The sequence below is a fragment of the Chiroxiphia lanceolata genome, chromosome Z, assembly GCF_009829145.1.
Source record: "Chiroxiphia lanceolata isolate bChiLan1 chromosome Z, bChiLan1.pri, whole genome shotgun sequence".
Classification (NCBI taxonomy): Eukaryota; Metazoa; Chordata; class Aves; order Passeriformes; family Pipridae; genus Chiroxiphia; species Chiroxiphia lanceolata.
The window spans coordinates 5,934,788-6,006,876 of NC_045671.1; positions in this window are offsets into that span (position 1 = coordinate 5,934,788).

Genomic DNA, 72,089 nt, shown 5'->3' on the forward strand with positions numbered 1-72,089 from the left:
GGTCTCTTTCACCCTATTCTATTCTATTCTAGGCTGAGAGAAATTGTTTTTTTCAACCTGGAAAAGAGGAGGCTTAACAATGATCTAATTGTACCTAAGGCCAGCCTACAAGAAAAATGGAGAGGGGCTTTTTGTATGAGCATTTAGTGACAGAACGAGTGGGAAAGGCTATAAAATGAAAGAGGGGAGATTTAGCTTAGGTATCTTCCCTGTGAGGGTGATGAGTCATTGGAACACGTTGTCCAGGGAAGCTGTGGATGACCCATCCCTCAAGGTTTTCAAAACCAGGTTGGATGGGCTCTGAGCAACCTGATCTGGTGGAAGGTGTCCCTGTCCATGTTCAACCACTTGTCAGAATGGTTGGAACTAGATGATGTTTAAGGTCCCTTTCAATCCAAACCATTCTATGATTCAGTGATTATATGTCTTCATTTTCTTTTTTTAAGTATTTTAAGGACTTCATCTCCACAAGTTTGCCCAGGTTCCCTGAGAATTCATGATAACTCCTAGACACGCTAGCCTTCTGTTGTAAAGCAATACCAAAGTAGTATCTACACAGTTTCTTTTTGATTGTTACAAACTTGCAGCTCACCAGCTTCAATAGATGTTCTCTCCAGTTGATGTCTGAAAAGATCATCTAGATTTTGTTATTTTAGAACTTGTAATCATCTTTACTAATCCTGAAAGCTACAACAGCCTCTTCTCTAGGGGATAAAGATATCCCCAAGCCTTTTTCCAATGCAGACTCGCAAGTTAGTCAGATTACAAGCTCTACAGCTCTTGGTGAAGAGTCACCTGAAAATGCCTGGTACAGATTTGTGTGCCAGCACACCCTGGCACAGCCACTGCACAGGCTATTTGTGAGGCACTTATGTGGGTGGATGCAGCAGGAGACAGAGCCCATCAGACACCCAGCAGCTGCCTTTTCCAGAGGTGCAGATGCAGCCAACAGATTTCCTCTTAACTCCCCTCCATCTCAGAGAAGCCAGTTTTACAGCATGCTTGATGCCAATTTGGTGCCTAAAGAATGATTTCCACCACCAGGAGTTGCCAGGCTGTAGGTGAGTGAATAGCAGCCCTGTGCCAATTTCCCCTCTATCATAAGAAATCACCACTTGTTTACTTGACAGAGCTACAAGTGTAAACAGCTGTACATTTCAGTGCATGCAAGATGTTACAAGTGTAAAACAGCAGCCATGCATATTATGTGTTTCAGGACCCTACAGGTTCACTCCTGCTTTCCATCAGAAAACAGAGAGTGTAATGTGATTTGCAGGGAGAGGAGGATGCCTTTGCTCAGCTGAAATGCGGTGAGCACATGCAGGCAGGAAAGAAGGGATCTGCTGAGTTTTCCAGTGGTTGTGCCGCTCCAGAGGCAGGGACTTAGCTGGTGGTCAGCAGCGATGTTACTGTCACAGTGTCACCTGTCAAATTGTCTCTGCAGGAATAATGGTGACTGGATACCCTGTTGATTAGTGCATGGTTAAAGCCTAAAGGATGCAGGCATACAGAGTCTGAGCTCACAGTCAGGTTTACCCCCCATATAATGGCACTTAGTCCAGGGAAATCACTCCTGATTGGCACCACAGGCTAAAGAATCTGTCTGAAGGGGTGGGAATGAAATGTGGCAGTGACAGAGTGCTGAAACATCACCTGTGTCCCAGGTGAAATGCTGTTCTTTGTGAATAATACCAATCTGCATTGAGTAGATACTAGATGTTCCTGATTAATTAAGGCTCTATTATGTCTAACCCAAAGTACACAAAAAAACCCTACCTAATGACTCTGTAAGATTTTGCTTTTTAGGGGTCAGGCTAATGGCAAAGAGAATTGGTAATGGATTGAGAGGGATCCAGGTGAGGAGAAAGGATTATTTGGAGTATCTGATCACATGTGCTGACGAAAAGCAACAGCAAGAAAGCCTCGGAAAAAAAGTGTCCTCTGATCCACAGTACTTGTCATCCAAAATATAAGCAAACCCAGCAAATCCTGCAATAAGGCTCAGAAAAATGGGTGCATTTCTGAGCAATTGGATATTTACTTTTAATTAAAACAACAGTAAAAAAAAAATAGGCATTTGTCAAGACCAGGACCTTTCCTCTAGGGGTGCTCAGTAATAGATTCTTTGAAATCAATACCTGAAGCCACTGATATTTTTCCCATTGTGCCCCCATCTTCTTTGACACTCAGCAAATTGCTTCTTCACCTGGTGATTACAAGTAGACCTGTCTTTCAGTGAAACCTGTTCCTTTATGAAACTCATATTTTTTTACCTTGTTTCAAAAAGAATGTTAAATCGCAAGAATTATGAAAATCAGTTTGTTTTCATTGATTTGAAGCATCAATAATTAACATCAACTGAATATCTGACCCTCAATTTCTTATGAAATTCCAGTTGCAAATCATTGTAGGAAAAAAACACAGTTGTGGAAACCTGCAATGAACCTGCAAAGGTCCTCTATCTATGAAGTCTCATCTTTGCACATGATAATCATTGCAATATTACACTTAAAACATGGACAGAAAACAACTGCGTCACCTGTTTGTTCTCACTCATTGTGTCTTTAGGCCATATAGAAGAGTTCAGAACACTTGAGTGCCTTTCCACCTATCATTTTCCAAAACTCTTTCCTCTACTTCCTGCTCCCTTTTACAATTTTCACCTTTATAATGACATTCTGGGTGATCCACCACTGCGCTTCTAAACCTCACCTTGCTTCTTTCTGACCAAGTCCTGTTAATCACACCCAATCTAATAATAGCAGTGTTAATAACACCTTCTGATACAATATCCTCCTCCACAGGCCTTCTATGTTCTTTGGATGGCTAATGTCTTGTTAAAACTTTTTTTACTTATTAATTTTGTCTGTGACAGAGCTTGATTAGCTTCTAAATTACCCTGTTCCTATTTTTAGTGCACTATGCCCCTACCCTTCACACACAGTTTAATCCCAAAGTATTAATTCGTCTCTATATAATGCTGACTTGTCTTTCTCCAGGTATCCTAAATCTTCCTGTTTTCATTTGAGGTCCATCTACCTTTGTTTTAACTCTTATTACCTTTCTCATTACTTTTACTGCTCTCTGTTCTCCATTGACGGGCACAATTGCTTTGCAACAGCCACGGGTAGTGCTGGGGAGGTGAGGGGTCAGGTTCACTCTTTGAAAGAACTCACCTCACATCCCGTTTAAATTAGCAATTGCAATAATGCACTGAGTCGAGAGACAGAGGGGGGGGGATTTTTATGTCTCTAATCACTTCAGGGTAAGTTGTGAGCTCAGCTCCCTGCAGAAGTAAGAGTCAGAAGAAACACCTCTTTGCTGCCACTTTGCACATTGGTATTTGTCAGACACGTTCTGTCACGAGCAGGAGTGGGGACACAGCAAACAGTCAGAGGGAGGTAGTGATGGCCACTTAGCAAAAGGGTTTCATCATGGGGAGCAAGATGCTAAAGATTGCTTGTCCTGAGGTGATCACAATGCAACTGTGGAGAAGAGGTGGTCAGGACACTTCAGTTGCAGAACACCATACTGCTGTAGTTTTTCCCTTGTGGTACAATCTTTCACCTGTTCAAACCCATACCAAATCAGATTCTCCCTTTCTATGCATTTCTTGCAATGCTATTTGTATGATCTTAATGATCAAAAATTAATATTGTGACTCCTGCAAGGGAGTCAGCTGATCAGGAGTGAAGAAAGAATGGAAGGAGCAAAAGGAAGAGGAAGACGAAGAGGAAGGAAAAAGATGCAGACTCGGCAACATAGGACAGGTTTGATCTCCTTTCTGCCCCTTAAATCCCATATATGTTCATGGAACCCCATGAAGATGGTAGAATGGACTGGTAGCAGTATTTGAGCCAACGTTGGTAATGGGTCTGTAAACCTATCAGATTTACTATCAGATTTGTCCAGTTTCTGGCAAAGCATCAGTGGAATTCTGACCACGTGGCCTATGCTGCCAATTTCCTTCCTCCGGAGCTCTGCAAATAAAGATGCACAGAACACCCAAATCAGATTTGCCTCTGGAGTTCATTTCTTACAGAAATTAATCAGACATCAAGCTGAGTTACTTTTGAAATATAGTTTAGCATGAATCTTGTCATTTTTAAGTCTTATTGGTACAGCTGCAGGATGCTCTCTGTAGTCTCTGCAGATCCTGCCAAGCTACCACAAACCCATCACCAAATGCTTCCTCCAGTCTAACACCCCTGAGAAAGATGTATTTAGTAATTTTAAACAGTTGTTCTTTTTTTTTTTTTTTTTTGACTGGTGCTGAATGAATAATATTTTCTTGCTTTGAATTTGTTCTTTACTGGAAAAAAAAAGAATAGGTATCAGAGCTTTAATATGTGATATGTAGAATTTCAATGTAGAATATTGATGTGGGTACCTTATAAAACATGCAAAGTGTTGCTGTGCTGGTTTCGGCTGCAGCAGAGTTAACCTTTTTTTCACAGTGCTTTGTATGGGACTGTGTTTTGGATTTGTGCTGGAAACAGTGACGATAATACAGAGGTGTCATCATTACTGGGCGGTGCCTGCACTGAGTCAAGGCCTTTTCTTCTCTCACCATCCCACCAGTGAGGGGGTTGGGGATTCACAAGGAGTTGAGAGGGGACACACCACGAGCAGAGGACCAAAACTGACCAAAGAGATATTCCAGACTATATGATGCCATCCTCAGCCTGTAAAGCTGAGGGAAGAAGAAAGAAAAGGGGATGTGATTGCATTTATCTCCCCAAGTCACCATTACACAGGATACAGCAATGCTTTCCTGGGGTTGGGGTGGCTGAACACCTGCCTGCCACTGGGAAATGGTGGATAAATTCCTTGTTTTCTTTCCTTTTGTGTGTGACTTTCACTTTATGTGTTAAACTTTCTGTATCTCAGCCACAAGTTTTCTCACTTTTACCTTTCTGATCCTCTCCCTCATCCCAGTGGGGCAGAGTGAGTGCAGCTGAGTGGGGCTTAGATGCTGTTTGGGGTTAAACCAAACAGATCTGAAGAAGGAAATGATAGAGATGTGGTTGTACCTTACTGCCTGCAATGAGAATGTGTGTGGGGGAGAAACTATGATGAAAAAAGGAAATGAAGTGACAGAGCACAGAGGGTCAAGTGTCTTAGCCTGAGAGTTCTTGGGCTATCATGTTTCACCTTAGCAGCCTACTTGCATCCTGGTTACTTTAGCAGTGGCTGTCCTTAGCCCACCCACATTGCTGAAACAGTGGTAACATATGCCGGAATCTCATTGCAACATATGATGTGTTGTGGCAGGAGGCATCTGGCTGGTCATAAGCATATCCTTCATACTTTTTTCTACATGACAGCCACTCTTCACATGCAGCAGACTTCATTTCACCTTCAAAGAGGGTGTCTGATGCACAGCAGCTGCCAAAAGTTTCTAAAGAGGAGAATTCTTAGGAAGACCTGCTGTATCCCCCCCAACATCCAGCAAACGCTACGGCATTGCCATCCATTCTCCATTCCTTCATTACTCGGATATGAACAGAGAATAATGTTTTGCTGCTTGCCTCCTCATCAGGCCAGATGAGGAGAGCAGCTCCTTGTGTCCATTTAGCTGCTGCACACCAGAACAGAGGTGTTAAGCATCTCAGCACCAACGACCTAGTGCCCTGGAAAATGAATGTGGTTGCCTTCAAGTGCTGAGGTAAAGTGACCAAGACAATCCTGACTGTTCACCCCTCCCCTCCATGTCACCTATACCATCCTCTGCAGTGGGCTGCCTGTTTGGCTGACCTTCATTCCTCTGGACCCATATGAAATAAAGGAGCTTCAAAAATTTGGGGTGGAATACGCTAAAGAGATTTCAGCTTCTGCACCTACATTGCATCTGATGCATTGGTCATTTGCATTAATACTACTGTAATTGCTTTATTGAATATGCTGGCAGAATATACTCATTCCGGGTATACTGAAGACATGGGGTTGATGGCTTGACCTTGCAGCTCCTTGCTGGAATGTAACTCCAGCGTGGGGAAGGAAGGCAATGAGTTCCTCTCCTAAGAGGTGCATAATCAGTACCCAAAATGAGTCTCCCGTAGACATTTTGCTTAACAACAAATTTAATGGAAAGGCTCCTTGTAACACAAAGGGAGATGAGCCACACATTCTACAGCTTTGATAATCAAATCATTATTTTTGTAGCCTTAAGGGATATCTGCTTACAGCAGAATTCAACATATAGTTTAATTTACTTATCTGATCTTTCTCTGCACATGAATAGCTTCTATTTCTTGCCCTATTTCAAATTTCCTTACATAATTCAAATGGCATCACAAAGTATGTATGTGTGTTTTTGTACTGATGATATTGACAACTGACTAAAAGAAGGTTTTATTTCTCTGTTGTTCTTGTCCCTTTCCCATTCCCACTATTCAAGCTGCAGCTTAAAAGGATTTATTTTTGATGATCTTAATTCTGCACCAGTGTGATTATTATTAGTGTTTTAAATTCTAACCTCTGATCCCTTTCATCTTTTTTTTTTTGTTGTGCTTTTACTAATCCCTAAGTCTTATAAAGGGCTTCTCATCTGTACATCTTAAAATGCTTCACAAAGGAGACTGGAAACACTGTTCTTACTTGACATGCTGGGGACTAAGGCAAAGAGAAGCAAAGGGTCATATGCAAAAATAACTCAGGAAAACCAGTGTTGAATTAAATTCCAGATTTTCCAAGAATCTTCCCTCTCTAGTGTGCTGTGTTGCCTTCCTTATAGAATTTGAACAAAAATATCTTAGTCATTAGAATTGAAATAGAAGTCAGCTTTTCTCCTTTACTGAATCCAACTCCTCTTTTTTTTTTCTCCCCTCTTTTTCAATGGAAGTACCTGTTTCAAGATCTTTTAAGAAAGTGTGAATGCAAAAGAGAAATTCTGATCCAATTAGCGACTCTCATTATTAGTGGTTTTGCAAGTGCACGTAGGTTTAACACGCGTGGACAGTCCTACTAGCTAATGTCTGCTGCTCCCAAGAATCAGATTTTCTGCTGTTCCCAGGTTAAGAATGTAAAGAAATTGCACGAAATGAATCCCCAACATAAATGTGGCTAAGTGCGATAGCCTGGGTGACAAAAACTTGATAATGTAGAGCTCATAATGAGACACATATATATGGTCTTATCACCCCAAACAGCTCTACCCTGCTGATTCAGGTGAAAAAAACCCACATCAACAACAAGTAAAAAAAAACTTTTCGACCATCTCAGCGCTCTGTTGCTCATTACACCGACCTGTCAGAAATGACAACTTGGCCAAGCCCAGTTATTCCATGCTGACAAGGTGCTGTATATGCTTTTCTGCAATAATGTCAGCTTTAAGGTGCAATGTACTTAAGGAAGCTCATTTCTATGATTGGTCCAAAAAGAACCATTTGCCCTGTCGATGAGGTGAGCAATACCTTAGTTTCCTTTAAATTAGGCGTAATTTTCAAAAAGATTGTTCTTGGAAAACTAGCTCAAAATAGTGGAACTTCCATTTTTCATTTTTGTTAAGAGCCTGCTTGCCGAACAATTGTCAGAGGATTTTCTTTTAGTGTCTAAAACAGCAGTGATATTTTCTCTAATATCTGGTATATTTCAGAAATCTTCTAAATGCAACCAAATAAAATTGCATTCAGGGACATATGCTGACAATCTATTACAAATAAGGAGTTATAATATAAACATGATAATCTAAAGGGCAATGATGCAATAAATGTGCGTTACAATACCGGGAGGACCAAAGAAAGCAAATCCTTTCCTCTACTTGCAGGGCCACAACTATAGAATTTTAGGGAAATGGAATTGTGTAAAGGACAGTGAACCCTGGAAAGGAAATAAGTAGTGTTTGGAACAGGTGCAATGGGAAGTGGAAATGACAACCAACCGATTATAAGCCTTAGCACTGGCTACCCATAAAGGCAAGGTACACACACCCACGACCAAATGAGTGTTGGGATGCCAGCAAACCACCATGATCCTGGACTTACTGTAGTGCAGGGATTTTAAGAGTCTTGTATTCACTTGCTGAAATGAAAATTTTCATCAGCTATTCTGATATCCCCTGAAGGGTTTGATTACTGACCTTAAGCACCTAGAGGTTATGCTTATAGATACTAATATGTATTTAATAATACTTAATTACCTAACCCTCTAGTTTGTTTATACTGCATTAATATATTTCTGTTTGGATTAGGTATTATGTTAAACATCATTCCCTGTGCTGAAGTGTCCACACATCTATTCAGCAACAGACTCAGGTATATTTTACCCTGGGGCAAGACTAGACTTTACATAGTATAGAATACTCAGAATTAGTTTTTCTAATAGACAAATGATGTATTAGAGTGATGCACTGCCTGATGCCATATCTCCCTCTGCTGGTAAGGTTACTGACTGATAAATGTGTTAATCCTTCAGCAAAAGATTTTCAAGGTCTCAACTTTCAGACTGAAAGGTCATAGGTTTGATTCATGGCATGGTGCTATTATGTAGACTAACATCCCCTTCCTTCATCTTGAGCACAGAAATTGTCATTGGAACACTGACCTCTCAGCAAAAAGGAACAATGTGCCTCACACCTACAAGGTGAAACAAATGAAGGTCTAAGAGGAAAAAAAAGAAGAAAAAGAAAAAAAGGATTGAAATGCCAAGAGATTGTGCTGTTCAATGAGGGTGGCAATTCTCAGAGACTTGTGCATTACTATAGACTCAGAGCTAGTGTTTCATTGCTCGGTGGCTAAACCTTTGCTCATTACTGTTTGCAAACACTGCAAAATGTTTTAATAAATGCACGGTAAGGGTGTGCTAATGAGGCATTTACAACCTTTCAGAATTAAACACCTAAATAGGAAATCTGTCAAGTAGCAGCTTTGTTTGAGGTACTGGAATTTATTTAGGTTTGATGGAAATGTAGAAAAGAACTCATGACTTCTCATCTATCATTTTTTACTTTTATTTTCCATTAGAGCAAATATGTAATTAAATAAATAAATAGAAATAAAATATTCAGCTAGCTGTCCACGCATCAAGACACTGTTGTCACTGGAAATAGATATGCCTTCATTGCAAATGCCAGATCATGAAGACATGATGGGTTGTTAAGTCTTCAAACAGTATTGGAAGAAAAAAACCAAGAGGTATTTCTCCCATAAATGTGTGTTTCTCACATGCATGCAATAGTAGCAAGATGGGTTCAAAATGGCTGTAAGAAGCAATTCTTATGCCCCAAAGATGTCCTTGGTAGGTGGACTAGATTTTCAAAACGTCCTCTCTACATTTCTCATGTTGGGGGTGGAGATACTAAGATAGCAAAGGTTTTACTTTGCTTTTAACATCTTGAGATGCATTGAGCAGTAAGTTTTGTCCTGACAATTAATCTTTCATTCACTATTGCTCCAGCCATCAACATACAAATGAGAAAAATAACAAAGTGACTCCAAACTAGCCTAATGTATTTTTCTTACATTAACAACAACAAAAATAATAATAACAAAACTCACAAATACCAAACAACTCACAAAAAGATAGATTGCTAAAGTTGATAGATAAGGTCAGTGTTACATAGAGTTCTGATAGGTCACATAACATTTCAGTAACAAGACATGTTTTAGTACCTAAAACTTCCGTTGTAGAATTGCCCCAGCTTTTATTTGAACTCTTAATTAGCAGTAGAAAGAAAGACAAAACCTTAGGCACATCAAAAGGAGTCAACTACTATAATAATATTAATATTATTTCTCTGAATTGACATCAGACACTGGAATATGTTTGGTAAGTTGCTGCCTGGTCTATAATAGATGAACTCACCTTAGAAAGCATAACGAAGGAACTCCCAAATGCTGAAATGTGGTCTGTGGGAGAAGAAGCCCCTTCTGCAAGGAGCAGATGTCCGAAAATTACACTTCAGCTTCAGGCAAGCTCTGTTATGTCAGAGAGAGCACTTACACAAATGGTCTCAATCCCTGTTGTGGGACTGTTTCTGTAGATCAAAATCAATGGGTTTTGTAATGTAAGACCCATTCCTGCAAAGAGGAATCTGACGGTAGCTCAGACCCCTATAGACCTTGGTGTAGAGATGTGCACACACAGCACAGATGTGGGCATGCACAAGCAGGAAAGTGAGCCACAGGACAAGTCATAGGACAGGCCATCCCAGGAACAGAAAAAGTCTGTCATCTCTCTTTTGTTGAAAAAATGGCTTCTCCTTCAACCGACACATTAGTCCAGCCTTGTTTTCCCCCCTCTCCCCAATCTTTCCAAAACAGCTCCTTCACACTTTTGCCAACACTGTCCCTTGCACCGGGGTAGATAACTCTTTTAAAACACATGAAAATATATCTTGCTCTCCTTTTTCCCAAAGTTAAATCAGTTTCTTCCTCTGCTGCTAACCCTGCAAAACACCCAGTATTGTTCAGGAGGCAGGACATGGATATCATTGCGTATTTGGAGAGGGTAACATCCTCTACCTGGATCTAGGGACCATCATTTACATTTACCTTAGCCTTCCTGGGAAAGGGGTAATGTCATTTTGCCTGTGTTCATACAGCATGCCACACTGCAGAGGGACTGACGAGCAATTAGGAGTTGAGGTACTGTGGTAACAGTGACAGAGATCGCAGGGGTCAAAGAGTGGCTCAAGAAATCCCTGTTCAGCCACGGCTACCCCACGTGTCAGTGAGTAGGGAAGCAGTCCCAGCTGTTCCCCCGGCATTCCCTGCTTCCCCCTGAATCTGCAGCTGCTCAGAGGATCAAGGGAGCCAAAATACTACCATGCATGGCAACAGGGGAGCCCTTGCGCTGGGGAAGGTCTCGCAGCAGTAGTACCCTGTGATAAATGTTGCTAGTGCAGGGAAATGGGAACAAAATGCCATTTGCCCATTCCACACTGGATGCAAGGAGGGGAATAAATTGTTCTATTTGGGAACCACTTTACTGGAGTGGAGCAAACACAGTTGAGGAAGGCACCTCACCCCACTTAGCACATTTTAATGAACTCTAAGTAATGAGGCACTGTTGCAAACACCCTGCAACTGATTCCTCTACCCCTCTAACCAGAGCGTCTGAATTCAATCCTGACTGATACCCGGTTTTGTAAAAGCAAGTCATTACTAGGCTCTGCTCTTGGGGTGGAAATCCTTCATATTCAACAGGTGGAAAGACCCTGGGCATGACACTGGCTTACAGGCACCCAGGACTCGATTTATTAAGTCGTATTTAGTAAGAAAACTGGACATTTCTCCCTCTACAAAATGAAAAAAAAAATAAAAATAATAATATTAAAAAAAAATCATGTAACGTTCGTGACTAATTAAATTCTCTCTGTAGTCATGATTAATGTAACAAATAATTACAGCTTAGATCTAATATAGATACAACTAATTGTTCTGCCCACAGTGCATCGTGACTAACAATTAAACAGGGCTTCCAAAGCAACCGAGAGCAGATCTTAGGCTAACCTTTTGCCTTGTTGTGTTTTTGCTGCCGAAGGAATATACATGCCTACAGCTTTTGTATTCCCATTCACATCACTGGCAGTGACAGATTCTTCTCTTACTAGCTGTTAGACAAGCTTATTCCTTTTAACTTCATGTGTTCCCATTTCGTGAGACTGTAGGGCAAATGAAAAAATAGGGAGACAGAGAAAAGAAAAAGACTGTATCACCTCCAGATCCCTTGAGAGATTCCAGCCTGGAAAGCTCTCTTTCTCTCTGTAGCTGTATCAGTACAGCTGGTTTGAAGGTTTTGAGTTGACTCCAATGTGGCAACTAAAGATGAGTCTTTTTTTCTTTCCTTTTTTTTTTCCCCTAATATATTTCTTTCAATTGTTTTAATTGAAGAAAGCTACATTATGAAAATATACCTTCCACCCCTTTCAAACTTTACTTTTGTAGAAGCCTGGACTTTGTAGTTCTCAGAAGGAACATATCGGATTTACTCAGTACCACACAGACATCTTTTTGATCCTTGTGTATGGAGTCTGAATCTATACCAAACAGCTCTGATGGATTCACTAAAGAATAGTTGCAAGGTTTTATTAAAAAAAAAAAAAAGAAAGAAAAAAAAGTGGAAAGAAAAAGTGGCTTTGAATTCTAACCACTTAAATGCAAAGGTTGAGCAGCCAGTAGCCTTAATAAGGCCAGGACTTCACTTCTGCTTTTGTATTTTAGGAAAAAAATCGTAGCTATGTTCTCGTCTGGATAAAGCTCCCAGCTCCTCCTTGGATATCACCCTTGAATACGGGTGAGTCACTTAACAATGTAAGTAGTTATTTGGTTTTGTTTTACATTACATTTTTTCTATGTATGGTGCATTTGAAAGCTATGAATAATTGAGATAAAAAATTGTTAGGATTTTGTCTATTACCTATCTATAGACCCTAAATGCTGCAGTAATAGTGATAATAAGATATTAATAGTAATAATTAAAGAAGTGAACCTAATAACCACAAAATATAGGAACAGAGGATAATAAGATATGAGTTGTCACTTGACTCAAATGGTGATGAGTATTACACAGGAAGGAAAACTGTAGAGGTAAAACATTAAATCAGTCCAGTGACCTTTCTAGTTCTCAGATGTAGAGATAATCTGCAAGAATATGATGTACTGGTGAATATTCACTCACTTTAAGGCAAGAAATGCTGAAAATCCAAACCAACCACAAATGAAAAGCAGTGTAACAAGAATTACTAGCCGGACCCAGTTCTGACAATTGTTTCAGGAAAAGCTGATTATAGAAACATATCAGATCTGTACCCTGAAAAGATAAATCCTTAGCTTATACACAACATAACTGAATGAACTTACTGAAAACCTGCTAATGTAAACCATCCTAATATCCAAATCAGGAATTTTTTCTTCAGTTTAGAATAATTACAAAGCACCTTTTTTTTTTTTTTTTTCCCTTGGCTATAGGAAAAGAGGCAATTACTTTTCTCAAAAAATATTAATTACTGGAAATGATTTGTTCATTCCTGGTAGAAAGAGACAAATGAGTTCTTTAGTGTGTGCATCTCTCACTCACTTCCAAGGGGCCACCTGGGTCAAATTTGTCCTTAAGTAACAAAATGACTTCCAACTTTAAGCTTTCCCTTCTACTTCTCAGAGTTCATTTGAAGGTGTGCACTGATGCATTGCAGTTTTGTAGCAAACTCTGAGGCACTCTCCATGGCACCAGAGTAATATCCTCAGTGGAAACTTACTGAAAGGATTGCTACTTGAAGGATGGCCATGAGGCTTTGGAACTAGGTTTTATGAAGTTGATGAACATTCACTGAGGATTAGGCTGTACTCATCAAACGATCTCACTTTTTCTTCAAATTAAAGAGAGTACTGCCATTTCCTGCCTTCTAAATCTAAGTGTTCACAGCAAAAAAAAATGTTATAAATGTGCTGCCCTCCTCTCCTCCACTACTCAAGCAACCTTATTTCATTTCTGATTTCAGATTTTTTCTTATTTATTTTCTAAATCTATATGCCAAACAACATCTTCCATTATATAAAAAGCTTGAAATAAATTTGTGGAAATGTTGGTGTTTCCTAGGGAATCTGTAGTACAATGGAATTGATCAAGTCGGAGAGAAAAAGGGACGGTTTTGCCATTTAGTTACAGAATGACTATGTCTGCAGTGTGGGTGATTTTGACGCTCTGAAGCAATTCCCCTTTGGCAGTCCACGAGGCTGCCTGCCCTCCTCCTCTCCCTGGCAGATAGTGAAGAGCCTGGGTTAGATCCCAGGAAGCATAAATCAGCCTTCCTCCAAAACTCATTGGAACAAAGCCAGTTTCTAAAAGATAAGTACCTGATCCCAGTGACTATTATTTGACAATGAACCCCAACCTCCATGGAAAATTTCAGCTTAGTCAGTATGCGATAATCTGAATTACAGTAAGCAGGCTGTCAGATCTACTACCCTTTGTCTAATATCCACAAAGATTTATATCTCAAATGAGATAATACAACTTGGTGCACAAATGAAAATTGCTGCTGAAGCAATGCCTCAGGGTATGTAAGCTCTGTAACTATTTTACTTTGCCTTTGAAGCCAAAAAACCCCAGTGTGTATTGAGTTTTTGGAGTGCCCAGAATTTCACCAAATGTCCCTTGATGTAGGCATCATCCATTCTTTACAGTTCATTTCCTATGAACTGAAAAGATTCCAGGAACATGAAAATGGGCATGAATTTGTAGACAGATGTAAGATAGATATGGAAGATAAATTTGCTTCCACACACTAGATTGTGACTGACAGTTTCTCTAGTCCCTTATTTGCAGCAAGTCAATGGTTATAGAAAATCTTCCCGACAGGATCTGGCACCAGCTGCCTGTGGGTCTCAAACACATCATCACACAATAGCCCTGGCAGAACCCATGGCTGTAACATGCAGTCTGCAAGAGACTCTCTCCATCAACATTAGCCATGCATAGTTTCTTCTCCTAACTCTTTGTCCTCGAAAGAGCTATGACCTCCAAGCAAGAAATTCCCTGTGCTCCATTTATTTGAGTTCTCTTAGCTAATAATGGAGAATGTAGTGATCCATAGCCCTCAAAATGGACATAGAGAAACAAGCCAAAAAGATTGGACCTAGATTTCATACATTTATTTTTGCAGTGTGTGGGGAATCTAAGTCACCTTTCATTAAAGTCAATGGAAAAGCTTCTTTCAACTTTGGTGTGAACTGGAGCACATTTTTAGGGAGCAGGGAAAGCTCTGGTTTCAGACTTTCTCATGCAAGAGGTAAAGGTGTTTAAGACGGAGCAATGTGACCAGAGACTCATTGTAATCGACATAGAGATTAGATTTTGACTGCTTTGATTGTTCAAAAACTGATATATATGATTCCTAGACTGTCTGAGTACAAGTTGTTTCCCCTCACTTCAAATATCTAAAAAATGATGTTAATAATTTTCTTAGTATCCCTTCACAATGCATGGAGAAAAATGGGTTCTATTAAAGACCTACATTGTGAATTAATTGAGCACTGGACGTATATACACATTTAGTCTGATGGCTTCCACTGTATGATGTATCTGAAAGCACAAATTATGGGAGCGCTAATGGTGGGAAGCTAAGCATCACCTTAGGACACTAAAAGCTATGTAACCAAAGCAACAGTAAATGAAAAGAAAAAAAAAACAAAAAACAAACATATATGTGTTCATATGGATCTGATTGAGTAATTTCAGAGTATTCTAATTCATGGCTATAAAAATTTTAAAATTCTCTGGTTTTATATACTGCTTCGAAACACCTATAAGCTTTTTCCCCCTTTTGTTAGACCTTTGCCAAGATATGCCTCTCCTTCCTAAGCAATCTATTATCTCAGAGTTTTCTGTATAACTGCTTCTTTCTCATTTCCAGTACCCAAACTTCTCAATTTATCCACAGGACAGGCAGTATGTTGCTTCCAGCAATTTCACCAAGACTCTTTTCCTGAGAGACCACTTCTTGGTGCGATATTAGTCAGTTCAATCACCATTGCCTGTACTTTTGCTACTAAATCAGTAAAGAGCGTCAATCACGGTCATGATGCTTTCATCAGTGTTATGGAGAATTAACATTTTGACACTGAACTAAAAAGACAGAAACTCACTTCCCATAGGCTACTACACAGTCATCAGATGGGTGCTTGATTGCTTCCAGATATGAAACTTTGGAAGCAAGTAGGATCCTAATAAATTTTTCAGGGTATTACTCCCATTTCACTTTTTGACTTATTCATGAAGTACAAGTCTTAGCTTCCTAAATTTGAATTTTCCTGCAAAGGTAAATATAATGAAGTTCTTTTGAAAAGAATGTTCTTTTCAAATTTCTTTTTCTGGAATTGCACATGTTCAAATGGCTGCTATTTAAAATTCGGAACACTGATAGCTTGTGTTTTTGCTAACTATAAGCTTTGCACACTTCAATTGCAATACATCATTGAATGAATTTGTGACCTTTCTTGCCTTAAAATACATGTTTATATGGACTGATGGACATAGATAGAGACACTAATCCTATCTATGTATCTAACATAGAAACGCAAAGCTTGTTATTGTATATTTAATATCCAAGGTCTTTTCTGATAAGCTTGCAGTTTATCAAAAGGATAATGACTTCCATGGACCAGTGAGCCAAATTGTCTGCATGTGATCTTAAGTTCTGACATACAATGTCCATCAGAAATTTTCTCTTAACCACATAAGCAAATTTAGGGATACATTTTTACAGAGTAGCTCAATTTTCAAATGTTATCTAATACAAGATATAAACTTCTATTCCTGGTACCCCTCAGGTTGCACTGACAATTGCATGGAGTTATTGTCTATCCCTGAAAACAAAGCTTTGCAGGGAGAGTGTACAGTTCTCCTCCCAGTTTTCTCTTCGGATGATAGTATTGAAAAACTAACATGAAATGCTCTCTTCAGCAGGAATTCTGACATGGCTCATTTAACCCTATAACTTCTCCTAATTATATGATATTTTCCAAGGAAACATAACCAGGCAGAAAAGCTATGTTAGAAGAGTGTCCTTTGTTTTCTAGGATTGCATGTACCAGGCATCGCCCAGCAATGAGTACCATGTCATGAGAAAGCCAATCTCACTGAAATTGCCTGGAAGAGGTTCCTGTGGGGAAGAGTCACTTGTACTTAGTGAGAAGAATGAAGGGGAGAAATACAAAAGGGTGGGACTGAGGAAAGGATAACTTATTGCAGTGTCACAGAAATACTGTACTTTTGTTACTGATGTGGAAGCGAGTTTACATCTAAAACAGCAGATAGTGATAGGACAAAGGGGAATAGTTTCAAACTAAGAGACAAGAGACTTAGATTAAGTTTAAGGAAGAATTTCTTTATTGTGGGGGTGGTGAGACACTGTAACAGGTTGTTCAGAGAAGTGGAGGATTCTCCATCCCAGGCTGGGTGGGGCTTTGGGCAACCTGGTCTGGTGGAAGATGTCCCTGCTCATGGTGAGGGAGTTGGAACTAGTTGACCTTTAAAGTCCCCTCCAAACCAAACATTTCTATGATACTAGGAGAAAAAGGAAACATATTGATATAAGTTATTGTTGGAAGAAAATCTGAGGACTGGTCATGAAGGTGGTGTGAAAGGGAAGACCTGCAGGAACCCAGACATATATCTAGCTATGGATTTTACTTTACTAAATAGGGTTCTTTGAAATCTGTATTTAATGAAGGGAAAAGTGAAAAGAAAGAAGAGAAGATTAAGAGGAAAAGCCTTCAGGAGATAAAAATCTGCTTAAGATACATCCCATTAAGTGTGTTCCTTCTCCTTCAGCATCTGGGATGAATATTCCCTGTATATGGCCAACAAGAAACAGACTGGTAGTAGTGCTTGATCATTTCTGTTAACTTTTAAAATGGAAATGGGGGACATCTGTACTGTTGTATCAGGTTCGAACAAAGCTGTGTAGGAAGCATAGGAAAAAAACCCCACACAGGTTATGTCATACTCAGTTTTCTCCTGTTTAAAGACTCAGAATCGCATAGCTCTGAAAAGCAAATACGACTCTCATTAGGAACATACACAATACAGAAGGGGAAAAAAGAGCCCACAAATCCTAAGTGTAGCTTATTCATCCAAGGAGCTGCTAGTTGGCAAAGGGTCAGAGTGGTATGAACCACAGAGCTTGCAGATTTATGAGAAGAAAAAAAAAAAAGAAAAGAAGTCTATTTGTTTCTGGAAACCTGGTTAGACAAGTTAGAAGAGCCTCTAGGGAGTTCTAGCTTGCCTGTCCGGCACCTACAGAACAAACAACTGACATTTTTCCCTGACCTTGCCAGTAATACAGGTTATTTTAACAAGGCTAAACCTGGGAAAAATAAAAAAAAAAATTCTCTAATGTATTAAGCACGAACCTGGTAAATTCAACATCAGGAATGCAGGTCTGTTTACAGTGTGCCTGAGAGACTCCAGGAACATCAAAATGAACATGAATATGTAGATTATTTTGGCTTTGAGCAACCCGTGGCCAACATATAAAAAAAAAATCCCATTTGCCATTAATATTTACATTATTCTATACATTCTCTAGAGGTAAAACAGAATTGAGTAAGGAAAAAAAAAGGAAGAAAAGGGGATGTAAAGCTTTGTCAGGGGAAAAGACACTTGTGAAGATATCAAAGTGCTTACATAGCAATACAACTTTTGAAAAATAATGAAAACAATAACAACAATGAAATGTGAACAGTGTGAAGCTCACATCTAGCATTTGAAGTCAGATGTAAAAGGACAAAGACTGTTGGTAGTATGAAGATGCATGAAAGAACCCATGCATGACAATAAGTACAAAGATGACAAGAGCAAATTATGAAGAACAATGTTGAGCTTCCTAAAAGAACAGGGAATAAAAATTAAGTTTTATGCTATCTATTGTTAGAATGAAGGGCAGAAGAAAGGAAATAATATTTAATCATGGAAAAATAAAACAGCTGAAAGCAGAATTAGCTAAACTAGTATTGACTGGTAAAAGAGATGGAAGAATTCATTGTATTCTTTATTTGTTGCTGTGATTTTCAAAGGCACTCTCTAAATAATTAAACTTTATTAAAACAATTAGGTGGATAACTCCTTTGTACTCCTTTCAAACTATCATTTCATGTGTTTAGCTACACAAAAGAACCCCCAAAATATTTAAATTAATCTTCTTCAGAAAAGCCATTTAAGGAATCAAAAATTAGAAACTACTAGAGTTCAGGTAATCCTTCCAACTGCAATTTTAACTTTGCATCCTGATATGTTATTAACCTTGTATGTTATGATACAGCCTTCGGTTAAATAATCATGCATATGGTTTTTGTCATACTTCCTCCCCTCAGAAAGGGGACGAAGTACCCCACTCCTTACCCCATTCCCCTTACCCCATTCCTTTTAGTTAATGGGGTAAACAATATATATTCAATGAGACATTTCACATTTAACCAGCTGATTCTGAAGCGTCATCTATATACACAACTTAATGCTTTTGCTTTGATTAAATTTACAAAAATTAACAAATTTTAGATGTTATTTTGAATTTCCTAGGTCAAGTTTTGATTTGTTATTTTTACTTTATATAAAAGCTATTTTTATTTCCAGGTTATTTTTTTTTCAAATTGAAATATTTGACACCTCCGTCAAATATTTTCTACAACCTTGATTGTCCCTAGCTTATTAATTCTCAATCACAGTCTGCAAGTAAAGTTACCTTGTGGCTGGGAGGTGTGGACAGGCACAGAGCTCTGTGTCACAGACAGAAATACATGGTTCCCATCATTTAAGCATCCTTTTCTTTCCTGTCCACCTGATACTTTGCTTGCAAATTGCATATTCTTTAGTAAATGTAGAGCTGGGAAGGCTGCATCTTGTAATGTCCTTTCTTCTGAGTAGCACGTGGCAGTGTCATCTCAAGATGATTCTTGTTACTTGTTTGTATTTGGTCTACTACTTTTTCCTTCTCTTCATAGGATATCACAGGACCTGTGCCGATCATTCCATGCTGATTTTCCACATTCACTCAGATGCTGTGCATCGGGCTGGCATGGCATGGTTTGGGTAGGAGGGAGGCTACAGGGGTGGGTCTTGTGAGAAGCTGTCAGAAACTTCCCATGTCTGACAGAGCCAATGCCGGACAGATCCAGGACAGACCCACCACTGGCCAAGGCTGACAGCGATGGTGTCAGTGCCTCTGGGATACGACATTTAGAATGGGGAGTTTGGGGGGGGGGGGGGGGAGTTCAAGTGCAGCCAGAGACAGAAGAGTGGGGTCATGTGACAACAGCAGCCCTGCAGACACTCAGGTCAGTGCAGGAGGAGCAGGAGGTGACCCAGGTGCTTCAGGAGAAGAGATTCCCCTGCAGCCCGTGGTGCAGCCCATGCTGGAACAGGGGAATGCCCAAAGGAGATTATGACCTTGTGGAAAACTGTGCTGGAACAGGCTCCTGGCAGGATCTGTGGCCCTGCGGAGAGAGGGGCCCATGCTGGAGCAGTTTTGCTGGCAAGACTTCTGACCCCACAGGGGAACAACACTGAAGCAGTTTGGGAAGGACTGAAGTTGTGGAAAGGACTCACTTTGGGGTCTGCTGAGAGGGAGGAGGTAGAGAATTTGGGATTGAAGTTAAGCCTGGGAAGAAGGAAGGGATGGGGGGAAGGTGTTTTAGGTTTGGTTTTATTTCTCATTATCCTACTCTGGTTTGCTAGGTAAGAAATTAAACTAATTTCCCCAAACTTAGTACATTTTGCACATGTCAGTAACTGGTCAGTGATCCCTTCCTGTCCTTACCTCAACCCAGGAGCCTTTCATTATGTTTTAGTCTCTCTTTTTGGCTGAGAAGGAAAGCTTGTTGGCACCTGGCATCCAGCCAGGCTGAATTCACCACAGATGCCTAAATCCTGACTTTTCAAACAATTGATCTAAAATCACTAGGACTATAAGACACCGAAACCCAAGTGAGTAGACCAAAGAAGAAAGATGAATTAAACAAAGAAGGGAATAATATAAAAGGAAGAAGAAATATATATTTTTTCATTGCAAGAACATTCTCTACTATTTGCCAGAGTTTAGCCAAAAAAAAAAAAAAGAAAAGAAAATTTTAGTAAAGATATGGACCCTGGAAAACAGGGTAATGATTCCACATTAAAAAAAAAAAAAAAAAGAAAGAAAGAAAAAAGAAAGGTGTATTTCTTCTAATCTTGTCTGCAGACTTTTCTAAGTATATTAAAAATATTCAGACATTATCAAAATTATCAGAGTATCAACTAGACAAGATTCTCTAGGGCTAGAAAATATCTCAAATCTGGAAGCTATAGCATAAATGCTCTTTGACACCAGATAATGACCAGGTTAACATTCTCATCTCTTACTCTGCTATCAAAGTAAATTAACCATTTACTGAAAGAGAAGGAAAGAGAAAGTTTCGATTCTAAATTTTTCTTATTCTCACATGAGGAATATTAATGAAGTAAGTCTGTAGGGAAGCATTTAAATTGTCGGATATTTTCAGTCCTGAATTTGCTCCTTATTCCTTAATTATTCTCATGTTGGTTTGTAAACAGAATCTTTCTCCAGGACTAAGCCAATAGTTTTCCTTTGGGGTAAAATCCTGATACAGTTCTGGGGACAGCTTATGCCTGCAGGCAGGAGGTTTGAGGCTGTGCCATGCTTCCTGTTCCTCATTTGCAGAAGTGTTGCAGTCTTTTTTTCAATCATACCTTGCTCCAGTAGGAATTCCACATGTCCTCCATAAGTCAGAAATGCAATACAGACCCTTGACCTTATCATGTCAGATGCTCATATCAGTCACTGACATGAGTCACAGCACAGAATTTGTGTTATTTCAGGCACTTTAAGTCTTTAAATGCAATTAAAAAAAAAATTTAAAAAAAAAAAGAGGAAAAAAAATGGCAAAGAAAAACATTCTTAGGATCAGCAGAGTACTGAATAAACCTTAAGAAATCCAAACCTGATCCTAAGAAGCATGAAAACTGTGGCTTTAGAAGAGGAGAACTGTAGAGAGAGATGTGTGTGCAAGCCCTTCTGCACTCTTTGGCCTGCACATTTGGGTTCATGCGTTGTAGCTATAGCCTTGAATCTTTCACACTGCCTTTCTCATACTGAATTCTCTGAGTAGTTGGACTGTATTAAGTCCTCAGAATAAACAAGATCAGATTCACCTGGTAAATGTCGAAACCATGACTGCTCTTAGTTTTCCGTTTCCATGTATTTGAAGATTATGTGATTTTTTCACAGTAGGAAAACAAAACAAAACAAAACACAACAATTTGTATAGCTTAAAACTGGACCACCTGATAAACCAAATATTCTTTTGTCATTTAAAGTAAACTATCTAGATAAGCTAACATCTTTGAGCAAAACCATAAGGGAACAGAGTATGGCAGTACTTCTTGCAGGTGAGTAAAGTTTGACGTTCTTGAACCCAGTATAGGAAACCCACAAAAGGGGCAAAGATAATATCCTGCCTCTGGGAAACATCAACAAGTACATCCTCATTGATTTTCCGTGATGTCTGGGACTCACACTGCATAGGGCTTTCTGAAGTCTCTAAGAACTGATCAGCTACAGCTGAGAGACACTCTTGGCATCAGAACATTGAACAAACTGCCAACACATACAGGGAACAGAAAAATAGGTTTAAAAATTGCGTTGCTGTGCTCCACAGTCTTAAGAAACTAAAATTTAAGTAGCGCTAATACAATAAATATTAACTGGGATTTATATAGGAGTATGGCTCAAATACTGAGAATCCTGTTAACCTGAATATTCCTTTTGGGTGGCTAGAGGGTAGCCAACACCTGTGCTGGATGAATATCCTTGTGCAGATATCTCAATCTTATCTCTAATCTCCAGAAGTCTAGAATAAGTAAGCTCCATGATTCAGCTAAGCAACTTAAACTACAAAGACTAATCTGTTCCTAAATTTCTGTGTTGTTAGATATGGACATTAATCATGGATCAGACCTTACTAAAATTATAAAAGCCTCAGTAAAGGAATTTTAATAAAAGAGTGTTGTTGGGTTTTTTTTTTCCCCCATTAAGATACAGGATCTGAAGTTCTTCCTAACCGTAGTAGCTTGGAACACTTTTCTTTTTTTTTTCATTTGTTTGGTTTAGTTACAATTGAATTTGCATATAATCAAATCACTCTATGAGTCTTTAAAAATGTAAACACAACCAACAAAATCTCATTACTTATCACAAAATGAAGAATTGGCAGCATAGTATCAAACATGAGATAGATATGTATATTCAGAATCTCACTAGGTGCACAAGTACATACAAGCTAGCTTTTAAGAGTATAATTTATGTGTGAAAGTACCCATTTGTCATACATAACCACCAGGCAGGAGGAATATGGAAATACCTTTTTGTGAGATGCATATTTCATATTTCAAAGCAACTTTATGGTCTTTTGTTTGTTGACAATATCAGCTCTGTTTGAAGGACTTCCCTCGTATAAACTCTTCAGTGCAAAGTGATGTTCCAACCTGTATTGTATTTAAGAAAGCAGAAAGAGAGAGAGAGAGAGAGAAAGAGAGAGAGGTTATTGGGGTCAGTTTTCTAAGTGATTATAACTCAAAACTGGAGCTGAAATTAAAAATTACTATAATTACCATCTCCTGAAGAACAAAAAGCAGAAGACTACCTGAAGAAGAAAGAAGAAAAACTGGTTCATAAAACAAGATCACGAGAAAGGTTTTATGGATTAGGCACGATGGTGAGAGGAACAGAGTTAGTTGGTAAACAGATATTAAACTTTGTTGCAGTTTTATAAATCAGTTAGCACTTTGAAATAATTTAATGAATAATGGATAGCTGAGGCACTGAAAGTCAGATCCTTGGAGCTTTTCAGTATGTCCTTAATTGTATATCTCAGAGTAAACCATGGGATTCAATAAGAGGGCTCACTGCGCACATACAGGACATGATGATGCAGTCCTGAATCTCAGTTCTAATTTCTGTTAGATGCTTTCAATAAACTTTGTGTCTCTTTTAGTCCTGGTCAAATAATTACTTGCTGCATCTCTGTCTCATGGTTCCTTCAGAGTGCTAGGGGTAGGGATGAGATGAATAGTCACCTGTAGCACCGCTTATGAAATAGCAGCTCAAGATATCGTTGTCCAAAGTGCAAGTCATTTCCTGTTTTCCTGTCTTTCAGGAGCAGTCCTTTGGCAGATAGGAAAGACAGTCTATATTTGAATATCAGAGATCCAAACCAAAATGTTTGTTCATGAAGTAATTGAATGACTGGAAGACAAAGATAATTTTCTTATTATTAATACTAACAGCTTGGCTCAGAGTACTTGCACATCTCCAGTACGCATTCAGTTTATTGAATTTTTTTTCCTTCTTTCTGACATGTGGTTATTTAATCTTCTGCCAACACCATCTCCCAAACAGATTTTTCCCTGCTATGCCCATGAAGCTTTTGTACTATTGATGTTTTCACAGTGAACAGTGTATGTGTGTCAAATTATAGCTATTGATCTTTGTTTGTTTCTTAATGTGTATAGTTGTTTAGATAGCATTATAGTTTGTCTGATTGTGGTTATATAAATAAAAGGAGGAAAGTAAAGAAAAAACTTGCCACTTTATTTTTTTTATGAATTTCACTGTTGAAGGTAGACCGTTTATTTGAATTGAAAATATACTGAAATAGATATTCCTTCAGATAGGAGTTGTCTTTTTTCTTCTTCTTCTTAGTAACATGTGGAAGTAATAGGGCATGCAATCATAGCAGAAAAAAATAAAACTAAACCAAACAAAAACAACCTCCTTCATTTTTCTGTGAATCTTTTTATAACTGTTTAGTGTCACAATTACATTTATCTTAGATGTTGCTGTTCAAGGCATCTCAATAAAATTACATCTCTTAAATTAATATTGTCAACCAGTTAACAAATAAAATAAAATAAAATAAAATAAAATAAAATAAAACCCCTATTCCTCATGAGTGATGTTGTTATCAAGAGAGTGAAAAGCAAATATTTTTCTACCAGTTTAGTTTTTTTCTCTCCCTTTTTACAGCTATTAACTTTTTTCCCTAACTTATGATTAGAAAGAAATTAATATAAGCAACTCGATTCAATAATTAGAACAGTGGACAGGGTACTAGAGGATATAACATTTTTTTTCCGCTTTTACATTCATCTAATGTCCCAGCTTCGACAAGGCTTGTCAACTTGTTGTATATGCATTTATATTCTGGTTTTGTATTTACCTTGCATGTTTCAAATGATAGAGGCTACACTTACTTTTGATAAAGCACATGAGACTTCATGTAAGGCAAAGAAAAAACAACTGTAATAATATTGCTTAATACATCCCAGGAATAACTTAGTAATTTGCAGCATTAAAAATGAGTTTCTGTAACCACCTGGGAAATCAAATACTACTGCTTATAGGGTTAATCTTGTCCCTTTTCCTACCTTAATACCTTTTTCTTACTCTTTCTCAAAGCCAAGCAACTAAACAAACATTGAGACATTACCTAATTTTATTTTTGATAATTTCATTAAAAAAAAGAAAAAGTTTTTTGACTACTGGTAGAGAAGGTTTTTTTTCCCCCAGATTATAAATCTTCCAAGAGACTCATGATCTTTATGACCCTTACACTGCTGAAATATGGCAAGGGAGACAATTAATAACAATTGTGTTGATGGCTTGAGTGATTTTAATTGTCTTCTAGGAGCTGTACTGAGATCATGTTCAAACTAACTTTTATTTTTCAAGAGCTCAGAACCAACCAACTTTTACTAATGTAAAAGTTCTGCAGAAAGAGACCTTAGGAACAAAACCTGACTGAGTTTGTGAATAAAATCTTTGTGAATAAAATCTGATATGCTGGTTTTCATGGAGAGAAACTATCAAAGCTTGTGTGAAAACAGAAGCCCGTGTATGTTTTGTGATATTGCAGAGAACATTTCCAAAGCTTCATCATTCTGCTTCCTGTCCAAAATTCATGATGGAAATTATTAAACTCTGTTCAAGAAAGAGGTGCATTTAATTTTGCCAGTAGTGACTGGGACGATCACTTCTAAGCTGACATCGTATGACAAGATGTTTTCAGCAAATAAATATACATTGTTCAGACAGCATTTCCTGATGAAAGCAAAATGATGAAATCAAAGGACTATGCAGATATAAAAGACCTGCAGAACAGAGAGAGTGGGTTTGCACTCAAGCAATAAAAAACAACCTTAATGGCAAGGAGTAACAGCACATGTCCAATATCCTCTAACACAAAACTTCAAGCACAGCACAATTCAATCTAGGCCTAAACCCACAAAGAGAGGAGAAATAATAACTTTGCTTGAAGCTGTTTCCCCTCTGACTCTGCTTTTGCCACTTACCTTTTCTACAGGCTCTTAAAGGAGCTCTGCCTGAGGATTTCCTTTTTGTTGGTAAAAGGAAGTTGAACTCTTGAGAGGGCTTCAGTCTGAAAATAAATGTTTTTTTTTAATGCAGTGATAAAGACTCTTTTTCCATTTTCCTTGAGTTTTTTGAAGTTATTTAGGCATCTCTATAATTTGTTATGAACTATGATTGCCTCAGTGTTTGCAGAAACCTGATTCCTATTACTTCAATCCATCACGGACATAGGTGCAAATAATCTCTCCAATAAATGTATTCCATTAAACAAACAAAAAAATAAAAAACAAACAGAAACAATTAAAAAAAACCAAACAAAACAAAACCAAAACAAAACAAAAACCTAACCAACCAAAAAAAACCAACAAACAAAAACAAAACAAAGAAAAAACTCGAAACAAACAGAGAAAAGAAATCCCTCCTCTCAATTTAGAAAGAATTATTATTAAGCAGCGACAATGCAAATTCCTTTCCACCAGTAGATTTGCCTTTATTTCTAAGCAATAAAACAAGCACATTTTCTAATCAGAATTATCTAGTATAGACTTCATTGAGTTTATCTAGACACAACATAAATTCTTAGCTGTTGCCTTAAAGAAAATCTTTCCTATTTACCAGTGGTGAAGTTATACTGTCAGCTTCTCACCTTCTACCCACACAGAAAAACCTGCGTACCTGAAAAAATGTGAGAAATGGCTCCTGAAAATACCAAAACCTGAAAAAAAAATCCTGAAATGCAATGATTAAACCTTGTTTTGGTCCTTCTTCATGACTTGTACTATTCCTGTTCAAATCAGATGACATTTTCCGGAGGACTGAGATCTGACCTCACCTTTTCACCTTTGTAGTGTTCCTCTTCGTCCTTTTGCATTTTTTCCTTTTTTTTTTCATTTTTCTTTTTCCACTCCCTCCTCTTCATACCCCAGCCTGAAGCAAGGTCACAATGAGAAGAAAAATTGTTTAGGAGCCAAATATCTGCCACAAGGTGAAAAGAACTGTTCCTCTTTGGAGATGAGAGATTGATGGCGTATAGGAAGGGTACATAAGTCATGATTGTGATGAAAATAAACATGATAGAAATTAGAGAAGGAAGAAAATTTATAAGTGCTGAAAGAAAAAAACAAAGGTCTTACTGTAATCAAATATGATGGTTTTGTTATTTCAAGCTTTTGTAGTGCTCTTGGTTATGCATCCCTTCCTTTAGGGTTTAAAATCAAGTATAAATATCAAGTGATCAAGCACTAAAACAAGTTGCCCAGAGAGGATGTAGAGTCTCCCTCATTGGAGCTGTTCAAGAACCTTCTGGATACAATCCTGTACCTTGTGATCTGAGGTGACCCTGCTTGAGCAGGGAGGTTGGAAGAGATGACCCACTGTGGTCCCTTCCAACCTGAACAATTCTGTGCTTCTGTGTAATGTTGACAAAATCAGTGATAATCTACTGCTATGTTCATAGTGAAAGTGTGGCTTAAGCCAACAAAATACGCAGTTTTTTTTTAAGAAATACTCAGAAAGCGAACTGGGTCTCCATTGTCACAAATTAGCAAATTTTTTTCTTTTTTATGAAAAAAAAATATTAAATTAAAATTTCTCATGGTTTTATTATTTTAAAATACACACTCCAATTTATCTACATTAGTGTTACAGCACAGGAAACTGGTTTTAAGAGGGCTTCCTGAAAAGTCTGAAAAACTTGACAAGTGTGGAAACATACGAACATTGTTAGTCAAAGAAAAAGAAGGATGAGTGAAAGATAGGGACTTTTTCAGCCATTCTGAAAGCACTGCCACAGAGAAAGAGAATTCTACATTATGGATAAGGGCAATTGCATTTGACAACTGAAGGAAGATGTAGCAAAAGCAACAGGAATGAGTTTCTAGTGGTAAAGATAGGGAAACACTGGCAAAGCCTGCCTGGAAGCTTTTATAAAGAGAGTGGACAATGTGTCATAAGCAACAGAAGGAAAATTTCTCCCATCTCAAGGTGATTAGGTAGACTTTCACAGTCACTTTCACAGTGAATTTTGGAGGTCTTTTTATATTTTTTTTTATTAATATAGTTATTATTGCTATAGTTTTCATCATTATCTCAAGACTTGTACATAGAGTTGAACATATTTAAAGCTGCTGTATCATATCACAAGCAGTTCCATGCTACGCAAGTGCGTTAAGTACAGATATGCATTAAAGTATAGAAATGACTTTCCAAAAAAATTTGGACATTCCATTTGTCATGCCACCTAATGAAAGTTCATATGGTAAGCATTGGTTTGGATATTTAAATTTGAATTTATAGATGACTTGAAATGCCCTTTTCAGTACTGCATTAACTATAAAATTATTCAATCAGCTCAAAATAATGAGAAAGGAATATATATATATTCACAGGCATTATTTTTACTGATAAACATATTGTCTATGTTGAATATGTGTCTCATGCAAGTCTTAAATCAAAAACAATGATGAAAAGATTTCTTCATGGGTCCCAGAAAACTACTGGATAAAATTAGTAATGGATTTAAGACCAGGATTCTGTATCTGAAACACTGAGAATTTGAAATCCAAATCAAGGTCCAAGTCTTTTGAGTTCCTCTCTAGTTAAAACATTCAGAAACGAAGACGATTTATTGTGTGGCAGAAGCCATTTCCTTGAGAGACATATAATCATATCCCTTTACAAAGAAGTCCTTCCCTCCACCCAAGTCCATCTTCAGAGGGGACTCTTTCATATGCCCCCTCAGATGAAGAGTTAGCCACATCCCTTACTGTGGTTTAAAAATCTTAAAAGAAATTGTGTAAACATTTTCCAACCCCATGCAGCTGGAGCCCTGAAGCACTGAGCTACAAGCAGTGGTGGAGTGCTGTGCTGTGTTTTTGCAAGTACAAGACAGAAAATCTATGTAATTACCTCTGAAGCAGAAGAAGCTGTGCAGCCTGACAGAACAGCATGTGTAGGAAGCACTTTGTCAGGTCTCTACTGACTAATTTCCCACTCTACACAGGTTTTTTTTTTCCCTTGTAGTCTTTCAGGATTAACCCTCTCTATGCCTATATTTTCTCTGTCTACCCCAGAGTGAAGGTACGCAAGTGAGTTCAGTGCAGAAATTGAGGATGATGTACCTAGTCCGGCGAGTTCTTACCATGTAAATAAAGGCCCATGAAGGCAGCTAATTGAAAAGAGAGGGAGGAAAGGGGGCACAGTGACTGAAAGGGGGATTTTCTGTTTCAAATAACCCACACAGCTTTATCTCTTTCCTCTTGAGTTTTCATATGAACGTGTTAAGGCATTGCTTGCTCATACAATTCACCTCGCCTCAAAAACAGAAAAGTTTTCTGTGTCTCAGTCATTAAGTGACACTGGAAAATCTATACTGTCATTTCCAAAGATTTAGAGACATAAGTAAACTACTTAGTCCAATTCCCTGTTATTGCAGACCATAATTTTTTTAGTTTTGTACATGAACATATGAAGTTCCATCCTCAAATGCATTCCTGTAATTTTTTTTTTTTTGAAAGTTGATCCAGAAACTGTATCCCCCGGTAGTTTTAAAACCTTTCCTCATTTCCAGCCTGGAGGTACTTGTGGTTATGTGTACCCGTTGCTCCTTTGTCCACAAAATTTTTGAATGTCACAAGTGAGAAAGTTGTTTTGTGTGAGTAACGTGGTGGGTGATTCTATGGAAATAAAGAAGTAAAACCATCCGTCAACCATAGGTTAGCTTACTCCAAAGACTCTATATTGTCACTTAGTTTCCACTGGGACTCTGGGTTCGGAACTGGATTCATAGAATTTGAGGCTAGGAAAGGTCACTTTAATCTCCATTCTGACCTCCTGCAGAACACAGGCTGTAGATCACTCGCTAGGTCCTGAATGAACCCTGTGTCGTGTAATCACTTACTGAATTCAGTGGCACTAAGAACAGCCTCTTTTCCTTTCACTCAGTCTAGTCTTTTCTCTTCTGAGTTGTTTGTGGGGGTTTTTTCCCTTCTAGTATTTGTCTAAAAATATTTCTCTAGATAATATCCTTCCTTAGATGTAGCCCTCCTTTTTCATTCTTACTGAACATCTGAGCCAGATCACAAACTCAGAAATCTTTCCTATGCAAAAATACAGAAATTTCTAAGGGTTGAGAAAAGGAATAATCTTAGAAACCTGAATCAACTGGAGGAAGGATTGTTTTGTGTCAATCCTTCTATGATTCCTAGACACCTTTATTATTATAAACCTGACTGCAGTAAATGACTCAGTACACTGAATTGTGTCTAATGAAACAGATGGTCCAATAATCAACTTCTACTGTTTGGTTTTTTCCTTCCTTCCTTCCTTCCTTCCTTCCTTCCTTCCTTCCTTCCTTCCTTTCTTCCTTCCTTCCTTTCTTCCTTTCTTCCTTTGTTCCTTCCTTCCTTCCTTTCTTCCTTCCTTCCTTCCTTCCTTCCTTCCCTCCTTCCTTCCTTCCTTCCTTCCTTCCTTCCTTCCTTCCTTCCTTTCTCCCTCCTTACTTTCTCTCTCCAATGCCCTGCCTGACATTTCCCACCCCTCTCTTCCTTTCTTCCCCTTCAGCTGAAATAAATAGATACTTGAGTCCCGGAACTTCAGCTGCAGAACATAAATACAATTTTTCCAACACTAACCAAAACAAGATGTCCAATTTCCTGACTTTCACAGAACTTTGGTGGGCCCTGGAGGGAATACCAAGTTGTTAAAAATACATTTGTTAGAAAGAAACAAAAGTTGAACTCTTCTGAAAAAAATCAGATTTTCTTATGCTATCTGTAATCATATTTAACCCTCTTTTTTTTTGTTGTTGTGCTACTGGCTATGTTGAAGCAATAACATGTATTTGCAGTTAGGTTATTTCAAACCTTAATTGTCATGTGTTATCTTTGAAATACCCTAGGTAACAACTACATTCTGATTTTCTCAACAAAAGCTGATGTTTCTTATTACCAGTATGGTCTTGACCAATGAACACTTTGCAGCAAGGAATTTAACAAAGCATAAGTGAAAATTAAATTTCACCATTTTAGAGAGTTTAAATTTGTGGTGAGAGAAATAGGACTGTTCTAGGCAATCGGGAGACATATTCCTCATTGGATTCATCATACAAACTCATTTCAAGAAAGGACCACCAGCAATATTAGATAAATTTATTTAAATTTTGCACTAGTTTGTGCCTTTCAATTTAGCTAAAGCTGTGTTTTGTTTCTGCGGCCAGTAATACCAGATAAATTGAAAAGATGTGAGGAAATCTGATCAGAGGAAGAGGAAAGATCTCTGACTTATACTTGCAATGTGAGCCTAATTCCCTGAGGAAATAAAGTATTTAAAATTATATTTCTATGCCTGTGTATCTACATCTGTATGTCTTTCTCCCTACTGCTCCTCCCCAATGTCACTGAATCTGTGTTTGAATTCAGCTAAATTTAAGAGAAGAGCAGTGGTCTCGTATGTTTGTTACACATGATTTTTATTTGACCTCAAAAAATATCCATTTCAAGAAAGTTTAGAAGTAGACATGAAATAACAAAAACTATCAGTCATAATTTGCACATATTAGACAATTTAATCACAAGCAGAACAAGTACAGTAGATGAGGTTTCACTTATTCTACTATTCAGGGGACAGCCTGTTTTTCCCAAAGCCCAAAAGGACACAGAATACTGTGGTTTTAATGTGCTCTATGCAGTTACAGAGCAAGGTACAATTTCTTTGTAGATTTTGCCCTCTCAAGCTACATTAATACATTTACTTTAATCTCCCATTTTTTCCTTTTAACATGGCTCCATATTTTTTCCTTCATTTTCTTAGTAAGAAATCTAAGCTGTACCCACTCTATCTCCCACCTCTGGGGTGGGGGGCAGATGAGGAATCTGGAATCTGGACTATTAGGAATCCATGGGACGGTTGGGCTGATGACATCTTTTAGCATCTGCCTAATAACTATTGATGACAAACATATATGTTACCAAAGAATAAAACTTTTTCCCTTGGGTATGGTGTCTTGAATATTTTCTTATTTGGGCATCTCAGGGGAAAAAAAAAACCAGAATCATAGAATGATCATCTGGTTCTACTCCTTCTGATGTGGGCAGGGATACTTTCCACTAGACCAGGGTGCTCAGCCCCCCATCCAACCAGGCTTGAACACCTACAGGGATGGGACGGCCACTTCTCTGGGCAACCTGTGCCAGGACCTCACCACCTGAGAGGAAAGAATTTTTTTCCTAACATCTAATCTAAACCTACTCTTAGACTAAACTCATTTTCCTGTGTCCTATCACTCCAGGTCCTTGTAAATAGTCTGGTCACATCTTTTCTCTGAATTCCCTCCAGGCAATGAAAGGTCTCGATTAGGTAACCCCAAAACTTTCTCTTTCGCAGGCTGAACAATACCAATTCTCACAGCCTTTCTTCATAGGGGAGATGCTCCATCCTGCTGATCAACCTGTTGACCTCCTCTGGACTCACTCCAATAGATCCATGTCCTTCCTGTGCTGGAGACCCCAGAGCTGTAGGCAACACTGCAGCTGAGGTCTCATGAGAGCAGAGTGGAGGGGTAGAATCCCCTCTCTTGTCCTGCTGCCCACTCTGCTTTGGATGCAGTCATATTGACCAATCTATTATCATGGCTTGGAGGGCTAAGTGATGTATCTGTACTATACATAAACTGTCAGTGCTAGTAAACTGTGTTTTAGCAAGTATTTGTCTGCACAGAAGGAGTGCGTGTTGTATACCAAAATTCATTGAATATGTAGCCATGGGTGATTCTGATGGTCAGCTTGAAGAGGGCAAACATATAAGACACCTTGTCTTAATATCGCCCTACATTAGCAATGGGATTCGCAGATATCTACATCACAGGGATCTAAAAATAGGTGATGAGTTCCATTTCTGGTGTCCTCACTACAAATGTCGTGGGATGTTTGTTGGGAAACCAAAAGGCATTTCAGTGTGCTGTAGCCCTCTATGTCAGCAAATAAATTGCAAAACCAATGAAGACTGTGCAGTTTGGACAACTTCCCTCACACAGGTCACCAGTGGAGTTTTCTTAATCTGGAGCTGAATCCCACCCAAAATGTCCACACAGAAAACTGCTTTTACAGTCATGGGTGTATATGGATTTGTTGAACACTGCTCATATAAACCAGCTACATGGAAGGTTAGATTATAGCCAGCTCCCCTCTGGAGCTCTATAGCCATGAATTTGTATTTTTGTGCAAGAACTAATGAGCCCTGTTGAACACGGATGGAGGAACTCCTGCCTTCCCTCAAGCGCTTAAAACACTAAATTTAATAGTGCAACAGAACAGAGCCCAAAATCTGCATCTTCTCTGCTATTACCTCATGCACTTTGCCATACCAATTTTTATCAGTTAATTTTCTCCCAAAAAACCTTTGCTTCTCTTCATTTAGCTGCAAACTGCCAAGCCTCAACTTTGAATGTAGATTCTTTTTTCTTAAAACAGAGTGACTACTAAAAAAACAAAAACACCAAACACAGAGAATCATCAGAAATGAGGTTTATTTGTTTAACTTTTATCTCAGAGCTTCGATTAAAATTTTCAGCCATGCCACCCTAAAGGCCTTGGTAAGATGGATTTTTAGTTATAAACAGGTACGTCATGCAACAGTGATGCAGTGATGGCAGAGGGACAGGAAACTGGGTGTGCACAATTAATTTTTAAAGTATATAATTGGGACAAGGAACTTATTGTTAAATGCAGCCACTAAAGAGCAACTCATACTTGCAAAACGGGTGTAATCTTTACTTCCCTCTATTACCAAGGACAGTTACTAATTTTACTGAGGGTTTTTTATCAGTCCATAGCTTTTTTTCTTCAGCTGCCTGCACTTTATTTATATGCTCTCCTTTTATCACTGTATATGCTCCAGTATTTGTGGCCTTGTTCTTTCCAGTAATGCCTGTCTTGTGCAGTAAATCTCCAAAAAAGTAGGTCTTACCTTTCTCCCATGGAAGGAACTTTCGCCTTCCTCTAAAAAGAATAAGAGTTTTTTGCAAAGCAAAGAGAGTCCTGCACCAGGAGTCCTGGTTCTTCCTCTTTTCAGTCCAAAGAGTGGTAAAGCTCTTTCTAAAATCAGTTTTATTGTCTTCACTTAAAAGCTCCTGATTTCTGTCTTCTACATCAAGGTTCAATAATCATGTTTTCATAGCAGGGAATAAAATTCTGTTTACTGATAACAGATTAATGGGATTGCAGGCATCCTCTGGAGCGTGATATTCTTTCAGAGATATTGATAAATATTTGATGCTGAAAGGTCTCAAATTCATGATAACATATTCAATTTGGATAAGTATGTAAAAGTTTAAAAGATTACTCCATCAACTTTGGGGTTAGAATGGGGTGTGAAACAACACTGTTGCTTATCAGCCAAGAATTTAAGATTTGGTCTATTAAATGTAACTGGAAAGTTTCTATCCACTCTACACCTCTACATTCTCAAGGGTTGGTTCGCTCTTATTTTCAGCCAATTAGGAAATATTTTTTTGCTGTGTTTGGAATCCAGAAAAAGAGTGTAGTGGTTTGACCCTGGCTAAATATTTTTACTTTTTCATATTATTTTCCTTATGATCCTACTAACCATGTCTAGATATTACAGATAAATAAGCTTCTCTTGCTTCCTGTGCTGTGGAACATGAAATTCTCTCTCATCTTTTCACCTACACGTGTTTATCACAGGATATGCTCTTTTGCCGTCAGTTTTCCCATTAATATTTTTTTGTTAATTTCATAACACAATCCCTCAGTATAAAGAACATCATGTGACTTTCTTGCTCATGCAGAATTCAAGGCATTGGCTTAATCTAACCCAAATAACTCCCTCGGAATCGGAAATTTAAGTTTGACTGCAGTAGTGACACTCCCTAATTTTAAGAGGGGCAAAAGATAAGCACTTCCAAAGGCTGCTCACTGTATCCTATAACCTGTCCTGAAGGTGTACAGGATGACAGCCTTACTGGGTAAGGACAATTACGCTTCTAACTCTGGCAGTTCAGTTAGACACAGCATCGGATAACTGAAGAGAAATTAAGTATCTAAACTTTTATGTCCTGCTTTCACATGCCAGCTTAGCAATGTTAGGAAGGAACTCACTCCTCTTTGAAGGCTGATGGTATAAGGAAGAACTGCAGATTGATTAGCAAGATGATAATCCTGCAAAAAAAAAGGCAGAAGAGGCAGACCTGCCTCTGGGACACCAGATCTGCTATGCCAAGCCTGACTCAGAGCTCTTTCTCAATGGCCCAACCTATGCAAAGTGAGGGGTTGAGGCATTGCACAATATCACTTTCAGTTTTTGGGGGTGTGGTTTTTTTCTTTCTTTCTGGTAATACTCTCCCCTCCAAAGCTCAAAGGATCAGAGTGCCAAAATATTAAGATTATTCAAATCAGTACATTCTCTTTACCTATGAGATTAAATGGTTTTGCTACCCACCACAACCTAAATATACAAAATGTCACAAGAACATGTGAAGGAAAAGTGCAAAATTAACACATTGGTACAATGGAATTAAGCCCATTAACCACTAATGAGGATGTGGAGAGGTGAAGAGTGGCTTTGGTTGTTTTTTTTTTCCCTTACCCTTTTAATAAATTTCTGCTCCTATAGCCAGGGAAAAATGCATGTGTAAGTGTTGGAAGAGATTACTATTCAGTAGTAATAGCAAATCATACTGTATGTTCTGTAGGCTTGGCATTTTTATAGCTGAATATAAAGACTAAAAGCCCAGTTTAATTCTCATTCACTTTGATTCAAATACAGGGTAATTCTATTGTATCCCAAACACTGATGGGCTTGCAAATATCTTGGGGTTTTTGTATTGCTAAAGTGGGAATCATATGTGAGGAAAAAATCCTGCAGCTATGTGTACTTTCTCATCATAATTCCTTTGTCCTCCTGTTAAGATTTTAAGGAGAAGAGTTTCCTGTCTATAATATCTAGCAAAGTACTCAGGACACAGATTGATTAGAGAAAGAAACAAATATTGATTACCTGCATGATTGCTCTGCTCAAAGTGATATTCAGAAAATAAGTAATTATTTTTTCAGCACCAAATTTCTGTTAGATAAGTAGCTCGCTGAAGACTGTGTTTTACAGATAGAGCAAGTTGAGTTATTTTTAAAGAAATCATTTTATTTAATTATTAATCGTGATTCTTTTCAGAAGAAATTGGTTTCTTACTTTCTTGAGACTTTTTTTCTCAGGGCTTGTTGGAGGAAATGGAACTGAAACTGCAAGAAGAACATATTTCAACATATTTTCTGAAGTGAAACCTACAGCATTTTTATGTAAACATATTCCTTTGATTAAGAGTAAGTATGCATTTATCATTTGTTAAATATAAAAAAGACCTTAACAAAAGATATCAGAAAATCTGCTTCAGTTGACTTGCTTTTTTTTCTTTTCCCCCCACTTTCTTTTTTCTTCTTTTTCTATTTTAGGTTTTAATTTTCGCTTGATGAAAATTTCTCTTTTAAAATACTGGAAGTTCTTTCTACCTGGGTAAACCCACTTTGTCTTCAGGTTTACTTACAGACCCCACTCCCTGGCAACCTACAAAGGACTTACCTTGTTCTGTCCCCAGTGGTGCCACTCCAGGTCACCAAGTAACTAATCAGGTGTTCAGCTTTGGCTGCCCCTGGTTAAATCTCTGCTGTACCAACCAAGAGGGCGGCCACCACACACTGTTCACAGAAGGCTTGTTGAATGAATTAACATAGTCCTTGGAATAATGATCTTACAACAAACATGGCATCATCTCATTAGCATGATCACCTTCATGCTAAGTGTGATAGCCATTACTGCATTTCCTTGAGGAAAAGAAAGCACGGTGTGTTCGGCAGCAGAGCTAAAACATATCTATTTCTACTCTTTTCTAGAAGTTTCTTCCCAAATCACACTGACTGGAAGATTTTGTGAGGAAAAGGTCGTTCAAATTGTCTTTGTTAATAAATGACAGTGAGAAAGTAATAGAGTTTGATGAAATATTTGACACATAACATTTTGATGATTTTTCATATTCTCTTCATTCATCTCTGTATTTAATCTATATAGTCATATACAATCTGCATACTTGAGTGTCTGTATTATGATTTAAAGATTTTGTGTGTGTGAACAAGTCACAAATCAATCATGCATCCAAGTCAGTCTTATAATTATAATTATTACAATGAGTAATTAGATGCTTTTTTTTTCATTTAGGCTTTGCGTATGAACAGTTCACTTCAATAATTTGCTATTCATGATGTGTAGTATTCATCTAAGTCGTGTGGTGAAATATTGTTCATTAATTTGACAACCGAACCACTGTTATTAAAAAAAGGAATGAAAGTATGAATAGTAAGCTAGCAATGTCTGTAAAAAATGTCAGACTTGCTAAAACTTGTTCTAAAATTCATGTTAGTTTGTGAAATTTGGAGGTATCTGGGAGTTTTTTCACCAAGACACAGGTAACATTTAATAGAATCCTAAAGAGTTTTGACTAATTATTTTGTGTTTTTTGTTTTAATGGATGCTTGAGAGTAACCTTCTAAACCAATGCATTTAGAATTCTAACTGATCGATTTGCCAAAGGTAGGCAAGGAGTTGTCATTAATTTGAGTTAACAATACACTATTCTCAGGACTTCAGAAACTCAGATCACTTATTTTAGGATGTGAGGTGTGTCTGTGAGTCAGGAGTATGTATTTCATAGGAGGCAAACAGTGCATGTTTCTGAAGTCACATAAGGATGGTTCTTAAAATGGTCCAGGCATTGCTTCAGTGAAACCTCCACTACTACTACATACCCAACATTCTGTTTCTCAAGCCTTAGTTATGCACACAGAATTTCCATGTCACCAAATACATAAAAAGAGTGTCCTCATAAATATCTAATCTACCCAGCAGAACTTGACACTAGATTTAGAGACAAGAAACTTCTCCCGGCAATAATGACATCCTACAGTATCCCAGGAAATGGGTTGTTCTGCCAGGGACAGGGTTTACACATACTGCAACCCATACCATGCTGATAGGACATTGAAAAGGTTTTCCAGAAAAGTGTCTGAGCTACTCTTCTCATACCTTCATTCACTTCAGCTGACTGCTTGTACACCCAGTGGAATTTATGAAGTGCATGTACACACAACAAAATGCAACTCAGTGCAGATATTATGGTTTAGTGAGCCTTGAACCAGTAAATCCACACAATCTGGGTCCAGATTCTATCTGTGATATAACTATACCAGTGCTCCCAGACCTAAGCTGCTCCTGTGAGGCTGGGAAATGGGACTGCTACACCTGCAACCTGGTCTCCAGTCCCCTCTCTGTGCTTCCAGTACATAGGATACATTTAGGTGCAGGCAAACCCTGAAGAAATGTGGAAATTATAACCAGCAACTTAAATTAAATTAGTCCAGTGCCTGTATTCACAAGCAGGAATGAATCTTCCATAGTTTGATCTGTTTTATTCACAAATGAAGCAACATATTATCTTTCTCACTAAGCCACCTCTTTTATTCCAGCCATTGATCATTCTCTACCTGATAATTGAAATTTCCTCTTAAAGATGCTAAAATCACCTTATGGAAGCTAGGCTTACTTTTGACAAACGTAACTGGGGAGAGACGCTTTAGATGGAACAAAATGTATTTTTTCTCTGGTTTTATTGAAGGAGTTATTTGGAGCTATACACAGCAGTTCTATCAATACAACTGATGGTAAAGTGCAAAGAAAATGAAATCAATGAAAATCTTCTTGATGGATCTGAGTTTCAAAGGAACAACATAAAACAAGTCTCAGCTTAACTTTTCTACACAGAACCAAACCCAACAATACAGATCTTTAAATGTCTTCTTAGTGGTTATAATACATGTAACTATTATCAGGTCCTAATTTTCTTCTCAATTCCTGCTTTTTTCCAAATAACGCTTTAGTAACACATACAAAAGAACACAAATGTCTGAAGACACACTTTTATAAAGACTTTCACAGTTCACTGATCACAAAGAAAAGAAGTTATAAATGTTTTTCAAAGAAATTTGGGATCACTTTTTATTACTTAAAATATTTAGTAAAAATAGTAAGTTCATTTTACTCCAACAAGGATCAGAGTAAGATATTTCTTCATAAAACTAGAAACAAAATCCATAAAGGAAGAAAAAAGTAAAAGATACTTGCCAGGTCCTTCTGGAAACTGATCCAATTCCTGTCAAATTCCATACATTTTCTTCGCTCCTCAAGGTCTGAGTTGAGAGGTGATACAGCCTTCCTTTTAATACTTCTTCTGAAAACTGACCTGAATGTGTGGAAAAAGATCAGACCTTCAACTTTTCTTTACTGACAAAAATATGTATTTAATACCCATCAGGTATTAACTGATGTTGCAATATTTTCCTGATATTTAATTGAATACTTTCAACACAAGCCTATCTTGCATGTGGTATTATATAAATTTGCCTGAAAAAGGGATGTTTTTGAAGGAAAATGCCATTGCTGGATGTTCATATTGATGCTGTTTGGGTGTTATTTAGTGTTAGGTTTAGCACCACTGAAAAGCTATATGCAAAGTCAGTCTTGCTGGAACTGTGATTTCTTATTTTTATGGAACTTCTGGCCAAGACATTCACTACATCTCAGCATTCCTTGGATTCTGTACCTGAAAAAGAAACAGTATTCTTAAATCTTGTCAAATTACAGTAAATGTCTTATACTCATTATTGCAAAAGGTTCCCTAATCTCTTGCATTAGCTTAAAGACTCACCTTTTCCTCCATCAACTAATATCTCTTATGCAGCTAAATATTTGTTTTTGTGCTGCCCAGAGTCACACAAATCTAATTCATCACCTAACCCATATTAAAGACCCACAAGATGTGTAAAAATCTGGATTTTTTTCACTTATAGTCTAATGATTTAAATATATGTACAGGACATTGTTAAATTATGCTCAAAACCTTACTTTTTCAAAAAAGTTGTGTCCCTATATCTTCCATATATCAGAGAAGTGCAGTAGAATAGTCTAAAATGGGTTTTTGATGAAAGGCAAGAGTCTGCTATTAAAGCTGTTGTAGAAATTTGGAAATCATTGCAACAAGGTAGTCTATACTCTGGTGCCCAGGGAACACTTTTGATTTTATCACCATATAAGAGGTTGTTTCTAAACTGTGAAGCCTGGAAAAAGCCAGTGTGCAACCATCTCCTGTCTTAAGGAAAGCATCTTATATCACCAAACCAATTCAAGGTAAATTTCATTTCTCATCTCCACAAAATTCTGAATAAGGAAAAAGGTATAAAAGTGAACAGCCAAAAAAGATAGCATAGATTTCCTGAAAGTTCTCACCTTTAACTTTTTTTTCCCTTTGCCACACAACTTTTCATTTTGACAGATGATCCCTTGTGTCATAAAAAATGCAAGGTAATACATGTATTTTCTTCAAAATTTGATAAGATTTCTGCATCAAGTTTGAAATGATGATCTGATTTTTCAAAGAAAATTTGTAGAAAGATCAAAATGTTCCAACTGACTGGCTGAAATATTGTTACCTAAAAAGATCCCAAGCAAACAAGTAAAAAAAACCTCTTGGATACTTTCACAAAACTATCCTAAATTGTTGATTTACTGCAATTGAATCAATAAAGAATTGCACATAAATGTGTTTAAATCCCTTAGGAGGCTGCAATGGGATTTAAATATATGCCAATTTTAAGCACTAAATGCATAGGAGCATTAAAGGGAGCATATATAAATATCTATCTATATATATATATACAGATATATGTTTGCCTAACCTTAAGCATCTCCAAGCTAAATTAAGTTAGTTGTCTAAGAGACTTGACTAGGCATTTGAGAACGATTTGTTTAAGAACATGGTTATACTACGTACCATAAGAGCACAGCTTGAAGGTGGTGAAATCCTCCATGGAAGGTAGAAAAAGACGTGAGACTATGAACACAGAGAATGTCCCCAGCTTGTAAATGTCTAAAATCAAGTATATCCTGGTTTATTTTATCCAGCACTTGAAAGCTATTTTTATTTACACCATCAAACCCCCTCCCCTCCACCCCAAACCCAAACTTGAATCATGTGCATAAATATTCTTTTAAGACACTAACCAAAAACACATCAGTGAAACATTTAGAACTATTGATCTATATAGTCTCCACCAAGTCCAAGCTCAGAGTCTGTCAAAACTTAGCCATGATACCATTTGAATTATTCAATCTTTAAATTCATTTTCTTAAAAATCATTGATGCCTGAGATAGACATAGATTTGTTCTTTGAGATTCCTTTTATTTGGAGACCTGGTTCTTTTGTTTTTTTAAGAAAATCCTCTTTTTTTTTTTTTTTTTTAACTGATGGATTTCTTTATATTTTTTTGGGAAAGAGCAGAAATTGGTTAATCCCCCCCTTTTTTTTTTACTCTTAAATACACAGGTGGCATAAAGACTCAGAAATCATATGCAAGAGGAAATATCTTGCTCTTGTTCTGTCTCAGGAGTGGGGAGAGGAGGGCATATAAAAACTGATCAAGAATCTAATAAATCACAGCAGATTAACAGCTCTCTTTATGTTTTGACACATAATATATACCTATATTCCTTCTTCCCACTCATAACTGACAAATGAATATCTTATGCTTCTAGGGCAGAATATGAAAATAGCACCTGAACGTAATTATGAAAACCACAGTGTTTTTCAAAACGTCTATTGTCTAAAATATGGTCTTTAATCTAAAAATAATCTATGCGTTATTATTTTTGACTACAATCTAAGTAGAAACTTGTAGAGGTTTTTCTTGTACTGTATCAAGCTGCTTTTGAAAACTGTAGTTTATTACTTCACCCATAAAACCAAGACAGCAAAACATATTTTATTAGACAAACTGCACCACTAACTTAACAGCAGTGGAAACATACTTTATTAATTTTATTAGGATTAACACAGACCAAAAAGGCACTGACCATATTTTAAAATCATTATAATAAAAAATGTGTTGTTGACATTGTGGAGTTAAGGTCCTTACTAACAAACAGCAGTAGACTTCTTCTGACTACTAATAACTTTTCTGATTAATCTGTGGTCTGAACAGTGGGTGGGATTAGATCAGCATCAATGTGAATGTCACAGATTGTCAATGTGGTAGTTACAATACAAAGAGAATTTACAGCCAGTCGTTTTCCTTTAGTACTGAGGTCCTGAATGCACACACATGAACCTCAAACATTCCTTGATGATCCTTGTGGCTCTCTTCCATCTCAGACTATTCTATGATTCTCTGAGTCTACTGAAGGATCCAGACTCTTTTCAAGGTAAATGTTCACCTATCCGAAAAACAACATCAGCAAAGTTGGAGCGTGGAACCAGAAAGTGTCTGCTCCTGAGCTGGCAAAAACTTAATTGCAAGATAAATTATGTGAAAAAGCTGAATCTGCCATAGTTCTTATTTAAACTGGTTCCATCTCAACTTGAGAAGGTTCTGAAGGAGGTATGATATCCTGAGGTTTCTGGTTGCATCTTTGAGCAAAAGAGACAGCTTGCTCAGTTGGAAAACAGAAGGGTCAAGAGGAGTCTGCATGACTGTGAAGATCATTGATCTCACATGCTTGTAGTTGTGGCATAATTCTTTCCACTGCAGATATTTTAAACAATTTTCTTTTAATTGTTTTTTCTTCTGAATTGTCATTTATTACCCCACTTCACAACTTTTCCGGTGAAGCCATAAGAGTTGAAAAAGAGATGAAAAAGCTGATTTTTTTTATTTTTTCCAGAAGGTGGTAAAGAAAAGGGTAGTAACTTGTGGTTTGATGTGTTCAGAGTGTGCATTAGGAAAATATTTCTCATCAGACCAGGGGTGCACTACTGGAACATGTCACCTAGGGATGCTCTGGAGTCTTTACCCTTGTAAACTTTCCAGCTGTGGCTATTCACACCCTCGTCTGCTCTTACTTGGTGCTGTGAGTAGAGCCTGCCTTGAATCTTGGAGTAACTGACCTTCAGATGTTCTCTTTGACCAATGACTCCATGAATCTGTGACAATGTTTATCCTGTGAGATCATCTGATACAGAAACTCTGGGGAAGAAGATAAGGGACCTAAATTTGGAATATATAAATGTATATAATATAAGGCCATTTAGTACTCAGAACAGATCATTCAGCCATGGTGAATACTCCCGTACTCTGAGTCACAAGAGAGTCCATAAAATTTAGGAGATTCATATTTACTTACTTGAAAAGAAAAAAAAATATAATTAGTGCAAGCACTTGCACCATACTGTCTATTTTTGAGCAACCAGACAAGAGAAAAAATGGACTTGTAGTTGGGACAGTTCTAAGAAATTTGCATCTATATTTCCAATGCTATGACCTAGCATAAAGTTTTTCCTTAGAAACAGGAAATAAAACACAGATTGACAAACTTTCTACTGTACCTAAATTGGTACTGTTGCTCATTACACTCCCTGGGGTGAAAGGCTTTTACTAGAAGTGTGTTAAGTAGCTTGAGAAATTAATTTTCCTATAATAGAGACATCTTTAAAAGCATGATCTTGCTGTGCAGTAAATCAATTCATGCGACAGATTTGTTCTTTTATTGGGAATTTTCTCAAGGGATTTTAAGAAAGAAAAAAACAGTTGAGATAAATTAAGAATTGGCTGAAATACCAGAAGCAAACAAAAAAACAAACAAACAATTTCCTACAAAAAAACCCAAACAAACAGAGCAAAAGGACCAACCAAACAAAACCACCCCAATTTTGAAGCTACTTTAGAAGATCAAAAAGCTTGTTAAACTTCTTGGCAGAGTAATTAATTTATCTTCACTATGAGTTGAACTGACAATATCAACCTTTATTTCTATCTTTGTCTTTTTTAACTTGTGGGTGATTTCTGATTTCAGAAAGACAGTAAAAAAAGGATGGAGTACATCAGAACAAAAGGTATTTTAGGTATTTTCAGGATGTTTCTAATCCACTAGAGCTTAGGAAACCTGGAGATCTCTTCATCAAGTTTCAGCTATGTGTGACCAGTCAGTGAAAATTTTACGTGAATCATTGTTATGAGAGCTTGATATTTAGAAGCCCAAATCTTTTTTCTCCACTACTGCTACATCTTTTCCATATAATGTCATGCAGGTTATGTAATTTATCTTTGCTTTTGCTTCTTCATTCTTCATTCCCTTCTAAGCTCTCATCTGAGATGTCTGGCCTCATATCAGATAAGAAGGAAGGTGTGCCTTTCATTAATATTGACTTTGGTTTTTGTGCATATGTTTGTGGATATCTTAAAGAAAGGATTTTTTTTTTTATGCAGAGAACATCTTTATTTCATACAGAAAGACTCCAGAAGAGAGAAAACTCTCTGAATAGCCCTGTGGATAAAGCAGAATGAGAAAAGCAAGCAATAGAACCATGACTGGTAGCATAGAAATGCAATGCCTATAATATATTGAAAGTCTTAAAGTTTGACATAAAAATATTTCTGCAAAAAGAAACAATTAAATCTTTTCATATCCATTGAAGGTAGGATGCAAACTATTGGCAGAGCAGGAGATGAAATTCAATTTTTAGAAAGGAAAGCACTGAAATAAATTAATACAACGGTCAAGGAATCTTCCTACTTCTAAAAGGGTATGGTTGAGTTTTAGTTGTATTCACTTTGATTGCTGGTTAAAAGATATCTCCATATTGTTTTTCATTTTAGGACTCCACTATTTTCAAAATTGGACATTTACCTTTGCTTTGGAAAGACAGTAAAACACAGTGTATTTTGGGTAAAAATTGAACCAATACAGATCCCATTCAGAACAAGAGACTAGTTTTCTGAATGCGTTTTGAAGGATGCATTTTTTTATAACTAAACATTTGCACTTCAAAACCAAGCTTTGGAGTTGCACCATAGCTACTTAACAAAACAGACTCACTAGATTGGAGTTTTTCTTGGCACAGAGCTGCATGCAATTAAGAGTTCCACTAGCTGGGTTGTTCCTGCCTGCAAAAATGAATAGTTTCTGTATGAGTTTAAAAAAAAAAAAAAAAAAAAAAGTAAAATAGAAAAAAAAGAACTTACTCAGCAGTTGAAATATACAATAAAAATGTCACTGCTATCTTTGCTTTAATTATGGAGCTCACATTGTGATTATATTCTATACCAGTTTGTCAGAAAATGAGACTGTAACCATTATTGTTAAGCACTGTAACATCTCTTCTCTTCACTGAGTTTGTGTGCCCTCATTTTTATTCAGTCATATTCAAACCACATCCTTTTCTCACAGGTTTGCAATAACTAGGACATTTTTCTAGCTCATTCTGCCTGTTATAAATGAATAGTCCGGAAAATTTCCTTCTCACTCCCATGTTTAAAGGCACAGATGAAGGACAAAAAAAATTCTCTTCTACCATTGTGTAGGAGGCCTTCTACTGTCACAGGGGATCTCAATGGCATATTCTGTGCTTGAGCATAAACCTGATCTGGGAGAGAATAGTGAGATTGTGGCACATCACCACAAAGACATGGAAAGTGAGGAGAGACATGAAATGTGGCTTGGAGAAAGCAATACTCCCCTGGGTGTTCTAGTGATAAGAGAGACAGAAAACATGTAGTCATCATGCTTTGAAAGAGCTCCTCTCCTGATCCAAGAAGCTCAGATCTCAACTGGGCAATCAAGACAGGTCTATAAACTGAGTTCCACTAGTAGGACCATCCCAGGAAGAACCAAAATTCTGAACACCTCACCTGAAATAAAAAGGTACATTTTTAATGCAAGGTTTAAGAGGTTTTTTTCGGTTTGTTTTTGTTTGTTTTTTCCTTCAGAACCCGTGTAAAATTTCACCATTTGTTACTGTTGATGTCAAACAACTTTTGCTCTAGCCGGTAGGATATCTATATGACTATATATATCATTATATCTATCTATCTATTTATATATATATACAAAAAGAGCAAAACCCCAACACCAGTGAATGCTTTCTAGAAGGTCAATTCATTCCACATCCAACTCTTACCTGGATCACAGGCAGCTGCTTCTGAAAATGTCACAAGACTTCAATCCACCTGATCTTGTCAGCAGAGAGCAGATAACACAGGTCATGTCTTGCTTTTACCATGTTTGGTGTTACTACTGAGAAATGTTTTCTGAACAGAAGTAGTTAGAAAATATTTCTACTGATTTCTCCTGTTTTTCTACCAGACAATGGAGTTAAGACAAGGCCTAAATACTTCTCCAAAAATCATGCCTGTTTTGTTGATTTTGTTTTTTGAAAAAAGTGGAATTAATCCCTAAATTTTAATAGACTTGAAACATCGTGTTTTGACAATTTCAAAAACGTGATTTATTTCTCATTTCTCAGGTGCTTTGTTTTGACTGTTTATATATGACATACTAAAATACAATATATCAAAACAAATAGAAACATTTCAGCCCGACAGAAGCAAAACTGTTGTCCTCCCCTGAACATTTTGTTGGTAGAAATATGAAAGTGTATTGCTTTGTTTCAATTCAGATGAAGTCAGACTTGGAAATGATGAAATTCTCTGTAAATATATATACTTATAACCTGGCCATTTATATTTATCACAAACTGGCAAATACTTCTGACTGTGTGTGTTAGTTTTATTTCTATTAAATTGTTAAAAAATATACATATTCTTCAAGTTAAAATAAATATGAAGTCATAATAAATTAATAGTGGTTAATTAAACAAACAAACAAACAAACAAACAAAACCCCCTCCAAACCCTGTTGTTTTTCTAAATACTTCAAAGAACTCTAAAAAGTCATTTAAAGGTTTTCAGTACTTATAGTAAACCAAATTACAAATTGACTGCTTCTTTCATAAAGGGAGTTACAAAAAATTTAGAAATATTTGATCGTAAAAATTTTGGACAGGTATTTCCTCTTCCAGAATGAGAATAAAGGCATCAATGTGAGTATCATATTTCTAAATATCTCTACCTGAAGCCTTTTGAATAATAATCGTGCTTTCTTGATTATGCAATAGCTGTCTATTTATCTTGACATTGAAAGAAACCAATTTTAGAATATACAGTCCTCAGCTGATGGGCTTTTCCCTGCAGATGGAGGATATGCAAGTTTGAATCCAATATGAGTCAGAAAAAGCATTAAATTCAAGAAAACACATGTGATTTAAATATTATTAGGTTATAGAATGCAAGATGCAACCTTATTTTTCTGATATTTATAGCTGGTGGCTATGATGTCTTGTGAATCTGCCTTGAGAAGTAGGAATATATTTGAAATTTTCATATCTCCTCACTGCCTTCAAAATTTCCTAGTTTTATCTTCAATTTAGAATAATTACTATACTTAATCAGAGTAGGTTTAGATTAGATACTAGGAAGAAACTCTTCCCTCTGGAGTGAGTCAGTGAGGCACTAGAACAGGTTGCCCAGAGATGCTGTGGATGCCCCATATCTGGAAGCGTTCAAGGTCTGAGCAATCTGGTCTAGTGGAAAGTATCCCTGCCCATGACAGGGGGTTGGAAGTAGAGGGTGTTTAAGGTCCCTTCCAACACAAAGTACTATATGAGTCTATGATTCTGTGATGTTCTTTGTATTTCAATCAATGTAATACAAAGACATTTCTATTGCTATTACTTTCTTTTCTTTCTAGCTTTTTAAGCTACTGCTGACGCCAGTCTTCAAGTTACATGAAGTAGGAGTAAATATATATGTGCTTTCTAATCGTCACTCCAGGAAACTGAGTTGCATCCTCTTGTGTCTATCTCACCTATCTGTATCTGGGTTACATTTACAGCATCCTCTCCCTTCGGACACATCATCTTGGCTTCTTTTTTACTCCACAGAGGCTGTTAGGAGCTGTCAGGATGCAATTTATACAGTCTGGTTTACATATCTATTTTGAGGTGGGAAGAATCATCCTTTTGATGATAAAGAGACTCTTAGGCAACTAGATCAGAGGATATCTGTACTCATCCAAATCAATGTTTCCCATAGGGTCTGACTAGAGTTCAGACATAGGCACATATTATCCAGATTAAGAGGCCAGTTCCTCCTTTTCTGACCACTAGACATTCATTAATGTCCCTTTTCCCAGCAAAACTCCTCATCTGTACTCCCTAGCCTGTTCAATCCGAAATGAAGTAGTTTAACTCAAACAATACAAATAGTAAGTCTGTGTTAATGTATTTCTTTTTGACTGAAGTGTGTCATAGAGCAGTCATGAAAATACCTCAGTTCATCAAAACTCCCATCTAGATAGTAAATGGAACTTTCAATTAAATGGAAAATTTCAAAGGAGTATTTTATCTTTTGATTATACATTCATCCAAAAATATGTTTTTTCAACAAAACAACTTTCTCTAGAGAAAATTACACTGTACATTGTGTTTTCTGTCTTCACTGTCCTTTTCTGCTACTTGTCCTAATAAGATTTAAATAATCCAAACAATGGATCTCAAAATACTTCCATGACCAGTCATCTAGGACTCTCTGAACAATACTCCCAGAAAAACACCCAGAAAATACCTTCCCTTGGTTTCTTCAAACTATTGTTGTTTCTCATAGTTTGTATCATCTTATAAAGTTTATTCTTTCTATTTATATTAGCTTCTCTTAAATACAGTGGGAAAAAAACCAAAGCAACAACTCCCATTAAAAGTTGGGTTGGGTTTTTTGTTTGCTCATTTGTTGGTTTGGGGGTTTGCTTGGTTGGTTTGTTTTAATTATTATTTCTTTTGGCTTTGGTTTTATATTTTGTTTTTTTCTATTTTGTGGGTTTTTGTGATTTTTTTTTTTCTGAAGGGCATAAATATATGTTTTCTTATCTGACAAATGTACTGTCAAGTTGAAGTTTTTGTTTAAATAATGAATTTACTCAATTTTCCCTGACTTTTCTATATATATAAGAACTACCTCAATTTATCCTCTGAGACTTTTGGGAGCTTCTATACGTTGAAACGATGAAGAGGCAAATACTGGGATTTGTCTAGACTTACTTTAAGATACCCTAAATCCAACGACTGCTGTACAGCTATTTGCCATCTCTATTGTCTTTAAGGTCTTATCTTAAACCAAAAATGTAGAAAATGGAGACACAATACTCAAGACTAAGGCAAGTTATCTTTGATTGGCCTCAATCCATCCACAACTAGCAGATGAAGGGAATGAATGAAACAGGAGGTAACCCAGTCTTGTCTCCTGAAGCTCCCAAGGAATTTCTCTAAACTAGATTAAGGAAACAAGGGTCTGGATTTTGCAATCTAACAGCTACTCCTTCTCCCAGCATCTCAGACATCCAATAGAACTTTTAGTTACATTATAAACCTGTATTAGAGTAGCTGCATTATCCCTTGATTCACACTCTAAGATACACATATAAAATTGATCAGCTCCATTTTCCTGTAGAGTTACATCATTTTATATCCATTGGTTCTTGGGAACCTTTGACTCTGTAGCAGAGAACTAGGAACATACTTTTTACATTTCCAAAGCTGGGTAATATTAATTGTAGCTCTGGCTTCTCTCTTCTACTTTGGGAAAGTTTTTTCTAACAAGACTACGTACCTTTGCAAGGTACAGACTCACAATTCATACGGGCTTGTAAAAGGGGGTCAGAGGAAAGATATGCCTTCCAGGTGTGCTGTAAAGGCCAAGGGGACACAGAGTTTTGCTACTTGGCCAAGCCAAGAAAAGATGAGGAGCATCAGGGTAGGGGAAGTTAAGCACAGCAGAGAGGAGACTGTTGCTGTTCTCCTGACCTCTGACATCTCTGGAGCTGGGCTGAGGAATTACTGTGGGTTTTGCTGAAGACAGTCCTGAGGGGAAAAAAGAGGTGCAGCAGAATGATGTCACCTGTGACTCTATAAGTGCAAGTTGATTTGTACAGAATGGGTTTCCATCTCTTGTTACACAGGGCTCAGGAATCAGTATTTCAACTCAGAATCAAGAATTTTTTCTCAGACTCCTTGATTTGGAGAATTTACCAGCTGTATTATAGATGCAGTTTTGTGTTTGTGAGCTCAACATTGAAATCAAACTAAATCTAAATATCTGCCATAGACTTTTATTTGACACCACAAACCTCTCGATTGGCTTTTCCTCATGAAATTTCAAGTGCATTCAAACATAAAATAAAGAATCTCAAAAGGTTTTACCACTCCACCTGAAATCACAGGGGTTGATACTAATGTAAAAGTTGCAGCTTTTCTCACAAAATGTCCCAAGAAATTTGTATGTAAGGGTCTAGTTTCAATCCAGCTCTCTTTTTGACCCTGAAGTCAGTGCTGACATGTATGGCACTGTTTATTAATAAAACAATAGTCCAATGGTAAACAAGTTTAATACCAGGCATGAATGTTTGATATTCTAAATTCTATCTGTCTAAAATGAAAAAATATGTATTCTATAATGAATACTTAATTAGGACTGTGATCTGAATACAAGGACCAGAGACCCTACCGCTGTGCAGACAAACCAGAGTGAAATGAATTACTGTCATGCAGGGGGTGATATTAATGGTGTCCAGCTTTATAAATGAATCCAATTTTAAGCCACTTTAGTTGCTATCATACTGAGAGAGAGTGCAACACGCCTAACATATCATTTCTGTACCAGCAAATGCTAACATTTAAGCCTTAAACAATTTTAACTTGCAGATGTCTTCCTGCATTTAATATTTCTAATTAGCTGTTACTACAGCCAGACAACATTAAAAATAAATAAAATTAAAATCTTTGCTTCTTATTTTTACTTTTTTTAAACCTTATATCAATAGATGGGCATTGATCTGAACTCTGATTTTCCAAACAGCTGAAAGTCTTACCAATGCTTGGCATAAGCGCTGGCTATTTGACCACAGTGCAATTTTGTTTAACTGGTGGTGTGTGCTGTGCAGGTTGTATCACACAATCGGTTTTTCAGCTGACAATTAGTGACCCTCAGTAAGAATCTGCGCTTACTACTTCCCTTGCAGAAATTTTAATATTCCCATTTGAGGGAGCAGTCATGCAAAGTGTCATCCCCGTGAAAAGTTAAGTCGTGTGAGCATTTCTTCAGCGATCATCAAAGGATTACATGAATGTGCAAGCATTTGCTGGATTAAAATATATCATCAGGGTTTGGGGTTTAAATGTGTATCCTAATGTCTGACTCATTTAAATCTTCCAGATTGTAGACATTATTTTCACTTGTAAAACAGGTTTTCTCACTTACATAACTGGCATTTCTCTCTACCCTTGCCAGCAAACACCCAGATAAATATATTACAAAAAGGCAATGTCAGTTTAGAGCCAACTTGAAAGCAAAATTCTTTGGGAATAGTGAGCAGCTCAGATGGCTGGTAGCAGTGCAGCTGAAACCATTCCCATTGCAGCACAGATCAAACAGGAGAGCCAAGCAAGGGCATGTATTTTAAAGACTTGAGATGAGCTATTTAGGGGTACACAGTGTAGGTGTTCCTCTGTTCCCCATGAGGTCAGTGTGAATTTCACTGCTGACTCCCAAAAAAAGCAGTTTTAATACAAAACTAATAGTTTCTAAAATCTGGTCTTAAGTCTGTTTCAGTCTCTGGCTGCCTTTTTTTTGCAAATACTGATGTTTAAGTAGTCACAGATAGCAAGGAGGAGTGGAAGCTTTTTCAGCCAAGTTGAAGGACAAACCCTCATCTCATAGACTTACCACCAAAAAAAATTACATTGTTTATTTTTGTTTTGCCAGAAATATTCCATTTTAAAAGGTAAATGACAGGGTAAACAGAAGGAGAATAAGGCTTTCCAATATTTTCTTTTCCAATATAAATGATTTTGTTACGTGGATGAAAATTTCTTAGGAATTTTAGAACTATGACTAAAATAATTCTGATTTTTAACACTCTCCAGCCTTTTGTCTCTCCATGAAAGTTTTGACAAATAAAAAGAAGTGGAGAGGTTTTTTGTCATTAGTTCTGCCTGTGAAAAAATATCACACAGACTGAAAAGAACCTAATTTGTCTCAATGAAACAAATGAAAAAAAGTCATTTCTATGAGCACTTGGTGTTTCTCTCATCTGATTAGTAATAGGAAAAGGAGTTTAATACTTCTAGGTCAAGGATTTGAATTGAGGTTAGTTAAGTAGTGTATGTTAGACAGAAGTTCATTATTATTTTTTGTTATTAATTATGGGTTTTGGTTGACTTATCTGAAATGATTAAGAGCTATATTCAGAGCCTAAATTCCACCTTTGGTCCTGTATATAACTTCTTCCAGCTGCCTCTTTCAGATGTTCCCTGTCACTGAGGCTTGAGTGAAACTTTGGATACTACAATATAATTCTTTCAAAGGAGACTATAGGAGTTGAGTGCCTAAATTCCACTGGAGTTTAAAGAGAAGAATGATTGAAGCTTAAAATTTCATGAGTCTCATATTTCTGCCTCAAAGAAATTCTGTATAAATTCTCATAAATCACTCAGGTTACTCTTATACATTAGAATAACTGCATGTCCTAACACTGAATAAACGTGAGTTTAAATACATTAACAACATTGAAATATTTAATTATCATTGTAGGAGTAAACTGAAAACAGGAATAACATTTTTCTTTTATCTGAATATTGTTAGATAACTCTTAAAAAGCAAGTAGAAGTAAGATTCATTTCCTACAGTTGTAGCCACCAAGAATTTGGACACCTAAACTGAGCAGTTTGCCTTGGCTCACTCAATGCTGAGTGGAGAGAGACAGACGTCTCCAGGGAGTGATTCATCCTGTCTGCCTTATGTCCTATTCTTAGGATTAGTGTCTACATCTCCATATTAACTGCAGAAAATGTGTATCAGAGATAAGAAAACTTTTAGAATGTTAAAATGAGTTAAGCTCACTATGCCCATTCCCATAATCTCTTGCTCCAAGAATTTCTGAGGACTAGAAGGAAAAGAAATAGTTCCGCTCCATAATCTTTATCACTCTTCAAAAACTGAACTCTGATGTGCTAGATAAACAAGGAAAATTAGCACTTTCACTTGTTTATTTTGTACCAGTGTGACTGATAAAGAAGAAGCATCTTCGAAAAGAAGAAAATGCATTTTTCTCGAAGCCATAATAAAAAATACAGGACTATCACACGGTATCTGGGAAAATCACACAGAGCATAGCTGTGGAACAATGACTATTTAATCCACATTTAATTTGTGTCACCATTGTATATTGATTATCCATTATCCTCATGCAAATGGCATGACTTATCCATTGAAACAGCTGTGCATTGTTTTTAATTTTAAGTGAATTCTTTTAGTGCTCCATGAAAGGTGTCAGATTAGCAGCCCCAGGGACTGAAGGCCTCTGTTTATCCACAGAGCATATTCGAGTGATAATGATGGATCCACTCAAGCAGCTGCCTCAGACATTACTTATCTTGAGGGTTTGTTCCACTGCTTATAGGGCCAAAACATCCCCTGTGCAGATGAATAACAAGTAGACTCTGGGCCCATAGATGGAGAATGAGTCTGTTTAAATCCCAGTCTTCTGTAACAGTAAGTTCCTGAGAACTTAGGGAAACTGAGGACACAGAGTTGTAATGTAGCTTCCTTAGAAAGAGTATAAGGCACACCTATGTTTTAAATATTCCTTGTAGTTCTCACAGATTCTAAAAAAGTGATATATCAGACTCAGGAGATCAAATGTAGGAAAATGCAACAAATAATGATCTATGTTTGTGGATGGGTATTGTACAGAAAAGGACTCAATAGTCAAAGACTGAAGCTTGAGAAAATGTTGATTGTGTCAGGTACCTCACAGAGGCCTGTAAAGTCAGGTACAGGATGAACAAAGGAAAGGAATCACTCTATCCTTAGTCCTTAAAACCCAGAAATCAGGGTGTGTCCAAGAGTTTCTTGGACAAAACAGTCTGAAAAAAATGAATGAAATTTTCATGCAACACACAATTAAATGGAGTTTCTCATCACCACAGATGTTTCTGAGGCTTCAAGAGGATTTAAAAAGGCAGTAGAAAAGCCCAGAGGAAACTGGGCCATGGAAAGTTATTCAATATTGTGGAATGGAGGGTAGTTTCCCCTAAGAAGTGCTAACGTCAAGAGCTCCCAGGGCTTGGGAGGATGTACCTGCAAGAAATCACTCTGTAGTAGTTTCATCCATCTTATTATTTCACTAAACGTCTTCCACTGCTCTCTTTAGGAAAGAGGATATTCCTTTGGAGAATTCTGCTGTAAGGAACCTTTGATCTCAGAAATCACTGCCTCGTTTGTGGTGAAATCACTTTTTTATCCTGGTACGAAATCATAGATTTTATTTCCATGTCCTGACTCTTCTTCTAGATTTTCCTTCTTCATACAAATGAATTTAATCATTGGAATAAAACGACTTCATGGTCATTACAGTCCATTAAAAAGATACTGAAAAGGAGATGGAAAGAGACAAAACTCTATTTTGTGCATCAGCACCATTTTGGGAATGATAAAGTAAAATGTAGGAAGAAATTATTCTGGGAGGTTGCTTACTCCTCTGCTCCATAGTCATGTGTCAGTGTATGTTCAGCTTCCATTCTGTTTTTGCTGGGATTCACAGTTTTTGATGGGGCTGGTGAGATAAGTCACCTTCAAATTTCCGTAATTACCTTTGGAAAAACATTTCTGATTGTTGCATAAGTTATATTAGTCAATGCATTGAGAATGTAGGTTTGAAATGAAGTGTGGATCAGGAGTTTGACTCCAAAATAGGTGCTGAGAAGAAGATATTCGGAGAAAGCAGGTACAGACATACTGTGTTTAGTATGACAGTTTTCCTGTTCACTATTTTAAAGAAATCAGTGTCTATGTGTAACTTTGTATTTGGTTTGGGGGAGGAAATAGAAATAAGAAACAGATGTAATAAGGAAAGCATATGAGGGACTTTTGCATCGTCAGCCCACTTATGTTTAATCTCAAGTCCTTTCCAAACTAAGGGCTTGCCTAAGGAGATAACAGGTTCTCCTTTTCAGGCAATGAGAACAACAAGAGAGGGAATAGACTGTCTCCATAACTCTGCACATAATCAGCAGCATTCCTGACATGTTTCCAGGACATCAGAAGCAGTAGAATTCCAGGCGGGCTGCCTGAAGAGACCCTTTATATTTTCTCCTGTTTTGTACCCTGTATACATCAATACCTTTTTGATTACAAATTATGTTTTCCAGCCCCACAAAATCCCCATCTTAATTATTGACTTTCTGTCCTTATTAAGTGGCTTTCTTGAGTGGTTAAAAAAAAAAAAAAAGGAGGATTAAAGGACATTAATATAGGTTAATCATGCATTCTGCTGTGTTTGGGTCACTGACCGCCTAGCTACAGTTCACGTTTAAAGATATGAACAGTATAGAAGGTATAATATATTATACTGTAGAATTCTAGAATGCATACATGTAATACATCATCCCACTATAGAGCAATATTTCCTATTCATGTCAGGAACTATCTTTTATGTTGCAAAACAGAACAGGGAACTTTAACTGCAAGCAAAGCAGGTAGGTGAGAAAAGCAGCAGATTGATAAAGGCAACAAGCTCATGGCCTTGAACAAGACAAACAGAGACAGAGATAAAGAATATTCTTTTACTGACTTAGTGCCCTATGTGAAGGAGTTAGCTCTGGTTCCTGGCCAACTGAGGTGGACTAACTCATGTTTTCACTGTCTCTGGACACTGGACTATAAAGTAAATTGTTCCCACTTTTTGTTTGTGCAGGTTTTGGTTTTGTTGGTTTTTAGAGTTTTGTTGTTTGTTATTTTTTTTTTTTACTAGACAGCAGAGCTAGGTACCTCACTGTTCACTGAACTCTTGAAAAAAAGTAGTGCATGCATGGGGCAGGAGCCTTGGAGAAAAATATGGATCAAAGTGTAGTTGTCTGTTTGAGATCCACTTGAACTCTGTGGTCAGCAGTAGAGCTTCTTCAACGCATGTCCTGATGAAGGTATGCATGATGTCTTGTCTGAAAGAGCTACCTAACCCTAGGACACTGCTTTCTGCAAATACATATATCCTATTGCTGGAGGACAGATAATGGAGACAGCATCATCTCTGTATGTTGAGGTTGTCGGATCTGCCCTTCATTTGCCCTCCTTTTCATCAGAAGCATTGTACTGTCGTGTGTTAGCAGGAACAGGGGCTAAAGTGGAGGTAGAGTGGAAATTAAAATAGCACCTCTAAGGAAAGATGCGGCTCTATGTGGAAAGTTCACTCAGCCCTGGAGACTCACCTGCCTGAGAGAGACTGTCCTTGGGAAAGGGAAAAAAAAATCCCACGGGGGATGTGGGCTCCCTCCATCCCATCCTCTCACCTACATTCTGTGTTCAGGAGGCAGGAAATTAAGGACATAATTCTCCTCCCTCTGCCTTCTTGCACTGCAGTTCTTCCTCACGCTGCCTCCAGAAACCCTTTCTTCTTTCACACAGAGACCTCAGGCTACTCTATTCGAATTCATCATGGTTCACACTATTGGAACTGTTTACACACTTTTTTTTCTGCTAGCACAGACCAGACAGAGGCATTTGACCCACTCTGCTTTGGTCAACTAATGGTAAGAATTAAGTATCTACTAAGGTTATATCTGAAGGACACATTACTCTGTCTAGCTCTTTCAAATAAATTACAGCTATTGTTAAGCAAGGAAGTAAAAGCAAGGGAATGGTGTCTTAGCATTTGTCTCTTTATGTACTTATGATCTCTGGGCACAGAAAAAGCAGAAGTTTGTCAGGACACTTCTGGACAAGACCCCTTACCTAGGATGTAGGTAACTAGGTAATTTAGATAACTAAATGTTATCTTTCCCAGTAGATTTTAAAAAATCATCCCTCTCAACCCACATTTTAATTTGCAATTAAAAAAAAAAAAAAAGAAAGAAAAAAGAAAAAAAGGATAAAAAGAAAAATCACAACAGCAAACCCAAACAGAAAAACTCAAATGCTCTCTGAAAATTAATGAACCATTGCAAATGACCTTGTTTGCCTTTAAAATATGCTAAGGCTTTTTTGAGATTGTTGGTTATAACCCTTTTTCTGTTGAGAGGATAGTCAGATAAGACATTCTTGACTGAAGCATACTGTGAGTCTGGGAAGGTCACCTTACACGTACTTGCCATTGCTGTTATAGATTCATAGATTTTAAGTCCAAAAGGGACCTTGTGTAACTCCTCCTGCATAACACAGGTCAGATAACTTTGCTTGATAATTCTGCATCAAATCAAATTTAAAGTATACCAAGGAATGCAGATATTACTTTAGTTTGCACTCTGTAATCTCCCTCAACACTACACACACACGTGTGTGTCTCTCTCCCTTTCGCAAGACTTCCTTAGATCATACAGGTTTCAGAATAACTGCCTATTATAACTCTGAGCAAAAAAGCGGTAAAGAGAAAAAATATGATAGTTAACAGCAGCTGGTCTGAGAGTAAAACAGAGGAACAGAGGCTGTAGGTCACAGAATAGATGTGACAGAGAACAGAAAGTAATGAGCAAGCTCCTGCATTTCCAAGACCTCCATTCAAATTAACGCTTACTATACCAGCAGGTCATAGATGAAAATGAGTTGGGTGGTTCCCCCTCGTCCTGGACTACAGTGAGCATTTGTCAATATCACCAGATACTCCCGAATATCAGGACACATTTAGCCCATCAAGTCCTTTAGGTGCACTTGAGTAGTAGGAAAGCTTTTGGAGTCAGAAATTATATAAGCAACAAGTTCATGCCGTGGGATAGATCAATTTTCGGTGAGGCTGTCCCAGCTTTTCTATGTTGGATTAACAGAGTTACCCCAGAGTCTGTATTTTGTTGTTGTTAATCTAAGCATCGATGAATTTTTGGCAGAAAACTTCCTCACTTTTTCACATTTTCCACAATCATCTGGTGAAAGCTGACACCCTATATATATATTTATTAATTTATTTCTCTATTCGACTAAATAGGACAAATAAAACCCACCGTTGTTCTCATTTAATTTGCTAAGAATTGCACCACAGACATATGCACGTGCAGTACAGAAATTTCAGGAGGGAGAGAGGAATTCTATTTTCCTCATCCCTTTACTCCTCTAAGATCTCAAAGATGAACTTTTTGTGTGGCTAATGAGCTTGTCAAAACAGAATATCTAAGTGCAGAGCCTTACTACTGCCTGACTACTGCACTGGTATGCCCTGAGGTTAAACATTTTTCTCTACTGGCCCCAGGGCATTTTTTGGCCCCTAATTTTTAACTAGAAATGGTATGAAATTCTCTTTCTCCCTAACAAATAACTAACTCAAAATCACATAAGAAATTAACTAACCATAGTCACTGAAGTGCCTTTCTGATCAAGTCTCTTTTGAATATTCTAACCCAGGTTATTTACTGAAGCATGCTAAGGAAAAGACTTATTCAGTCCCTTGGAAATTGTCCATGGTTCATTTTTATGCAAAGAAGACCTCATCTTCTTTAAATAAGAAAAATTAATTACTAATGAGCATTAAAAAAAGTGAGAAAAATCATTCAGCTTTAGTAACACATCACTGCATCAACTTTGTCTGAGAATTACAAGTAATTTTCATCAAAGCTTATCCCAACTTTTGATGCTCTTTCTTGATGGTAGGATAGAGCTGTGGTGTTACTGCAGAATAATAATAAAAATAATAATAATTTGTGTTGTACCACCTTTTGTTAATACCTTTAAAAACATTATTTAATACTTACAATATTCCAGACGTTAAGTAATGATTGTGGTTTATATATCTTTCTTTAGAACTGAAACTGGTTTATTGCTTTGCGAAAGCACAAGTTTCTCAATCCCTTTTTCAGTTTCACTACCAGAGGTTCTGCCATTTCTATTAGTAAACTACTGTGAAGAGAAAATTATTTACACTGACTATGGTATGTAGTTAATTTAAAGATAGGTCTATACCTGATAATTTTAAGGACCTTTGAAGGAAAACTGGAGATAATTTAGCCATCATAGCTCTTTCTCTCATTTCTCCAGGTAAGTCTGGTGAATACTGTCCTCTCTACTCACACCAGTAAATTAGAAGATTTGCCTGGACACTAGAAAAGCATCATCTGTACTTCTCAAGAGTTGGACTCATCCATGTAGGACATTGCCTGAGGTCTACTGTCATTCTTTCATGAATCTCTGCCTAAATATATTTTAATACAACAACTACAATGACAGAGATCAGTGTTGGACATCATTTAATTTACTACTGTGGATGGACCTGTGGAGTACTAGCTTATATTGTATGAATATAATGCTAATTTCACTAAAAATTGGCAACCTCATGCATAGAAAATATGGTCTTAAACACAGAGAATTTAAATAAAATTTGGAGTAGATGTGATCTAAAACCTCTTTGATGGTGAGGAACTTGGACTGTGTCAGCTGAAGCTGACTCCTATATATTTTCTTCTTTACCATGTCTGACAGCAGAGGAAGTGTTTTAGCATTGTGCTGGTTCTTGAGGATGAGATCCTAAAACATGCAGCTGGAGATGAGATCAAAGATTGATGGAGTCCTGGTGGCAGCGGGAGAGACTGTGAACAGCTGGGACCACGCTGCAAGGTATAGGAATATGTGTATTTTATGGAGCAGTCTTTAGCTCCCTGGAGAATCTGTTCATAAAGATTTTGGAAGTGAATGGAGTCATTGCACTGTACTTCATGACTTCCCTTTGGATAGGCTTGGACCTTGTGGGAAATTACTCTGTTCTTGCTGCCTGACTTTGTCTATTAAGTCTGTGAAAGGACCAGTCTAATAAAGCTAATATGGGTCACCTGAGTAGTCTCTCATTTGATTAATATGTAACTTAAAAGAGGGTGACTTTCATCAGTATTATCTGGTCTACTGGACCAGATAATAATGATGGAAGTAACCACATTTTCAAATCTGAATGGAAATAAAATTAGTGTTACACAAGAATTCCATTCTGAATGAGAGTTAGCTGGTTATTCTTAGATTTTGGCAGGTTCCACGTGGACTATTAGACTTTGAGTTGACTTTAGTCAGCTCCCTGGCTTTTAAAGCTGTGCTCAGGTAATACTGACTGACACAGCCTTACTCAATGTTTCAAAAATTAGTTGTTTCTGCTTTACCTTCTCCTTCTATCATCCCATTACTTTTGTTCTCCTTGTGTCATCTGTAGTGCTTACCTAACTATCTATTCAATAACCAAGTTCAGAATACTTATTCTACAGAAAATCACCCAGCTATCAATAGCTCTTCCAACATGAGAAATTGAACCAATGGGTGAGAAACAGTACATCTGATATTACCCAGAGAAACGTGTGGAAGAGAAGGAAGTGCAATATGATCCCCTTTGGAGGTCTCAAATCTTTCATTCAATAGCACCTGAATGGCCTGAATAACTCACAGTTTATAACCGGCCCAGAATTTCCAGCTTTACTATGTTAGGAGACAAAATCATTTTCCAGTTGTTCTTGCTTGTGCTTAGGACTTCTGTGTGAAGACACATCTTCAGTGTTCTGACCTCCACGTACTTGCTCGGGTTCTATCTCCTCCTGCTGTGCCTGTCCCATATGCTAACTTTTTATTATGAGCTTCTCTGATCCCTAAATTCCATTTAATCATATTCACGTACACTTCCTTGGATCAGTGCATCTTCATTCTTGAATCCATATCTAACAGGACATTCATGAGGAAAAATGAAGTCACAGGAGAATAGTTCATATGTATTGTCTTCTGAGAAAGAGACTCCTGAAGTGTCCATAACAGCAGTTTAAAATAAAATGTTACTATCAGACTAGTCAATGCTGCAATTCAGATTTCTCCATAACTTTCAGAGGTCAAAATCTTGTTTTGGCCAAAATCTTGTATTTCTGATAAGAACTTGAGAATGAAACTGCCATCTTAATAGAAGTGGTAAAGGAATACATTAATCTACTAACAGAGTAAAAAAAAGTGTCAATGTGCCCTCAGGACTGGTAGAAATGTGCAAAGATGCAATAACTGGTGGACTTTATTTATTCCTTAGAAGGCATCTAGATAGACAGTTTTGTGGGGTGGGATTTCCTCAGTTTAAATGATTATAATTTCCTGTACTTGAGCCAAGTAACTGATTAGATATACTACCTCATCCATCCTGTTGTAGTCATGATCTTTTATGTTATTCCCACTCGTTAGTAAAGAATTTAATCACTCTTTGCCCCCCTCTGATAAATCTATGCAAAGTAGAATGAAAAAAAAAAGTGAAAATATAAAAGAAAGAAAAAAATAAGAAGACTTTTTTTCCCCACAACTCACAACCTTCTAGTCAAGAAAAGCAAAAAGGAAAGTATTTGTATTTTGGTGGGTGAAAATCTGAAAGCAATTGAAAAAAAAAAATGATGCTGAATGCTGGCAGAGCAAAGTGATAGAAAAAGTGAAAGGGGGGTTGGAAAGAATAGACTCAGCAACAGGAAAATTTTTAGAACACCTGTTTAAAAATTCTAGTTGAATTATGAGCTCTGGATGTCCCCGTTCCTTCACTGAAGTTATTGCAGTCAGGAATACTGTGCTTTAAAATTAAATATTGGTAAATCTAATTGTGTCCTGTGAAGTGGAACCTAGAATTACTGTATCTTAAAGCCATGAAACAGAGTAGGAGTAGAGGGAAGAATTGGATCCGTAGCCTATAAACAATGCTCTTTTGAGACTCTGAAGGAGCCTTTAAGACATGTCTTCTCTCAACAACCTTCTCTGTCTTGTGGCTGGTGAGGACACTCAGAATTATGGTTCATTCCGTGTATAGCACTTTTTTCTCCCTACACATATTGAAGACATTTCCACCACACACATGCACACACACTCTTCAACAGACCATCTTCTAAATCCTCGTCTTCTGGGCATGTTTCTAAGAGTGCATCACCAGACCCCTGTGCTTCAGTCGATCCCTCAGACACCTGAAGTGAAGAGAGGATGCTGAGACTTCATGTTAGAGAAGCAAAGGTCTACACACCTGAATTACAGGATAAATAGAAATCAAGTTTTTTGTTTGTTTTGGTTTGTTGTTTTTTTTCATCAGACTAACCTCATTAACTAATTTTGGCTTGGTTTGGTGTCTGTTCAGAATCGTCCATGTCCATTTTGTCCTATTAGCTCTATACAGTATTCAGATGGCAGTATGTTCATGGTGAATTCCACAATATTTCATTATCGTAGTGCTAAGTGTCATGACATCCATTTTGTGAGAACATCTGGATTTCATCTGTAACTTGCTCTCTATTGGTATTTAGAACCCAAAGAACTTTTTAAAATTTGGCTCTGAATCTACAAAAGAATGTGGATATTTGCTTTCTCAGTGTGGCAATATTTGCCTTTCAGACCCCTTGCCACCAAATGGAATGTGCAGTTCCAGCCTAGAGCCTGGGCTTTGTAAAATTATGAAGGAGGAACAAGGTACCAAGGCAGTACATAGAGAAATCATCAAAGACAACTTTATGTGCTGAGATCCACCCAAACCAGGAGAAAGGGCAAAAGGGAGAATTATTTAGTTTTGCTTTGGATTGTTTCCAAGCAACTTCTCCAGAGTCAAGAGAACCCTTACCCTCCATTGCCCATCCTGCCAAAAAAGAAAAAAAAAGGCTGCTTCCAACAGAAAAGAGGAAATAACATATTTACATGAGATTACAAAGTGTTTCTGAAGTTCATAGTAAATTTGAGGCTGTGGAGGGGGGAGCCCAGGGGAAAACCTGTTACTTTATGCCCTTCCTGAAGCATAAAATTCAGCAAAAATTCAATACTGCTGTCAAATGCCAAATAGGCAGGTCGATATGTTAAACAGGAAGTAGTGACACTTCTAAAGAAATAGGCCAAAGCTTACAGCCAGGCTGAGATATAAACTCTAATGATTTCACACCTTCATTCTTAGTCCACATGTTTTCTGACCAAGAAATGGAAAATGCAGAATTTACAGCCCTCTCTGACAGGATATTCAAGGGTACAATTTGATACTGTGGTTCTTTCACTCTGTTGCAATGCTTTTTATGTTCATTTCATTCTTATTAGAGATGAATGAAAAGCTAAAACACTCACTGACACTACATCAAATATGTGAATGGGCAAGACAATCGAGTTTCCTGAATTTTGAAATGAGATAAATATATGACAAGTTCTACCTGCTCTTTCTGCTAAACCAGATACTAAATACATCCCAGTTTTTACAACATTCTTAAATTAATCTTTTCTGGCCCAAATCTGGAACTCACAAAACATCCATGACCTTGTCAGATTTCTTTTTGTTCAGGAAGAATTCAGTAGTTCTGAAAAGTTTACTGTCTGCTGAATTAATTGAGTACTTGGAAGTACAACAAAATCTAAAAGATTAAGGCAAGAATGCTCCTTCTCCTTTTTTTGTTAATACCAGGCCTATATTTTATTTATGTGGTTATATATACCAGAATAGTCCTTCTTCTTACTGAGTTCATACAGCAACTAGCATAGTATTGTGAACCTAAATAGAAATTAACAACTGTTTCAAAGTCCTGTACCATAAAATGAGAACCTCCTGTGTTCTTTTAAAAGACCTTCCTAAAGTACTACTGAACCTTGATATATACAAATGATATCAAAAAAAGGTCCATCCCTGTCTCAAAACCTCAAGATGAGGAAACAATCATCTGCATGAAACCAGTTTAAAAGTAGGCATGGTTTGAAAACACAGAATTGTGTTCTGGGGTATTACTCCTTAGTTTATCAGCTGTTGTTTACAATAAAATTGAAAGTATATGACCCCTTCTCCTGTGTGCCATGTAGGAGGTTAATTTTTTCAAATGTGTAAAATGCTGCACTAGTCCCTTTCTTGAAATGGTGCTGCCAGACTGGATTGTATCACCGCAAATGTTTGCTACACTAATAGGCCTCATAATACACTGGGAGTAGAGTGCATTGATGCAGATTAACAATATAAAAAGTTAAGCTATGCTTTATATTAGCATTATTCTTAACGCTAATGTAATGCAGAACCACTAAGGCAGCATTGTTAGAGTGTTAGTACTGTAGATTGTAATGACAACAGGAATTAGATGGGTTTTCTATGTTAAATCAATCATTAAGTGGTGGTATAATTATTTGCTGTTAGTAAAGCTCTTTTTTCCCCCTATTGTAAAATTGACAGTGTACGAAAGTAATTGCACTGTTTTCATTGCAGCAGGGCTCCTTTAGATTAGAGTTTGGGAGGAAAGATGTGGCACTCCTAATCCTTTTGACATTTCAGGAGGAATGCATGAGTAATATTGCATAGCCATGTAATTAATCAGTCTGGGTATTTGTGGTCTACAAAGCATGTATTTCTACTTGCATTAGGATGGGAAGGGTGAATGGTGGGTGGGAGAGTTTCTACATTCAGCCTTTCCACTGTTTTAATTATAGTGGGATATTGTCTTCAATAATTTCCTTTGTCAACTTTATGGGTGCCTTGCATGTTAGGATCATGGTCAGAATATTCTCAATTGAAATATTTCGAATTGGGATTGAAGAGCTTGCTTGTTAGTAAACCTGGGTTTTATCCTGAGTATACCAGCCATCTCAAAGGGTTTATGGAAACTAGATCTGGGGGTTCTGCCTAGGATACATGAATTTTCTCTGCTTTGTGGTGGCTATATTCAGTAACAACAGAAAACTGACAGTAGAGAAATACTGTGGTTTCTTTGAAGAATTACGGGTGTTAGCTGGATGTTCTGTTTCTTTCTTTTGAATTAAGATAAAACTAGTTTCTGTAAGGTTGTACAAGGACATGAACATGTCCCTCTCTTCCATCCTCCCTCTTTTGCTTCCTTTCTCTTCCTCATCTCATCCCTCTCTCTATGCTCCATCCCATCATCCCCTCTTTCCTTCTTACCCTTTCTTTTTTCCTCTATCTTTTTTTTTTCCTCTTGTCTTTCATCTCATTTTAAAATGAAAGTAAAATTCAAACTTTATTTTATCTCACAAATTAATGCTTATATTTGCTATACAGAGCAGAAACTGGATCTATTTAAATCACATTTTAGAATAATACTAACTCTTCCTGTAATGGTAGCAGCAAATAGCACATATTTGTTTGCATGAAGGGGCACACAGCAGTTTTCTAGGACAATGATAGGACAGAAGAGAAAACTGGGAATGAATAAAAACTTGTGTTCATTATAGTGGGAATAAAAGAGTAACTCATACAGAGAAAAAAAAAAAAGAAAAACAAACAACTTACTTTATAACCTTCTACTTTGAAGAGAACTGATACAGGGTGTGTACTTTAAAATACATAAGTTCTCATTCTGCAGAGAGAGATGTTGTCTTCCACTAAGAGAAGGCCTTGAAAACCACACAGAGTTCTACCACATTTCAAATCTGCAAGATATGTTCTCTCTCACATGTTGAGGGAATGTCAATAATATCATCTGACTTGGTTCTTTACTGGGTTTCAATGGAACGAAGGTTACAATATAAGGATTGAGTCCTTATAAACTTCATAAAGAGAGAACAGAATATACTACCTTTTGTGCAGTGCTAGGCATTACACAGGTTTTGACCTATCCAGTGTCTGGAAATCACAGTTATCATGAACATCAATTAAAAAGTCATAGATAAGTGAATGATTTGTGATATACTGCAGATATGAAAAATGTTGGAAAACTCCGTTTTGCGTCACAGTCACTAATGAATTGAGGGATAGAGAAAAAAATAGAGAATGATCTTTTAACCAATCTTATATCTTTATAACCTGGTATATTTTAATCACTGACATATTTTCAGGGGGATATTTTAAAATGTGTGCATGAAGGTCCTTTCTGTGACATATTAAGCTCTGAACTGGACTTCCAAAACTCACATCAAGAGACTTATTAAACTTCATATAACCTTTGGTTCTGTTAAATAAATACAAAGTCTTTCTTCCTTGTACTAAGCTTAGATGGTTTTCTCTTGCTTTTATGTTTCTGTTTTCAAAATTGTTAAATGGATGCCAGTAATACTAATTTGTATGTCTGGTACACAGTGATATTTTTTGGTACATGTGCTCTAAAGATAAGCAGATGGGGGTTTATTAAATTCTATAAAACTATATGTTTTAAAGAAATAGAACACAAAGGCAGCTTGAAAAGTCGTGCTGAGCTGGCCTGCTTTTTAACTGGTTCAGAACCACAATAGACAAGTTGTTGGTAACGCATTTTATGTTGTTAATTGGTTGTGGTCTCTTATGGTCCTAATCAATAAATTAATTGAGCTGTGTCAGATGCTTTTCCTCATTTTTATTTACTTCAGAAACAAATATAAGCCAACCTATCTATCTTCGATTCAAGTTAAGCAGCTAAATAATAGTAAAATCTGGCAGAAATTCCTTCCTACGCTGACAACAACAGAGAAAATTCCCCCTGGATTGACGTTAATCTTTAATTTCACAAATCAAGCCCATAGCATGGCAGTCAAATTTGGACTGCCTCTTCATCTGTCTGTCTGTCTGTCTGTGAATTCCTTTGTTCATGTTACGATCGCAGCAACTGATAGAGAATTGCAGTCATACTCTTTAGAAGGTGCTTCTGTTCTCTCACCTTGAGTACAACAGTGCTTCTAAGGAAGCACTTCAAGGCTTTGTGAGCTTAGGAGGAGAGGGACTGAAGGGCGCACTGGGCAAGCAGTAACAAAAACATGCTGAAAAACAGCAGAACCCGTTGTGGTGGTTCCTTGCTTTAACACCTCTGAGTGAGTGTTGAGGGTGTTTTGTTTCAGGCACACAACCATGGCCGAGGTCGTTGCAGGGGGTCTCAGCACACTCTTCATCCATTTTGTTGCTGTCACTGCACAGAATACTCCCAGTAAGAAGGCAGAAGTCATTGTCAGGGGAGGTGGGAGGGAGAGAGTTAAGATATGTATCAGGTGTTGGACATGATTATTCTAGTCCTAAATATGTACATAAATCTTTGACCTGGGACTCCCACAGGGAGGGGATGGAGGAATAAAAAAGAGATAATCTAGTTATTTTCCAGTCAGAGGTCACTGAATAAGGTGAGAGTGACTCTTTGTGTAAAATTCTGACTTAAAATATCTATATAATCTTGAAAAGTAAATCTAAACTCCCACAGCTCGAACTGGACAAGGCACTGGTTTTGGAATTGCAGTGTAGAAGGAGGATGGGAAAACTTCCTGACATTTTACAGAAACTTGTCAAATAGTCCTACGGAAAAGGTATTTTAAATATTATTTAAGTCCAATTCAAGATTTCTTATTACAGAAATGGAAAGACTTCTGTAAAACTGAAGTTTTAATGTATTGCCATAAATTTGGATTTTCTGATTGTTAAAGGAAGGGTCCTGGAAAGATCTGCTTGTGTTACAGTACTTATACCACCAACGGGCTATAGCAAAGAAGGGAGTTGTTTGTTTTGTTTCATTTTTCCCATGGCAAGCATCCATTAGTATAAACAAATGGATAAATAAAACCCTGAAAATATACAAATATAAATGAAAAGGTAACTAAGAATACACTTCATACTTCCAAGACTCTTTTCACAAAAACTGTGATCTGTATCCCAAATACTAAGCTACTTCATTCTGAATTGAACTGATACATCTATGCTTCAGTCTCTGCGGTTTAAACACAATAACTAAAATAAGGTATAGGTTTTTATGGAATATCTGTTACTCCTGGAAATATGTGTTCATTATCTGAATTTGGAAGAGTTTTACCAGTCAAAAGGGTGCTAGAACACCAACCAAGCACAGAGAACAAGCAGTACTGTGTTGCAAGAGGGAATGATCAACAAAAAAATTAAGGAATTCTGAAAATAAAACATCTGGGAATATATTTACTCCATTGAGGAAAAAGTGTACTCATTACATCCATCAGTAGAGCAATTCTGCTTTAACCTGTCATGTTCTTGAGGATAATTCTTGTTTCATCCAGACAAAACTCTCATTCCTGAAATATGGATATGTGGGTGAAATATTTTCAGTGTGAGGCAAAGCATAAGATAAAATAATTACTTAAAAAATCATTAAATCATCTAACTATTATAATATTATATATAAATATTATAATATTTATAGAGATATTATAGCATTACAATATTATTGCATATAATAGACATAAAGTTATTACATGAAATGCCCAAAAAAGCCCACAGCACAGTTTTTATCAATCAACCAAAACAAATTACTATAGCCGTTATTGGGATGTATTAATCCACCTTACTACATAAAGTACATTACCAAATGTTCCATCACTGAATAACATAGGAAGAATATTGTAGAGACTTAAATACAGATAGTTCTTCTTTTATATTACAGTTACCACATACTTTCAAATTCCTAGCTAAAATTAAAGGTTGTATTCTAATTGTGGATACTATCTTTTAAGATCACTTTGTGTTTAGATCTCCCTGTATTTGGCCAAGGTTATCCCAAAAATTTGGTTGAAGATCTAAAACTGGTTTGATATTCTTGGAAAAGTCTTAACACTTTCTGCCTCAGTTTCTACATTTGTCAAAGGAATGCCATATTCTTTTTGTACATGACAAGAGAAAATGGTAATATTAAAGATCTTTATAAATAATTCTAAGATCTGTGTATAAAACAAATGCATATATATCAGTATTTTATAGTTGTTGAAAATCGAATAGTATTAAGAGATAATTTTTCTGTGCTGTGAATGGATGAGAGGACACAGATAATGATTTGCCAATCTAGACAGAAAAAGAACAAAATAGCCCATTATCTGCATTTTCATTTGATAATACGATGTCCAGAGAGAGTAAAGAAAATGTAATCAAGTAGGGGCCATGAACCTTTATTTTCATGAATTTTGCTTTAAAACAAAATGTAAGCATTCATCTTATTTTGTTGGTATCAGCTCTTCTCAATGTTACTAAGAATAGTTGAATATCGCAACTTAACAGGAAAATATCAATATCACAACAAGATAAACGTTTCCTTTTTATAATGTAAACCAACACCACAGCTTCTCCAGTATTCAGAGGCGGTAGGTACAAGCTGAATTAACCTGCAACAAAACAACTCAATAAATCAAATATTTAAAGCTCTATGAAACTTTTCAAGATTTTCATTGCTTGCAAAAAAATCGTATTTAAAAGATGTGCCACTGAGTCAGAGTCAAGAAAGATACACTGTGTTGGAAGAGGGGTCTTCTGAACTTGTATTATTAATTATTCTAATTGTCAAAGAAACAAGTCAGGTTATCTTTATTATAATTAAATTTTGGTTACTGACCTATTTTGAGTGAAAGGTAAGGGAAAAAAATTCTATCCACCCACATCTGCTGTTTCCTGGATACAAGCCAGTCTTTCAGAATAACAGTAACTCACAATGCAACAGAGAAAGGACAAACATGCCCCCTCTCTTTGCTGATTAGAGGATGTCTCGTAAATGCATTCCCTGGACAAGCTTTATAATAGACTCATCCACTCTGTGTTCAATTGTAAATTCAATACCTACTACTATTAGCTGTTCAATCTGTTGAATTTCATCCTGTTAAACATTTGGTAATAAACAGACTGGGTACAAACAATAAAAAAATTGTATATATTTCTTTAAAGTGTACATTGCAACTTGGGAATTTAGGCTAGGTAGCTATTTTCTTTTTTATTTTTTTTTTTTTACAATAACTTCTTGGTAGCACCAGAGGATGAGCAAATATGTTGTGTATGCAAAAGCTGAATGAATTAGCAATAGCTGTCATGTGTATTGAAGTGCAGTTGTTTAAGGTGAGAACATTCTAAATGCAGAGCTGTTACAGATGGGGAAAAATTCTGAACTGCTTTTCAACTGTCTTGCTCAGTACTGATTTTAAGCATGGACCCTGTCAAAGCAGCAGAATGACAACTTGGTAGAAGTTCTGTGCCTTATTTCTTAACCACGATGAGCTAAAGCTATTGTGAAGCCCCATTCCTCAGGAGAGCTACAGAGTCGTGGGGTCGTACAAAGCCAAACTGTACGGATCAATGCTGCAGAGTTTTCTAAAAGCATAAGTTTAAATCCTGCAAAATTCAGTTCCCCATGCCCCCTCTCCTGAGGAGGTAGCTCCCACTGCTTGCTGCAGCCCTACTCATAGCTGCTGCTGAGCCATACGCACAACACTCTTCAGAACCGGGCGAGGGACTCATGGAAAAGACGTCGAGCTGGTTTATGTGCAAAAAGCCTGTGCTTAAACTTTTTAGCCTGGGTTTAACTTTAAAGCACGTCTCACCCCGTTTCACTTTGCTTTTCTCACTCGTGGCTCCAAACTCCTTGTGTGCTTTGCATTATCTGCATCAGGACGCCTCCTTAAGTGCCTGCTAAAATGCCTGATGGTGCACACAGAGCTGCCCATTCACTGCTGCTTTATGGGCCGTCCTGATACTGGTGACGAGGCACGCAAATTAGGACTGTCACCACACACTTGTGCCTCTGACAATCAGTCGTTGAAGTTTTTTCAGCGTAAGAATTTGTTTTCTACCCAGAAGAGCTTGTCCAGGCATCCTCTAGTGGATAAATGTGTTTATCACAGATTTTTTTTAAACTGGCTGATGTTGCTGTTCCAGGTTGGGAAGCATCATCTCCTTTTTGAGCCTCTGGAAGCTTCCTACACACATGCACAAAGAAAGTCGGTTCAGTGCAACATGAGCAGACAAATGAATTCAGGAATCTTTTTTTTTTTTTTTTTTCGGAGGAATGGTAGTGATAAGGACGCTGAAAGATCAGATCATATCTGCTCCTGGGTAGAGCCCTTGAAAAGTGGCTTTTTGGCCTCTGATTCTCCTCTTCTGAATTGCCTGTTAGTAGTAATGGCAGTCAGAAGGGATTGATTTGCTGATATTTACAGTACTCAGAATACATAAGCCATAAAATAAATGCTATCCTTTTGTCATTATCAGTTATTCATTTTATTCCTCAAACATGAGATAAAGTCAGAACTAATAAAGCAACTAGTTTTGATGAAAAGCTAGAACTGATGTATTTTTTCACCTATGTGGATTGGGGTTAGCACTGAACTCTATTTAAAATTTGAAAGAAGAAAAAAAAAAGAAGAAAGAAACAGAGATGGGTTTAATTTAATATAAATGGGTTACAGTCCTTTTTACTTCCTTCTAGACTAAGAGAAATAGAGGACTTGATTTATATCCCCAAATAGGTGATGTTAGGAACCCAGTGAGATGAATCAATCGCTTGTGATTTCCAGTCCCATTCGCTGGTTGAAGTGCACTGTGGTTGAGCAGCCAAACTGCTGAAATTCACCCGTAGCTGCTGAGACTCAGAGTGGCCTGTGGGAGTCAGGAAGCAGAGTGGATGGCCAGCAGCCCTTTAAGGAGACAGCAGGCCATGTGTCAGTTGTCAGGAAAACATATTCCTCTATTTTCCTACCCCTTGAGTCAGCTATATTTCACAGCTCTGGTGTCAATGGAAAAGCTTAATATCAACTGTATTGGAAATACAGCTTTCCAATTAATTCATGTCCCTGAAATATAACCTTTTCTTTTTTTCTATTTCTTTTCCTTTTTTCACTCACTAGAAGTGGAAATTTGACCACTGGCATAATGATGCTGGTAGCACTATGTTTAATATTAGAAGCATTAAACTAAACCATTGCCTTAGGATCTATCTATTGTATGCAAAAAATAACCAACACAATGTCATCTGCATCTCACATGAATGCGTTTTTTCACAGGTCAGCAATAAAGAAAGACGTTATCTTACTCATTTGCCTAGTTTAGTCTTTGGTAAATTACCAACACCAATATCACTGGTGTTGGTATATGAGAGTTTTTTAATTTTTTTCTTTATACAGACGCACAGGGGATTCTGAGATTCTTGGAGTGTGTTTGCCTGGGAATGAGGGAATTTGAATACTTCACAGATTGTTCTGAGCTATTTCTCAATTTAAGTGTGAGATTCTTTCTCAAGAAAGTTAGCCTTTCAAATAAGAAGCTAAAGTAGTTTGATTTTCTTCCAGAAGAATTTCTTTCTTGTGTACCACTGTTGATAGAAATTGTACGTAAACCCAAATTCGTGGGTCATATGTGTACCAACAAGTCTGTGTCCTATGCCAATCCTTCCTTGGATGGATCTATTTAACGTAGATAGCTGTCTTTGTCCTAAGTACCTTAGGTGTCTTTAACTGCCAAAAGGAAGAAACAAAAAAAATTCAGATGCTCTTTACCTTATTCTAATGCAGTCATTTAAATTATACCATGTGATCATTTCCCTAAACCTGCTTATTTCTCTTTACTTACAGTAAAAGAAACTTATATACAATAGGTTAGGTCCTGAACCCATCTGGTACCTTGATGGAGTTTGAGAAAATT